The sequence below is a fragment of the Panthera leo genome, chromosome B2, assembly GCF_018350215.1.
Source record: "Panthera leo isolate Ple1 chromosome B2, P.leo_Ple1_pat1.1, whole genome shotgun sequence".
Taxonomy (NCBI): Eukaryota; Metazoa; Chordata; class Mammalia; order Carnivora; family Felidae; genus Panthera; species Panthera leo.
In genome coordinates, this window is record NC_056683.1 from 38,777,513 (window position 1) to 38,849,601 (window position 72,089).

At 48.3% G+C, this 72,089-nt stretch overlaps 1 long non-coding RNA gene across 1 annotated transcript; it reads left to right on the plus strand.

Annotated features, from left to right (window-relative positions):
• Positions 1 to 30,992: 30,992 nt before the first annotated feature.
• Positions 30,993 to 39,496, plus strand: LOC122219008. Its single transcript, XR_006202217.1, has 2 exons — positions 30,993 to 31,768; positions 39,257 to 39,496. It is a non-coding gene; the product is annotated as an uncharacterized LOC122219008 (long non-coding RNA).
• Positions 39,497 to 72,089: the final 32,593 nt, after the last annotated feature.

A 72,089-nucleotide genomic window follows, 5' to 3' on the forward strand; every position in this document is an offset into this window, starting at 1 on the left:
TCTCCTCCACCACAGTCATGTGCACATGCCTATGCACACATACGGGTTTGTACAGCATGTGTGCACACACACAAAAATGCACTTGTATGTGGCTCACACTTACATCATCATCATAAGAAGCCACTACCATATTTGAGCATCTACCACATGCCAAAAATCTTGCTATAAGTTTTGTATTAACTTCTTGTTATTCTTCCCTGTGGCCTGATGAGTCATATTGCCATCCACATTTTACAGAAGAAGGAAACAGGGAAACTTGTACAGGGACCAGAGCACTCATATGGAGATGTCTCAGAAGTCCAGGAGTGAAGGGGGGCCACCCTAAAGTGACACCAAGGTGGCCTCTATCCTCATCCTTCACCTCTACTCCCTCACAAGCCCTTCAAGGATAACTCCATCTGGGAAGTAAGAGCGCCAACAGCCAGTACCTCAAGGATGCCCTATCATCTGCCATCATCCACCTGAGTCAGTTAGACCTGGGACAGGTGCCTGAGTTGTTCTGTGCCTTTGCTTAAGTGACAGAGATTTAATACCAAATACTCAGTGTCTCTTCTATGAGAATCACAACGTATTTAGAGTAGAAATATGCCATTTAAGCCAACAAACAAAAAACAAACTGACATTTCTCAGCCTTCTTTGCAGATAGGAATGTCCAATGAACCATAAGGGAAAGTCACTGGGTGGGGCTTTTAGAAAAGCTTTTTAAAAGAGGGGTTCCCCCCTGTGGAGAAAAGGAATTCCTTATCCTCTGTGGTGGGAATGTAAACTGGCACAGTCATTATGGAAAATGGCATAGAGTTTCCTCAAAAAATTAAAAAGAAAAAAAAAAACCCAACCATGTGATCAAGCAATCCCACTTCTAGGTGTTTATCCAAAGGAAATAAAATGACCATCTCTAACAGATATCTGTAATTTCATGTTCTTTGCAGATACCTAAGTGTCTGTCAGTGGATGAATGGATTAAGAATATACATTCCATATATCCCATTTGTGTGTGTGTATGCTATTGTAGATATATATAGAATATATATGGGAAATGGAATATATATATGCACATATATATTGTATACATGCATATATACACATATGTACATATATATGTATGTGTATACACACACGACGGAATATGATTCTACCTTAGAAAAGAAGGAAATCATGATATTTACAACAACACGGATCAAATTGGAGGGCATTATGCCAAGTGAAAGAGGCCAGACAGAGAAAGACAAATACTGCATGACATCACTTATGTGTGGAATCTGAAAGAGGAAAAAGTCAAACTCACAGCAACAGAGTAGAATGGTGGCTGCCAGGGGCTAGGAGGATAGAGAAATAGGGAGAGGTTGGTAAAAGGGTATATATGAACTCTCAGTTCTAAGATAAACAAGTTCCAGGGGTCTAATGCACAGCATGGTGACTACAGTGAATAATATTGTGTTGTATACTTGAAATTTGACAAGAGAGTGGATCTTAAGCATTCTCACCCAAAAATAAAAAACACCCACCAGAACAAATAACAAGTAACTACATGAGGTGATGATTATGTTAATTAACTTGATTGTGGGAATCATTTTACTGTGTATGCATACATATCACATCATCATATTGTACACTTTAAATATTGTCAATTATACCTCAACAAAGCTGAAAAAATTAAATAAAAACATTTTAAATGGGGGACAGGTACTCTTTTGCCCTCCCCAATTCCTCCTACTTCCTGCCTTGAATTCTATGTGATGGCTGGAATTCTAGTGGCCTTCTTAGCCCATCAGATGACCTTGAGGGACAAAAAGACGAATAGAAGCTAGGACATTAATGGCACCAAAGAGCCCTCTTGACAGGCATGGGTCGCTGACCCCCACATTTTTTTCACATGACAGAAAAACAAATCCTAATTTATGTAGGCCAACATAACACAAACACAATGTGGATACACACATACAGGCATACCTCATTTTACTGCACTTTGCTTTATTGTGCTTCACAGACATTGCATTTTTTCTACAAACTGAAGGTCCATGGCAACCCTGTGTCGAGCAAGTCTGTCAGAGCCATTTCCCAACAGCATTTGCTCATTCCATGCCTCTGAGTGCCTTTTGGTGATTCCTACAAATTTTCAAATATTTTCATTATTATTGTACTTGTTAGAGTGACCTGAGACCAGTGATCTTTGGTGTTACTATTGTAATTGTTTTGGGGGAGCCACAAACTACACCCATATAAGATGGTGAACTTAATCAATAAATGTGTGTGTTCTGAGTTGTTCCACCAACCAGTGTTCTCCCGTCTCTCTCCCTCTCCTTGGGCCGCACTATTCCCTGAGACACAGCAATATTGAAATTAGGCTAATGAAAAACCTTGCAGTGGCCTCTAAGTGTTCACGTGAAAGGAAGAGTCCCACGTCTCTCGCTCTAAATCTAAAGCTAGAAATGATATGAACCCAAGACAGGCCAAAAGGTAGGCCAGTTAGCCAAGCAGTAAAGGCAAAGGGAAAGCTTTTGAAGGGAATTAAGTTCTACTCCAGTGAATACATGAATGATAAGAAAGTGAAACAGCCTTATTGCAGATATGGAGAAAGTTTGAATGGTCTGGATAGAAGATCAAACCAGCCACAACATTCCTTAAGCCAAAGCCTAATCCAGAGCAAGGCCCTAACTCTTCCATTCTGTGAAGGCTGAGAGAGGTGAGGAAGCTGCAGAAGAAAAGCCCGAAGGTAGCAGAGACTTGGTCATGGGGTTTAAGGAAAGAAGCCATCTCCATATCATAAAAGTGCAAAGGAAGCAGCAAGTGCTGGTGTAGAAACTGCAGTGAGTTATCCAGAAGACCCAGCTGAGATCACTCATGAAGGTGGCTACACTAAACAGCAGATTTTCAGTGTAGACCAAACAACATTGTATTGGAAGAGGATGCCATCTAGGACTTTCATAGCTAGAGATGGGAAGTCAGTGCCTGGCTTCAAAGCTTCCAAGGACAGACTGACTCTCTTGCTAGGGCCTAATGCAGCTGGTGATTTTAAGTTGAAGCCAGTGCTCATTTACTGTTCTGAAAATTCTAAGGCCCTTAAGAGATATGCTAAGTCTGTGCCCTGTAAACGGAACAACAGAGTTTGGATGGCAGCATATCTATTTACAACATGGTTTACTGAATATTTTAAGCCCACTGTTGAGACTTTTGCTCAGAAAAAAGATTCAAAATATTACTACTCATTGACAATGCACCTGGTCGCCCAAAAGCTCTGATGGAGATAGGCAATGGCATTAATGTTGTTTTCATGCCTGCTCACACAGCATCCATTTTGCATCCATTTCATGGATCCAGGAATCATTTCAACACTCAAAATGTATTCAAGAAATACATTTCATGAGGCTATAGCTGCCACAGATAGTGATTCTTCTGCTGGACCTGGACAAAGTAAATTAAAAACATTCTGAAAAGGACTCACCATTCTAGATGCCATCAAGAACACCTGTGGTTCATGGGAAGAGATCAAAATATCAACATTCACAGGAGTTTGGAAGAAGTGGATTACAACCCTCATGGATGACTTCAGTGGAGAAAATGAGTGTGGATGGGGTGGAAACAGCAAGAGAACTAGCATCAGAATGGAGCCTGACGATGGGACTGAGTGGCTGCAAGCTTATGATCGGACTTGAGTGGATGAAGAGGTGCTCCTTATGGATGAACAAAGAAAGTGGCTTGAGATGGAATCTATTCCTGGTGAACATGCTGCGAAAGGCTGTTGAAATGACAACAAAGGATCTAGAATATTCCATAAACGTAATTGACAAAGCAGCAACAGGGTTGAACAGGATGGACTCCAGTTTTGAGAGAAGCTCTACCGCAGGTAAAATGTTATCACACAGCAGCACGTGCCGCAGAGCAATCATTCGTGAAAGGAAGAGTGAGTCAATACAGTAAACCTCATTTTTGTCTCATTTTAAGAAACTGCTACAGCCACCCCAACCCTCAGCTGCCACTGATCAGTCAATCAGCAGCCATCAACATGGAGTCAGGACCCTCCCTCGGCCAAAAAAATTATGACTCGCTGAAAGCGCAGATGATAGCACTTTTTAGTGATAAAATATTTTTAAATTAAGTACATTTTTTACACATAATGCTATTGCACACTTAAGGGACTATAGTATAGTGTAAACATACCTTATATACACTGGGAAACCAAAAATTCATTTGACTCTTTTTATTGTATTTGCTTTAATTGTGATGGTCTGGAACCTAACCCACAATATCTCCAGGGTATGCCTGTATTAGGTTTTTGCATGAGGGGAAGCTCCAAAACACTGTTCTAGAATCTTTTAGAATCACACACGCTAAAAAAGCAATTCCAGAATCTCATTCTTAGCAGATGTCAGTCTGCGTAACAAAGCACATGGGGTATGCAATGAAATTTAATGTTCAAAATGCAGAATAAAATATTTTTATTTACATGCCTTTTACACTCCCTATGTAATAAAAGGAACGGTATTTTCCTGAATGCTTTACTTATTCATTGTGTAGCTCCCTTCCATCCCCACCGTCTACCACTTTTCCTGGTTTCGTGTGGGTCTCCACCAGCAACATTTGGGAGCAGGGGGAACACCTGGAGAGCAAGGGATGGGCAATTTACTCTTGACCAGTGTATGGAGCCATGTAGCCAGTGGCAAACCTCCTGGTCTATTCCTTATCTCCCCCTAGTTGTAAGGAATGGGAGGGGGCCTGGGTGGCTCAGTTGGTTAAGCGCTGACTTCAGCTCAGGTCATGATCTCACAGTTTGTGAGTCTGAGCCCTGCATTAGGCTCTGTGCTGACAGCTCAGAGCCTGGAGCCTGCTTCAGATTCTGTGTCTCCCTCTCTCTCTCTCTCTCTCTCTCTCTCTGTCCCTCCCCCGCTCATTCTCTCTCTCTCTCTCTCTCTCTCTCAAAAATAAAATAAACATTAAAAAAATTTAGATATGTTCACAGCGCATAAGCCATCTCTGTTTCCCCCCCTCTTTCTTATTTCTGTGACATAATAATTAATTGCTTGATATTTGCTAACAGGAAAGAAAACCAGGTCAAAAGAGGAGAGTTTCTTCTACAGACAACTCTTCTGTTTCATGGGCAAATATTGGTATTGTGTTACAGAATGAAATAATTTATCTATTTTGAATGCTCATTAACAGCTGTTAAACTTTATCATTTATTAATAGACTAATAATTCATTCGATTAAAAAGTTAAATATAGAACCACTAATGGACTAAATTTAAATAATTAAGTCTAGCATAAGTGGAGAGGGACTGCACGGGAGTCCTGCGTTCTGCAAAAGTGCTTTGCATGTGAGAAAAGAAGACTGGGTTGGGACTCCAAGGTCACACGTGACACACACATTTGCACAGACGCACAAGAATCAGGGCATTCCAGGACACAACAGGCAGAGGTGAGGCCCAGCTTGGACTCCCCCCCAGCCCCGCTCCCACCCCAACATGATTTCAGGCCCTGAGGATTAACCCTTGCATGCCCATCTACTGACAACCAGGGAAGTCCCCGGGCACAGGTGAGAGGGAAAGAAGGATGCAAACCACCTTTGCCACGGGACCACCTGCGATGCTGCTGTGTCTCCAACTTTTCCACCCCTGCACACTGACCTTAGGATTTAGCCCACAAACGTCTCAGAGCTGACGTTCCTGAACGTGACCCTTGTGTGCTAGACCTGTGGAGTCAGCCGGCGCCATGAAGAGTTTTCGAGCAACCCCAAACACTCTGTTTATGGCTCCTGATGCCGTTGCTTCTCACATGCTCACACACACACCAAAAATTACTTGGGGATGTTGTTAAAATGTAGATTCGGGTTAGCAAGACTGGGTGGGCCTGGGAGTCTACACTTCTAAAAGAGCTGTTAGGAATGGGCCAGGACCTCACTTGGAGCAGAGAGGTCCTTTCTTTTCCCTGGAAGCTCCACTTCCCAGTGACTCGTTATCCAACCCCGGGCTCTCTTACAGCTGCAGCCTTTGGGTTTGGAGCTCATCTGTCTGGTGGAGGACAGCATGAATTGGAGCACAGCAATCTCGCCGTTGGTGCTGAGTGCCCAGCCCTCTCCTGAGGCTGACAAGGGAGCAGGACTGGCCGGGTATCCCCCTGCCCAGGGGAGTGCACAGGCCCTCAGGTAAGAAGCCATGGGCAATCCTGAGGGATGCCAAGTATGGAAGACATGTGGGGCCTGGGGGCTTATTGAAGGGATAGTTATCGTGACCCAGCTGTACAATCCAGGCCTCTTCAAGGAAGAGAACCCTTCTGTGGAGACTGCAAGAGATGAGTTGGTGTTGGCCAGAAGAAGTGGAGTGGAGAGGGAAGAGAATGTTAACAGTGAGAGCAGGTGCGGAGGCCCAGGGTAGTGAGATGACCCTTTTCTCTCCTGCGATACCTGTTCCTGAAGCCATTTCTGAGAAACACCCCTACCTCCTTTGAACCCCTAGTGTTTTACTTTTTCCTTTCCTATGGCATTTGCCTTCTTCCCTTCTGATGTAATACCCAGGTGTGAACTGGTTGAATTGTCACCATGAGCCACCATTGTGGTCCTGAAGGCAGGAGCCAGCTGTCACGCAGCGGCAACTTCAGCAAATCCAGACAAGCCTCACATCACAGGGCCATAAACATCAATGAAGTTCTGGCTTCTCAGGCACCCAGCATCATGCGGCTCCCATCAGGGCTCAGGAACTAGTTACAGAATACAAAATGAGATTAAAATCCATATTCTGCAGCCAGATTGCCTGGGTTCCAACCCCTCAGTTCCCAATTGTGTGACCTCAGGCCACTTAACTTCTCTGGGGAGCCATGTGCCTGTCCGTAATACAGGGGAAATACCTAACTCCTGGGCTCATGAGCATTGAATGAAATACTATGTTAAATACCCTTACGTGTGTATCTAAGAACTGCTTAGCACAGGAGTTCAGTGGTAGCTAGTATTACTCTCTATTATTTGTCTGGTGACGGGGGGGAAATAGTCCTCATGTCCAAAACGTTCTGTGAGCTCAGCCATCTTTGACTCTGAAATCCAATCACCATTTTCACAGGAAGATAAGCCAGGACCATGCAGGAAACCTTCCATTATCCGCTTCTCCTCCCAGAAGCCAAGGCTGAGCACTGGCTTGCCTGCCTTCCGTGTGTTCAGCACAGCAGTGATGGTCCTAAATTGCCGAATGCACCCAGCATCCTTCCTTGAATCTCTCAGGCACACTAAATTGCATCCGGAAGAGTTTTTTGATGTTCTCCAGGTTTTGCAGCATCTTCCTTATTTGAAAACTCATTGTGTGATGCTTACAGGGAGTCTATTCCAAGCAGGAGTGGTGATTAGGAGTCCCACAGGGACCAGGGCCAAATCCTGGTCTCATCACCCTCCCCCCACAGTGTCACACCCACGGCAGAGGACGGCACTCTGCTCTCAGGAGTCAGCTTCAACTTGATTCCTTACATTTTCTGAGCTTCAGCTTCCTGATCTGGGAACTGGGCTGCTAATGGCATCCCCTCCAAGGGTTCTTGAGAATAAAAGGAGGTGATAAAAGGGAAGCTTGTTGTTACCCAGCCCGCTAACAGTGACGTGTGGTTCTCAGTGTACCCACGACTCCTCTTCCAGGGCTCCCTCCAGCTCAGGATAGGCTGGGCTGGGAGGAGGCAGGGTCTGCGGGAGGGAGAAAAGAGCAGTGCAGTGGGCCCTTCTCTTCCCCAGGCTGGCCTTTAGTCCTGCCCCTGTTGTCTGGAAGCATTTGCCGCAGGTATAAAAAAAGCTTAAAGAGGTAGAAGGTGCCAGTCTTATGAGGGGTTGATTGAAGATGGCAAGGGCCCCATTAAATGATCCTCCTGGGGAACAGTGTTGGGGAGACCCTCTGGAATAGGAAATCACTGCCCCTGGGTCTAGCACCTGCTAATGGGTGGGGGCAGTGGTTGTCAGGGGCTGGCAAGAACAAGATTTATTCTGGGTGAAAAACTGCATCTCTTTCCCTCCTGGTATTTCTTTTGCCTCCCTTGAAATGTAAAAAGCCAGTTTCAACAAACTCTGTGGCCTCATGAACTCAGACATCCAATTTACATATAAATGGAGACCGGGAGCTTCAGAAGGAAAAGGATGTTGGGGAAATTATCCCTTGAGGATAAGGCTTCAGGGAAAATCCAGAAGAAGAAGCATCCTAAGGGAGAAGGGCCTGAGAGAAGGAGCCTGAGGTTCGTTCTTATGTGTCTACCTGCTCAAGAGGACCCTTGCTTCCAAGAAGCTCGGTCAGGGGCCTCCTTGTGTCAGTGGTTTCCAAGACAGTTCCCCAAGCGTCTAGGTGCGAAAGAATATCCTAACAGTAAAGACGGACACAGAGACTAAGATTTGCAGGACGCAAGGTTCTGAGAGCTTTTCCATTCGCTGCCATGTTTAGTTCTCAAACAGTCTGATGGGTTAGCATTATCACCATCACCATTCTACAGATGAGAAAACTGAAGTCCAGAGAAGCTAAGCAATGTGCCAAGGTCCCCCGGCAAGGAGGTGCCAAAGGGCAGCTCTGATATGCTGCACAATGCTGCCTCCTGGGACTGATCCGTGCAGCAGGGGACCAAAGCCCTCGCCCCCTCCCCCTCTTCCCCCCCCCCCCCCGCCGGCCCTGCCCAGCACTGCCAACCTGACTACTGTTGCGCCCCTGGGTTTGCTGCCTATTTGACCAGTTTGCACAAATCCCTCTCATGAAGCTTTGGATTTACCGAATTAATAAATTAGAGAAGAGATATAGCTTTCATCTCACCAATATAGAAATTCAAACACACACACACACACAAACAAACAAACAAACTTGCAAAACCCTTACAGGGAAGAGGTGTCTATCAAGAGAGAAATGTTTTCTAATTAGGCAGGAATAAAGGGGGAGGAGAGACTGCCCCAATTTTAGCAGTTGGGTGAATCAAGAGAATCATCAATTCTTAATGGTTAGGAGGTTGGTTTGAAGGAAAACTGCGAGCAGAGGCACCTGGGTAGCTGGGCATATGGTTGTTTTTTTTTTATTTATTTAATTTTTTTCTTTTTCTTTCTTTTTTTTTTTTAAGGACATTGATAGTTTTCTTCAACATTTATGCTCTCTTTTTTTTAAAATGTTAGTCTGACTGGGACTCTTTGCATTGTGATGAAACATCTAATAGTTGCCACCTCCCACCCCACAGCACCCTCAAAGCATAAGGACATACCACAATGCTTAATACATGCTTGCTGACCGAATGGGCCATTCTGTTTGAAAATGTGTTTCTGGCTCTTGTCCAGTATCCGTCAAGGACATAAGAAACCCACAGGCCCAGAATATTTGGGCTGGAGGTGACATTAGAGACCTCTTTATCCCATTTCACAGCAGAGAGAGTACGGGAGAGGGGACGAGAAAGTGCCCAGAGCACACAGCAGGTTGGAGATGGGGATACATGGGAATGGGGTCCTCTCACTCCCAGGCCAGTAAGTCCTTAGCCCTTTGCTGATGGAGTAAAATCAGGAAGCCCATTAAAAACACATTCCATTAAGGGCGCCTGGGTGGCTCAGTTGGTTGAGCATCCGACTTCGGCTTGGGTCATGATCTCACAGTTCGTGAGTTCAAGCCCTACATTGGGCTCACCGCTGTCAGTACAGAGGCCGCTTTGGATCCTCTGCCCCCCTCTCTCTTTACTTCTCCCCAGCTCTCTCTCTCTCTCTCTCTCTCAAAAATAAATAAACACTAAAAACACACAACACACTCCGTTAACAAACCCAGGAAACCTCATCAGTTCTGGAAAGCAGAGGCCATGAGCACAGCGTTGGAGAGAGTAAGGATGCCCCACTTAGCACCATCGTAAACATCTCATTTTTAAACTAAATAATTTTACCCATGAGAGCCCTGCAAGAGTAGAACAAGCCTTGCTGAAGTCACCTTAGGGGTAGGGTAGGGTCTTGTCCATGAGAAAAAGAAAGAAGGAAACTGACATGGGCTGAGGGCCTACCCTATGTAAGCCTAGTTGATTCTATAACTTGCATCTTGATCTGTTTGTTCACATATCTTCCCAACTGTCCATCCCTTGTTCACTTTTTAATCCATCTAATTTTTTATGCACTTCAGCCCTAAACACTTCAGCATGCACATCGTATCATTGACAATCGTGTAGCCCAAATCCTTATCAAGCTGCCCAATGTGCCATCACGCCAGAAAGTTTTTGCCCCTTTGCTCTTCACAGGAAATGCAAGAGGTAGAGGTTTTTTTTGTTCTGTGTTTATAGATGAGTAAACTGAGACTCAGAAGTTGGGTGCCTTGCCCCCTATTACACAGCAAGTAAGTGGCTGAGCTGGGTTTCAAAAACAGTAACGTTATCTGATGCCCAGCGTGAGGCCCTTCCTGCTCATTCAAGGATCCTGGGGACAGGTGGAATCCAGAGCCATCCATTTGAAGGAAAATGTGAGTGTACTAGAAAGAGTGCTGGACTTGGGAGTCAAAAGACCTGGAGACTGTAGCTTTCTACAACGCAGACCTCACGCTGTCTGGTGTCAGCACATTGCTGGGTATGTCGTAGAGGCTCAATAAACACTTGTTGAATAAATAATTACTACTGTAGCTGATGAAAGACTTAGATGCAGGATATATATAAAGAATTCCTAATAAGTCAATAATTAGAAGATAAATGATCCACTTAAAAAAAAAAGCAAAGATTTTAACAGACAATTCACCAAAAGGCCTGTAAGCACATGGAACAGGTGAATAGCATCACTACCCATCTGAGAAATCCGAATTAAAGCCATAATGAACTATTATTACACACTTACCCATTAAAAAATTTTAAAGGTTACCAACGCAAAGTGCAGATAAGCATGGAGAGCAACTGGAATTCTCTTACACTGCTGGTGGGAAAGTCAAATGGTACAGCCGCTTTGGAAAAGGTCTGCAAGTTTCCTACAAAGCAAAATACACATCAACTTGCTGTCCCAACAATTCTACTCTCAGGTCTTTACCCAAGACAAGTGAAAACACGTATCTTCAAAAAGATATACAAAGATGTTCATAATAGTGTTAGTCACAATGACTCAACACTGGAAACAACCCAAATGTTCATTAACAACAGGAGGAACAACCAGCATGATCTATCATCTATCTATCTATCTATCCATCCATCTATCTAGATAGATGGATGGATAGATAGATAGATACATCTCCTGTGGATGCCATTCAACAATAAAAAGAAATTAACTCTTGATATGTACAACAACATGGGTGAATCACAAAAACAGGCTGAGTGCAAGAAGCATTGCTCAAAAAGGGGTATACACTGAATGATTCCATCTATATGTAGTTCTAGAACAGGCAAAAGTAATATATGATGCAAAATATCGGAATAGTGGTTGCCTGGGAGTTTGAGCAGAGATTAACTGAGAAGGGGAACAAAGGAACTTTCTGGCATGATGGCACGTTCTGTATCTTGATAAGAATTTCGGCTACACGATTGTCAGTGATATGATGTGCATGCTGAAGTGTTTAGGGCTGAAGTGGATAGAAAATCAGATGGATTAAAACATGAGTAAGGGATGGATAGTTGGGAAGATATGTGAACAAACAAACAAAGCAAGATGTTAGTTGTAGAATCAAGGTGGCAGGTATATGGGTGTCCATTGTGTATCTTTTCTGTACGTTTAAAATCGTTCAGGAGGTCTGGGTGGCTCAGTCGGTTGAGCATCCGACTTCGGCTCTGGTCACGATCTCACAGTTCATAGGTTCCAGCCCCGCATTGGGCTCTGTGCTGACAGCTCAGAGCCTGGAGCCTGCTTCAGATTCTGTGTCTCCCTCTCTCTCTGTCCTTCTCCCACTCACGCTCTGTCTCTCTCAAATATAAAAAATAAACATTAAAAAAATGGTTCATATTACAATTATGAAAAAAATGAGTAAGACTTGGATTCCACTCTCAGATTAAATGTGCATAGTCTCCAAGGCTGCTTGGGATCTCTCCCTGCCCACTTTGCAACCTCATTTCTCTCTACTTCATACTTTGCTTTCCACATTGTTGTCACAAGGATCTTCTTTCACTTCCTCAAACCCACCAGGTACCACCTCAGGCCACAGGGCCTTTGCATATTCTATCTTCTCTAAGAGGATCTCCTGCCTTTTCTCTCCCAGATAATGTCACAGACTTCAGCTCAAGCAACCTTCCCCTGAGTGCTTTCTCTCTCTTTTCACTAGCTTCATTGCCTTAGTTGTTGGAGAAAGACTTTTTCTGTACTAGTCCTTATGGCTCAGCTCTCAGTGCTGCTACTCTGTTCGTTCTTTGCCCCATGAGACTAACAGCTCCATGACAGCAGGGCCATGTCCATGTGGGCTCACCAAGGCACAGCCATACTCAGCACAGTGTCTGGCCAGAGCCCATGCCCATGGTGTATCTACAGAATGAATGAATTTTTCTGAGCAGCCCTGTGGCCCTGGGAAAGGCCCAGCCACCCTTGGCCCATTTCATGCCATCAAACGAGATTAGTGAGGAGCAGTCTTTCTGTTTGCACAGGACCATTTCGCATAAATATTCCTAAACCACATGTTTTTAATTCAAAATGGAAACAACTTTAATGAATCCTATAGAAAATATAATGCATATTCCTTCCACTAAGATTATTCACTTTGTTGAATAAAAGAATTTCAATGAGAAAATTGATGCTGTTTTTTAGCCAGTAAAATGTTCCTACTTGGGCATTTTGAAAAGCCACCGTGAGGATCAGAGGCAGCTTTCCAATCTTGCACCTCTTATGATTTGCAGGGCATTAGAATCACAAAGCTCATTCATAGTTATTTTCTCATCCCTTCTTCTAAGTAGGTGATGTTATTATCCCCTCTTTGTAGATGGAGAAAGTGTAGCTCAGAGAGGGAAAGGGACTTACCCAAGGTCACACAGCAAGTTGATGACAGAGTACCCTTGGGTTCATTCATTCAATGGACAGAATACTTTCTGAGCACCCACCCCCATCCTGTATGTGGTATTATGCCAGGGGCTGGGAGTGTGGTGACAATAAGATGTAACTTCCCGTCTTTCCTGGTTTGCACCCCTACCCCTCTTGGTTGTAGGATTTTCTCTCCACTTGGACAGAGCAGGGAGGGCCGATCATCTGAGGTGCCCGGACTGAGTTCCCCGAAGCAGATTCTAAGACAATGATGTCAGGACAAGTAGTTTAGTGCAGGGGTGACAACAGGAAGTACCCACAGGGAAGACAGGAAATAAGGAAGGAGAGGAAGCTAAGACAGGTGTGGGCGACTGGGGACTGATCCCCGCTCCCCTGCCCCGGGGAACTCTGGAATGCTGTGTAGGATACGCCTCAGAGTTGGTATTGATGCACGAACTGCCACTCATGATCGGTCAGGGGTTAGTCCCCAGGGTAACTGTCTGGCACCTCTGCCTTGTGGGAGGGCCCAAGTGTGCTCTGGTGGAACAAGCCCTTGGGCAGCACCCACACATGCTTGTAGGAGGGAGCCATTACTGTGTACGGAAACGATGTAGAAAGGTGTAGGCTAAGAGGTGGGGCATCTATGCCAATCAGCCAGAATCCTGGAAGGACCGGCCGCGGGCTCTGTGGCTGCCGTGAGCCATCCTGCAGCCTAGTACTCACCTCCTGCCACTGTAGTCAGGCTGCGGGCACCAGCCCTGCAGAGTGAGGGCCTCAGCCCTGCCTTCTGAAGGGACCCATCCCATTCCTAGGTGGCATCAAAGCAATTCAAAATCTCTCTGCCTCTGAGCTGCTGGCTCTGGGGGCTTTTCCCTTGATTCTTGCTATTCTGTGGGAACAGAAAGGCAGAGCTGAAATGTTTGGGGAAATAAACCTTCCTGCCATGTTTCCTTTATCTATGACAAGAACTGCAAACCATGACCCATTGTCCAGTTTCCTCTTCTTGGTTTTGGTATCACCCAAGTTTTGTTTTGTTGTTGTTTTTTTTTAACATTTATTTATTTATTTATTTATTTATTTATTTATTTTGAGAGAGAGAAAGAGTAAGGGAGGGTCAGAGAGAGAAGGAGAGAAAGAATCCCAAGCAGGCTCTGTGCTGTCAGCTCAGAGCCCTACGTGGGGCTCAGTCTCTCAAACCATGAGATCATGACTTGAGCCAAAATCAAGAGTTGGATGCTTAACCAACTGACCCACCCAGGCGCTCCTCAAGTTTTAGAGGAGCCTATAGCTGCCCAACTACAGACTGCATTTCCCAGCCTCCCTTGCAGCTACCAGTGGTCAGGTGATGAAGTTCAGGCCTTGGGATATGAGTGAAAGCATGCACCTAAGCATTGTCCAGGGTGTACCCTTTAAAAAAAAAAAAAACAGGCCCACTCTCCACTTCTTCCTAATCCTTTCCACACGCTGGCAGTTGGCCTCCCCTGGAGCATCTCTCTTGGACTCAGTGATGGAAGGACCATGTTGAGGGGGACAGACATGTACCCACAGCCTGGGACTCTGGGTGTCAGATCATCCACCAGTCTGTGGGATATTTCATAAACTCCCATCAGCCACTGTCTTGAGGCTCCATATAGCAGCATGGCCTTTGGCTAACTCAGCTATGCCTAAGGTCCTTGCCACCTCTAATGATAGCTATTTCCATGAGCAATATTCTCACATTCCAGGTCTCAGGAAAGTGACCACTTCACCCTGACTCCCTTAGGTCAGGCCTTAAACCATTGCTCCAATCCCCAAAGTGTGCGGTTGGTTCACTGTCCCCCTGCACCCCCTATCTCCCCGATGTGTGACACAGCTTTTACCAGTGAAATAGATATCTCACAGATCTTGACTCTGGATGCCTGGAAACCTGTCTTCTGGTCATTGTTTTCAGGGCTTTTTAGTGTGCAGAAACCACAGAGATGCCTGGCCCCTGTGTAGCACAGCAAAAGTAAAAAAAGCAGAGTAAGTAGGTTGGGGGCACCGCTCCTCCACAACACTCCAAAATGAGAAGGGGATACAGGAGGTTTGGAGGAAAGCTGATCATTTAAAACCGAGATCTCTTAAGAGCAGGGGTCAGGTCAATGTGATGGGTTTCAGATGGCTCTTCCCAGAAGGTCAGGGTCTCAGCCCAGGCACCTGTATACCAGGAGTTGGGGACAAGGCCACATGACCCGCAGGTGAGTTTTGTTCTAAAGCTCTGGAATAAATCAAATGAGAATTGCTGAGAAGTGTACAGGCCATGAGCTGCTTGAGAGCAGGGATTATGCCAAGGCCCCTCTCGAGCCCCCCAATATTATATAATACTGTACTCTAGTCTCCAAAGATATTTATTGAACAAATTCATAGATAAGTAAAAAACATCATTATCCAACACTGTTTTCTACCTGTTCCTATCATTTTCAGGACTCCACAGTGAAATGGAGACATGGGAAACCTGAGAGTAGAGGAGGAGCATACCAGCTTCTCCAAGGAAAGGTTAGATCATATCCTCCCCAGAACCGTGAATTCACTTTGCTTACAATCACTTATCAGAGCTTATTATAAAAACGTTTATGTATCTGCCTCCTAAATAAGATGGTGTTTTTGAGGGACAAGGACTGAGTCTTTTAAGTGAATTCCCCAGTGCTTATTGGTGCTTGCTGTGAACGTTCAACATGTGCTGGATAAATATTGTTGAATGAATGGATGAATGGATGAACAAATGAATGAGTATAGTTCCCCATTGAAAATGGAACCCTCAAACACATTTCTCTATTAGAAAGTCACTGAGATTGAACACTGTCTCCCAGATCAGAATGGAACCTTTGTTCAGACAGGAAGTCCTTTGAGAGCAGGGTTGTCTCTTCCCTCAGACTGGGACACTGTGAGGGCAAGAGCTGTCTCTCTTCCCTCAGACTGAGGATTCTTTGAGTAAAAGCCTATGTCTAGAGTTCCCTGAGGGCAGGCCTATCTAATGCCCCTCAGATTGGGCTCTCTGAAGACAAGGCTGTGTCTCCCTTTCTCAAACTGGAACTCTCTGAGAGCAGGCCTGTGTCTCCCTCTCAGACTGGGACTCCCTGAGGACAAGACTCTATTTCCCCCTCAGACTGTGGGTCCCTAAGGGCAGGTCTGTGTCTCCTCTCAGACTGGGGTCTTTAGGGACAGGACTATGTGTCCCTCCTCAGACTGGTACTCCCTGAGGGCAGGGCTGTGTCTCCCCTCAGACTGGGGCTTCCTGAGGATAGGACAGTGTCTCTCCCTCAGACTGGGACAGGGTTTTGTCTCCCCCCTCAGGCTGGTACTCCCTGAGGGCAGGGCTGTGTCTCCCCCTCAGATTGGGCTCCCTGAGGGCAGGGCTGTGTCTTCCCTCTCAGACTGGGCTCCCTAAGGGCAGGGTTGTGTCTTCCCCACAACAGACTGGACACCTACATCCGGCCACTGGCACACTGCAGGGCAGCCCATCTGAAAGGTCCTTCTTCCCCATCAGTATGCTCCTGTTGATGAGCTCTGAATGGCCCTGTCCATGTCCTGTTGATGAGCATTTTTAATGTTTCAATCTGAATGTGTTGAGGAATCATAAACACAGGGAGAGAAAAAAAAGAAAGGAAAAGGAAAACAGAGAAAGAAAGGCCAAGTTGTGGCTAAGTTCATTCCAGCAGGCGGCCCTCAGCCTGGAGGGAAAAGTCTAATGCATGCAAAAAAACCTCATGAATAATTATTTCTGAGTGGCTCAATATTTTAAATGCTGATTTTTTTTCTCCTCTTCAGAAGAATACCACAACTATTTATTGCAAAGCAGAAGCCGGATGGAAGGCAATTAAGTTTGATTTCTGGGTTGGGGGATGAGCAGAGGAAGACGGAGTGGGGGTAGAGAGCAGGGGTGGATGGTGTGGGCAGGGGTGAGCAGATGAGGCCCCCTTGGCCAGCATCTCGTGAGGGCAGAGAAGAAAGGTCACCCCTCAACAAATAGGCCTAGAATGGATTACAATATCTTCTTCCCCTGAGGAGCTTCCGGCTTGGTGTTTCTGTCCTCACCCCTGGGACATCCAGGGGCAGATAGCGGAGGTGAAGGAAAAATACAAATGTCAGCTATTTGCCCCATGGTTAATGTCAAGGCTTTGGGGAAATTAAAACTGAAAAGTAAAGGAAGTCTCTAATCCTGGGTGATTATATGACTGTCCCTCTCCCCAGAGCAGGGATAAAAGTTCCCCAGCTCTTCCTTGAGGGGGTCAGAGCTTTGACTTCTTCTCCAGTGGCTCTGAGGACTGGGGGTTCCCACACTGGCTAATTCATACAAAGATCACAGCAACCTGTCTGGCCCTTCCTCCCTGGCTTATTTTACTCTGGCTATGGTCCTGTGAGGCCGGAGGATGGATGCTATTATTCCCATTTATGTTTAAAGAAACTGAAGCTCAGAGAGGCCAGTGAATTGCCCCAAGAGGAAGCACAGCAAAAGGGACCAGGTGTTTGGACTTCCAGGCAGCCCTTGTCCCTTGTGCCATCACTGCCTTAACTGCGAGGTGCCTCCAGGGTGACAAATGGTGATGAGACACTAGGTGTATCAAATTCGAAGAGCACGCCAGGCCCATCCAGGCACGTGCAGGCACCACGTTCCCTACCCAATCCTCACCCGGTCCCTCCAGTCACCTTGGGCTGCTCCAGCCTTTGCTGCCTGCACTTCCCCCGGGGTCCTTGGTTACCTTAGTGTCACGCTTGCCCATAATGCAGGCCTGAGCACCGGTGCCTGGGGATGCACATGTGGCCTCCTCAATGGGCTCCTTGAGGCCAGATGTCATGTCTTATGCTGCTCATATATCACACACAGGACGTAGAGCAGCCCTGGGCACAGGGACGGGATGGAATGGCATCTATTTGTACATGGTCATAAAAATAATGGCTGATGGGGCGCCTGGGCGGCTCAGTCGGTTGAGCGTCGGACTTTGGCTTAGGTCATGATCTCACGTCATGGGTTTGAGCCCCGCATTGGGTTCTATGCTGACAGCTCAGAGTCTGGAGCCTGTTTCAGATTCTGTGTCTCCCTCTGTCTCTATCCCTCCCCTGCTCATGCTCTCTCTCTCTCTGTCTTTCAAAACTGAATAAACATTAAAAAAAATTTTTTTAAATAATGGCTGGCATTGTGGAATGCTTATTTTGTTCCAGGTACTGCTGCCAGTTGTTTATAGACATTAATTTATTTAATCCTCATAGCAACCCCATTCAATGGGTATCATTATCCTCCTCCTCATGTACACAAGTGGGAGCTGAGGTTTAGAGAGGTTAAGTAACTTTTCCATAGATATAGCACGGAAGTGACTGAACCAGGATTTGAACCTGGACCATTTGGCTTTACAGCCCTCATTCTTAGATCCTACATTATATTGCCTTTCAGCATGGGGTGCATGCGTGTGTGCTGATCTCTGCAAATGGTCGGTTCATCTATTCATTCATTCATTCATTCATTCAGAAATAGGCTTCTTTCATTAGTAGCTACTACACCCAGGGTGTGGTGTTGTGCTCCATGCACACCTCTAACTCTCACTGTCAATTGCAAAGTTGAGGGGTTGTTTCCCCAGGGTCACACAGCTGGTAAGTGTAGGGCTGGGATCTCAAACCAGGTCTGGTCTGGGTGGCTCCAGAGGCTGAGATGTTTTCCCCCAGTCATGCTGCATCAACCTTAAATTACTTATTCACGAAACTCAGCCCAGCTAAGAACCCAGCACAGAGGAAGTGCTGGCAGGAGGAACTAGAGGCCTCTGGTGACAATAAAGATGACTTTGGGCACACCACCACAGCCTCCATCACTCCAGACTACATGGCCATTCTAAGCTGACCCCCAGTGATGGCCATTTTCCAGCACATGTGGGAATCAGACAAGATAATATATGTGTGGCAAGGTCATGGACATACAGTGTGCTCCGATGTGCAAGAAAACCACTTTTCTTGATTTTCCATTAGCTGATTGGAGCTGTCTTCTGCTCTCCTATTTTGTGGGTAAAGGGGGAAAGGGGCAGCTAAGTGTTAGCTCAATGCAGTGATCTAGATCTGACTAAATGATTTAAACAGTCTTTAAAGGAATGATTCGATTTCTTGTGGACAGAGTGTTGATCTCTCAGTTTTCTGCCTCTCTTCCCCTCCTGCGCTCCAGGAAGGCATCTACATGGATGGGCGGTGGCTTGTATGGCACTGGGAGGGAAGGGCACCTTTGGCCTCGAGCCAGTTGTTGGGTGTTTGTGTGTTGGTGCCCATCAAGATGGGGTGGTGTGGTCTACCACACTACACCCACTACTACACTGCTGTGTATTCAGCAGAACTTCCAGTGCTGATGGGAAAGATTGATAACCTTCTGGTATGTTCTTCCTCCACTCCAACAAGGCTGAGCTGTCTTAGCACTCTATATAGAAGTGGTCCCAGGTTGCCTCTTAATGATGCTGGGAACCCTCTGAGCTCCTGCCCTGCAGCCTTCTCTGAACCTTCTGAAAAACTCCCCGACCCAACTCACATAATTTCAGGTGCTTGGAGACCCAACCTCATGCCCTCCCTCCTCTATCCATACCACACAGCTCCTGGATGACCTCAGTGCAGCCACCCTACTTTGGAACAGGAGCAGCCTGAGAGGTGACGGCCTTTTTGAGTTCTAAATGAGAAGGGAGTCAGAATCTCCTCTGCCCTTGGTGTTTCCTCCATGAATCCATCATGCCCTTCTCCTTGGGTGTTCAGCCTGGAGAAAGATCAGATGTGAGTCTTATTGCCTACCTGCCCATCTCCAGCTCCCTCTTTCCCCTAAGCCATCAGGACAGGAACAAATGGGCTCCCACTCTGTCTGAGGGACATCCGTTATGTAAAGCCCAATGAGCAAGTCCCCCAGGTCTTCTACCGTTTCTGAGGCACTTATTCTGTAGCAGTGTCTACCTCACATCTACTCTACCAAGAAGCCACTAGTATAGCCCAGGGTGCAGGTGAAAGGCTAGGCATCACAGAGAAGTTCGGGGCCCAGGGTCACAGAGATACAGTGCAAACCCCCCTCAGTCTGCCGGAACACTCTAGACCACCGAGTCTCCGTTCAAAGCAGGCCCGCCCTCTCCTTCTCTGGGATGACGAATGCATGGCTCAGCCTTGGAGGAGGAAGGCTGCGTGGGAATGCAGTTTAGTGGGGGAAATTACAGCACATTGATCTCATATTTGTAAAAGTGTATCCCCCTCACAAGTTAGGTAGGTGTGGTAAACTGTAAAGCCCTGAACAAAAGTGAGGAATGATTGTCTTTTGTGATGATGCACTTCCTGGAGGAAGTCAGGGGCGCTGGAAGGAGAGGCAGGCTGCTGGTCATGCTAAATTTTTTTTTAATGTTTATTTATTTTTGAGACAGAGAGAGACAGAGTGTGAGCAGGGGAGGGGCAGAGAGAGAGGGAGACAGAGAATCTGAATCAGGCTCCAGGCTCCTGCTGTCAGCTGTCAGCACAGAGCCCGATGCGGGGCTCAAACCCACGAACAGTGAGATCATGACCTGAGCCGAAGTTGAACGCTCAACTGACTGAGCCACCCAGGTGCCCCTGGTCACTCAAAATTTTAATAAAAATCAAATTCCCTTTGCTCCCTTGGACATCCAGTCCAGCCCCTCTGCTCACCCTAGAGCAGCTGGGGCCCTGAGTATGGACTGTATTCTGCTCTCTAGCGGATGGTTTAAGTTTGAGTCTGGTGAGAGCAGAAGAGCTCTGGGGTGAAGTGCAGAATCAGCTCCAGTCTCCTTTCTGTTCCAGACAAGAAAGGGTTTCATCATGGCCTGGGACCAGGTTCCCTCACCTTCTCCTTTTTCCTCTCCCCACCCCCAGTTTGTTGCTTCAGAGACCTAGACGTGCTGACTTTTATCTCTACCTTGAGTATTCTGAGTTCTAATTAAGTTCATTTCAGCCCTCTGATTTGAGAAGCCTTATCAGGAATACTTAACCTGTGCAAATAATATGTGGAGCCAGCCAGCACTGGTCCGGCATGCTAATTGAACTTCACACAGGAGCTCAGACAGAACTAAGCGGCCAAGTCACCTCAGAACTCTTGGGTGGGGGAGGTCAGAAAGGAAGGCACCCGTCTTAAGGACAGGAGAGGAGCTGGTCTGGGTCCTTTGGGACCCAAAGCCCTAGGTCATCTGGCAACTGCATTGCTCAGTAATTGGGGTTTAATAAGTTGGGGTGAGTCAGGAGATGGACTGAGGCTTGTTTTGGATCCCAGATATACTGCACTGCCCACAGGCCAGGCCAAGCTTCATGGGCTGTGCCTTGCAGCCCACAGACTGGCTCCTTGGGGTATGTCTGGTGGGCAATGGAGAGAGCCAGCCAAAAATGGCCAATGGACACCAACCTGCCCCTGGGGTTTGTGGCTTGTGAGGACTTGCATGGGAGGCCAGGGAAGAGGAAAGGGCACCAGCTTGGGAGGGCCAGTCCCTCCTCGGCCAGTAAATGGCTCAGGTAGGTGGCCCCCTCTGCAGCCTCAGCGTTCACCCTAGGGTTGGATGAGCTCAGGGCTTTGGCCTCATGCCACACGGAGCCTTTGGTTCCAAGGCCTGAGGACCATCAGAGGCTGAGCTAGTGGAACTCCAATCCCTCACCGCTTCAATCAAAGCAGCTGCTGTTTATGTTATCTGTGGGAATCCATGAAAGATTACATTTGTGGGAAATGAAAGAATCTGTAGCCAAAACCTGGTGCGAACCATTACCCTGGGTGATTTCTTTGCTTCTTTCCAAATCGAACAAATTTAGCTTCCAAAATCCTAACAACAGGACCCTGGTTCAGTGGTCTCTCCAATCCCAGAGCCACAGGATCCTGAATATATTATGTTTTACTTCTCAGCAATGTTTCTCTGGTGTCTGGCCAGATGCTTCTACAGAGCATCCTGCCTTACCCCAACCACACACGTTTCCCAGAGACATTGACCAAGTTGGTGCAGATGGTGGAGGGAGAGTTAGGGTATATTCCAAAGAGACTCTCCTTGGGGGTGATCACAGTCCAGGGGACCAGAGCTCACCCTGCAAGAGCCATATCCAGAACAATCTGAACCTGTGAATGATGGGCTGTGGAGTAGAGGCAAATGACTAGGAAGGGATAAGCCATGAAAGCTTCCTGGGAGGAAGGGGCAGAGAAGGACAGGTATCCACTAAATGACAGAAGAGTCCCGAGTGAGGGGGTAACATGTCTCAAGGATGCCCCACTCCAGCAGATTCTCAGATCCTGGAAATGATGAGAGTCGAGACAAGGCAGGCCTGTAACACCTGACACAGGTGGATTCTCTCCTCCTCAGGAGGGTCTGTGTCCAAACTCCTCCGAGGTTCAAAGCAGCTCTAAGAAGCTGAGTGCTGCTTCTTGTCTGTATGAACATGAAGGAGACACACATTTAAACCAGGTTCAATCTGTCAGACTAGTTCCCCTTACCTAATAAGCCCTGAGAGGCCAATAAGCCTTGAAGAAGGTATGGAGAAAGGAAGGACACGGAGACAGGGCTAGCCAGGCTGGGTGTACAGGGAAAAGGGAGGCCAGGCTCAAACAGCAAACACAGGCTGGAACTTGACCCTCGCCCCACCCACCCATTGCTCTTTCTCCACAGCCCACAGCCAAATGTAGAGGTCAAGAGAATGACTGGAGAGAACTGTGCTGAGCAGCTTCTGCTTGTCCCTCTGTATCTGCACCACTTTTTCCTCCCCCTGTCTATAATGCAGGAGGCTGCTCTATGTGGGACCCCTCAATAGGCTTCCTGCCCCCTGGCTTCCAGTTGGGTTTGGCCAATGAAGAACACCAGTAAGTGATGAAGGGGAGGGAGAAGATGAGATTGGGGGGCTTGTTCCCCAGGTCCCACAGGGAGGGTCACAGCTCCTGGCACGAGGTCCCCTCCACACAGCTTGCTCTGCCTCTGGATCCCCGTGACTGTGACTTTTTGTTGGCTCTTCAGATGAATGAGTGGGAATGGCGCCCCTGTTACCAGTCTTCGTCCTGGACACTGCATCATCCCCAGTGGCTTGTCTGCACTCAGTCCTTACCTTTAATAGACGCAGTCTGAACGTGATGTCCTTCTCCTGCTGGCACCCTGGTTGTGATGTGAGCAATCTCCACTTCAGCCTGGGGCTTCCAGGCCACAGGACAATTTACCAGTCCGCTTCCCCTCCCCTCTCCGTTTCCAAGCGCAGGCACTGCTGTCCCTCTCCTCGGCATTATTTCCAAGATCCAGACTCTGCTCTTTGAGTTCTGTACCTGGCAGATCACTTCTTTGTGAGCCTGTCCCTCTCATCACAGACACTGGCACAATTTGATCACATTAAAGAATAAACACAATGCCAGTGCTTAGCTCCTGAAAACACAGCTTTTCTCCTGAATTGCCTAGGTGCAGGCTGCGTGGAGCGGAACCAGGTTGATCGAAGAATTAAATAAGGATTAAGAAGTCGGAAGGCGCCTGCTAATCCAGCAATCAGACAAACGTGTGCAAAATCATCTTGCTTCCTTTCCTAAAATGAGTTTAAAAAAAATCAGGCAATTGGATCTTTTGTTCATTAGAAGATCAGTAAAAAGTGAAGAGTTGGGCAACCACATCTAGGCGGGGAGGGGAAGAGAATGGAGGTAGACAGCTCATGGAAAGCCACGTTAATAGGGAACCCACATGCCTCGGAGTCAGTCTCCCAGGATGACCTCTCAACCTCTAAATCTGTCTTGAATTCCTCACCCTCTCTCGCAGCCTGGATTTCAAGCTGCCACCAAAGCTGATCTCTTTGGTTGGCTTCCCCATGATTAGAAAGTCAGGGTCAAAGGTCAGTATTATATTCTCCTTCCAAACTCACTTCCCAGGAGGACTACACATAGGATACAAGAAAGTATGGGATTTGGGGTCAGCCCCAAATTCCTAGGATCGACTCTCAGCACTGCCGCTGAATGCCTGTGTGATCTCAGGCAAGCAGTCCCATCTCTCTGGAACCTCAGTTTTCTCATCTGTGAAAGGAGTCTTACACCATGGGGGCTATATAGTGAAGATAAGGAAAGTGACCCAATAAACTACCTGGCACACAGTAACTTAATTAAATGCTAGTGACTTTTGCTCCCCATCCTCCTTCAAAGATAAAAAGCCATTCTTGGGGCTAGGTTTTTCCCCATCTAGATTATTGAGATTGCTTCTACATTCAACACCTATTATCCCTTTGGTATGTGCCAGATCTGTTCTGGCATTTTCTGGCAGCAGGATCCACTGGTCTTTCACTCCTTCCTTTAGGAAGAGGCTCTTCTCAGATTCCATCCACTTCTTACAGGGCCCTTACCCCCAGGACTCCTGCCCCAGCACATCTCTAAGTCACAGCCATTGGACCCTGGTGCAGGTATGTCACCCAATCAGAGAATTTCCTCCCAATTTCCCCTTTTCTCTGAGTAGAATATGAAGATATTCCCCCAGAGCAGCTGTGAGCCATCTCCCTAGCATGGAGAGGACCTCAAGAACATGATGAGAAGAGGCAAAGAGAGTCTTGAGGGGCTTAAACCCAAAGCAGTCACTGGGGTCACCAAACCTTTCTCTTTCTGTGAGTCTCCTGATGAGTTCCAGTCAATTCTTTTGTGCCTGAGATAATCAAGGTTGTTTTCCAATGCTTCCTCTTAACTGGCCTCCTGGAATTCTCTTTTGATCTACTCCTACCCGTTCTCCATACTCTGTACAAAGTAGACTTCTAAAAGCACATCCAATCATGCGTCTTCCTTCTTAAAATGCTCCCATGGTGAGCACCTGGGTGGCTCAGTTGGTTAAGCATCCGACCTTGGCTCAGGTCATGATCTCACAGTTCGTGAGTTCAAGCCCCACGTTGGGCTCTATGCTAACAGGGCAGAGCCTGCTTAGGGTTCTCTTTCTCTGCCTCTGTCTCTCTCCCTCTCTCAAAATACATTAAAAAAAATCAAACGCTCCCATGGCTTTCTACCACTTTCAGGATAAAGACCAACATGTCTACCATGGCCTGCCAGGCCCTCCCTCACCAAGTTGTCCCCTGACTCTGTGCTCTCTCTGGGTTCCAGCTGTTTCCAGGTCTTTGTGTTCACAAGATGGAATATCTTCCCACTTGCTCTTCACTGAGAAAACTACTCAGGCTTCACATCATAGGGAGAGACTTACTTCCTTAGGGAATGCACTTCTGTCCTCTTCCCAGTTTGCTCAAGCACCTGGAGCAGATTCTCCTTACCATTTGTAATCTTGTGCTGATCTATTGTTGTTGCATTAATGCCTATCTCCTTTTCCAGACTGCAAGATTTAAGAGGGCAGAGACCACACCTGTTTCATTCACTCCACATCACCCCTGCTTGGACCAGTGCCCTGCATAATAGATGCTCATAAATGTTTGTTGAATGAATGAATGAATCAATGAATCAGTGGAGTGACCCATTCAATGAGTCCAACCTATGACCTAGTCCTGGTTACTCTTCATGTGGGAAATCTCTCTTTCTGGATGCTTTCCAGAGCCCTGAAATTACATTGGCTTCTTAATTAGTCTCTCTCTTCCTTCCTTCGACTAATCTATTAGATCACTTTTGTCTTTCTAAAACCACCTGCCCAATCACCTCCAGTGGCTCCCTGGTGCCCAGCACATACCAAAAAATCCACTCGCTGGAGTTCTCCAAATTGATCCCTGCTAGTCAGCAGCCAAGGTAACCCCCTGCCACCCTACCTCCCACTCCCCACATTTATCACATGGTTGTTCTCACTGTGTCCTCTGCCTGGAGGGCCTTCCTTCTCTCTCTTGCTGTCCATATCCCACACCTGCAAATCTCTGCACAACCGCTGCCTCTGTAGAGCTCCCATAATTAAACTGCCCCACAATAAGTCCTTCTGTCTCAGTTCTTGCAGCGATCCACTGAGTATATTTAAGCTTAGAACTGCTTTCCAGGGGTGCCTGGGTGGCTCAGTCAGTTAAGCGTCCGACTTCAGCTCAGGTCGTGATCTCTCGGTCGGTGAGTTCAAGCCCTGCGTCGGGCTCTGTGCTGACAGCTCAGAGCCTGGAGCCTGCTTCTGATTCTGTGTCTCCTTCTCTCTCTGACCCTCCCCCCATTCATGCTCTGTCTCTGTCTCAAAAATAAATAAATGTTAAAAAAAAAGAAGAACTGCTTTCCAGATATTTCATAATTGGTGTAGTTCCTTCCAGGTCACTAGCCCTTTCACATACATTATCTGATTTGATCCTAAAAACTTTGTGGGAAAGTTGGGGCAAGTATTTTAGGGAATAATTCAACCATAAGCATCAGAAACCCACTGAGTTAGCTTAAATAGAGGGGATTTATTGCAAAGACACTGGTAAAGAGTAGCGGATCCTCATTTTAGGCAGTGCAGGAGGGTCTCAAGGGGACTAGAAAGGCATCCAGAGACGTTCTTTCTCTTTCTCATGTCTTAGTCTCTCTTCTCTGTCCATCTGTTCTCCCCTCCTCTCTACAAACCAGCCTCCTTGGAAAAGGTCCCCATAAACTCGATGCCAACATACTTGGAGTTGCTATGTGCCAGTTCTAGCCCCAATTCTAACCTTATCCCCTCCAGGTCCCAACACCATCCAATTGGTCACCCTCCATATCTCAGTTCAAATTCTCAAGATGAATTCTCTGAATGGGTGTTGGCCAGCTAGTTCAGTGGCTGGTTTTGAGTCACCTGCCCAGCCCTGGTGCAAACAGCTGTAGGACAGGTCATACTGCCCACTGCCCATTCAGCAAGACCTGGAGGAGGGCAGGGCCATGGGCTGAATAAGCCAAGTACCAGCGTAATATCATGGATATGAAGGTGAGCACGGAAGTTAGGCCAGCTGTGTATAAGTCCCAGCTACGGTCATCACTGGCTCATGACCTTGCCAAGCCACTTCATCTCTGTCCAATTCCTCATCTTCCAAAAGCATCATCAGTACAGGATCATTGTGATGATTCAGTGAGAGAGCCACTGTAACACATAACCCAGGGCCTGGCACATGGTAAGTGCTCAGTAAAAACTAGCTTCTGCTACAGTAGGCATCATTATTCTTGGTGTATTGCTGAAAGTGCCCTAAGATCCTCAGTTGAATCAGAACCCTGCAGGGCTGGGCCTCAGGAATCCATGTTGTTGCTGTTGTTTTTATGACGTGTGTTTATTTTTGAGAGAGTGCAAGTGGGGGCAGGCAGAGAGAGGGGGACAGAGGATCCAAAGCAGGCTCTGCGCTGACAGCAGTAGGCCCGATGTGGTGCTTGAACTCAGGAACTGAACCGAGAGATTACGACCTGAGCTGAAGTCAGAAGCTCAACCGACTGAGCTACCCAGGCGCCCCAGGAATCCATGTTTTGAAAGAGTCACCTGCGGTGAGTGAACCTGTGTTCACCAATGGTGAGTCTAACCCAGCTCCCTCTCTTACAGATGGAAAACTGAGGCTCAGACAGGCAGAAGGGCTTTCTCAGGTCACACCACGAGCTGGTGTCTGGACCTGAGACCCGAGTCCTTGTGCACAAACTGAAGACACGGTTCCCATGGGTGGGGTCTGCACACACTCCCATCTCCAGGTCCTCGGGCAGTGCCCAGAAGGACTTGGCCCAACATGCCACCCTCAGGCAGTGCCATGCTCCAGTGCAAGGGCTCTGGGATTAGCACATCTAGGCCGGCACCCGGGTCAGCCTCTCACCAGCTTCATAACTTCCAGGGAGTTAGGTTTTGTACCTCAGCTTCCTCAATTCAAAAATAAGCTGCTAGTACTCATGTCATTGGATTGCTGTAAGGACAAAATGACTTATGGTATGTGAAGTTTTTAGAACGGTGCTTGACACAATGCTATAACCATCAGCTTTTATTATTAGCAAACATAGACCTTCTGGGTCTCTTTTTGGCCATTAGCTGGTAGGGATAGATACTAAAAAAAAAAAGAAAAAGAGAGATACACTTGGACAAGTGTTTATAAATCACAAATATATAGGGGATAGCACACGTATCTGATTAAAACCCTGAGACCCAACCTCTACGCACAAAGTTTCCAGTGGAACTGGGTGCAAATAACCACAGATACCCACACTGGTAGCTTCTCTCGACACAAAGTGAATTGGCACGGATGCATTTGAAGACACTCACTGCACACACGGACATCTGATGAGGAACTCCCTAAAGGCATCTCTGTGTCTCCCCTCAGACTGGGGCTTCCAATGGTTACAGATCATCTCTCCACATCCAACTTGGACAGGTGGGGGCCTCTAGACACCCACTACTCCTTCATTCCTGACCTTCAACATCAGGGGCAAGGCATTTACTGTCCAGTAAATTGGACTATTCCCAATTTCAAATACTCACGGCTGATGAGGTTTTTCAATGCCATTTCCTGCCACTCTAATTGCTGCATGCCATGTTTTATGTATTTTAATTAGGGCTTTAAATTTTACACCTAAATCTCAAGGCACTCTAGTAAAAGGACCCTCTTTAGAAACTGGAATAAATAAATAAAATCTTCCCAGGCAGATGACAGCCAGGAACCTTGAGATAATTCATATCAACCTGTCACTCTGCCACCACCATTCTGTCATCTGGTGCAGCCTTGAGGGCGTGTGTCTGGGGTCTCCCCAGTAACACTTTCTGCCTTATTCCTACCACCTGAGAGGCATGACTATTTCCAAAGGTGCAGTCTTGATGGTCATAACACTCCCCAAATACTTTAGTTTAAGACACATGTCCCAGGTTTGCTTCGTTCAAGTGCTATGGCAGCTGCTGTCCAGTGTTGGTCCCCAACCTGTGGTCAGTTGTAATTACCTGAATTGTTTATAAAACATACTGATGCCCAGACTCCTCCACACTGAGGTTTGGGTCCTATCGGTCTGCAGTGGGACCACAGCATTGCTAGTGATCTTGCATGACTGCAGGTGACACTATCCTGCAGCCAGAGTGGAGAATCAGCACTGTAGGGAACTCATTGTTGAGCAAAACCCATGCTGGTTTCCCTCCCATGTTGTGGGGGTGGGGGCACATTCACCGACCCCAATGAACTGCGGGCTTGGCGAGGACTGGGACCCCATCTGTCTTGTTCACTGCTGTATCTGCAGTAGGAGTGTGCTGTGTGGCATGCATGAGGTGCCCTGTAAATATTTACTGGATGAAACCTAAGCCACCCCTTCCCACAGACCCCCTGAACTCTTCACATTTCCAATGTAGGTTCTACCACTTGGCAGTTGGGGGCCTTAAGCAAGTCAAGCTATCTTTCTAAACTTCAATTTCTATATCTTTAAAATGGGGATAATGTCAGTAATCTACCCACACAGAGAATTCACTTTTCCCCATGCTTGGCACCCAAGTGGCCAGCAAGCCTCAGTGATCAGCACTGTGACATATTCACCTGTTGCAGGTGAGTTCCTCGGCTTCTCTGTCCTGCTGGCGGGCTCTCTGGACTGAAGTCACACCCAAAGAGGAAACATGTGGTGTTCAAGCAGGACCAAGGGCCTGCGCTGAGAGCCTAGGAACGCGATTTGGGTTTCTCCTTCCTCTGACCCACTCTGTGACCTTGAGCTCGTCTCCTGAACTCTCCAAGCCTCTGAACTCCACCAGCTGCCCTCCCTCCACTACCCCACCACCCCCCTCCCCCAGGCATTCCGTGGCTCTTCAGGTTAGGAGATCACTCTGCTGAATGTGGCAGCTGCCTTTGAGACTTCCATGCAGTGTCTAAGCAGCCGCAGCCAGCCCTGAATGCTCCTTGGATGAAAGTGAGGCACACACACGCAGCTGTGGAGAAAAAAGTCCCTTGATTCAACAGCCCCTGGAGAATTCCTTTTCTAACAGACACAGAAGCTCTGTCCCCCAGACAGCCTACAGCGCCAGGCAGACTCGTCGGCTCTCTCTCTGTTCCATCACTTCTGAGACAGAGAAACAAGGCATGGAGGCCATGTATGCTCAATCAAGGCATGATAGAACAGCCCTCTCTGAAGGGGTGCCCCATCTGGATGGGAAAATGTGTATCAGTTGGAGCCTCCTCCCTTAGGTCCTAGGAACCGGCTGGATTGTCTTCCGTCCTTACAGAAGAAATGGGAATTCGTAGGATGAGCTCATGGTGGAGAGGGGTGAGGGGGAGTCTGGAGGTGGGGGAAACAAGGAAGCAAGCTCTCAGGCTTTTTAATAACCTACCTCAAAGCAGGAAGCTGTCCTGCCCACCCAAGCCTTATGCATCTTCCTACTTAGAACTCCCAAGCATCACACGCTGTCTGCTATGCAGAATTACACACTCCTTTATATGACTTGGGGCTGTTTATTTACAGCCCTGGGGTTGTGTCTTTCTTAAAGAGGAGATAATACAGCAGGCAGCACAAAAGCACAGAATCTGAACAGGGACCAAAGCCCAGTTTTGCTCATTTCTAGCTGCGCAACCCTGGACAATTTACGTTTTCCTTTTTGAGCCTCAATTTCCTCATCTGTAAAGTGGGGACAAAAATACCCAACCCCATAAGATTCCACACAAGATGAAATTGAAGACACTATAATGTGCCCACTACAGTGCCTTGTCCATAGGACATACTCAGCAAGTGGTAATAATAATAATAATAATAATAATAAATAATAAGTCCCAATTATGGTCCAGCACCTTGAGGGTAGGGGCATGTCTTGTGGCTCTGTAAATCCCCTCCACACCTAGCTGAGGGTCAAAGAAGACTGGAGGGTTTTCAGAGCTGTGGTGGAGGCGCCTGACTCACTGGCTGGCAGGAGGCCCTTACATGCCACACATCTATTTACAACTGCCCGTGCAGATTTCTGCTCCCAAATGCCGTAATTAATACTAATGCTTTACCTCTTCCGCCCAGTCCCCAGGCCCCGCTTAGGCAGGGAGGGCGCCTCCCGGCCTCTTGCCAAGGAGGCCGCGGGAGAGAGGCCAAGGCCGAGGGGCGGCGGGCGGGGGCACCAGCCGCTGGCGCGCAGGGCTGCGGGGGTGAGTGCCGTTACCTTGGCAAAAAGGGGCATAATTAATCCGCCGCGCTCTCCTTTCATTAAGCCTTCACGTCTATACCTGAATTAACTTTTCACATCCAGTTAAGGCGCGTGGGAGGCTCTGGCCGCCGCAGGCGTGACAGGCGCGTGCTGTGACTGTTCGTGGAAGTGGGGCTGAGAGGACCTGCCACCCAGAAGCTGGAGGCGCCCTAAGCTTGGGGTGGATGTGGGGGAGGGTAGAGTTTCCAAGCTCCGCCCCGCCCTCCTTCACTCAGGCAAGAGAGGGGCGTTAGAAAGGACAAGGGGGAGCTGCCTTCCAGCCCTGGGATCGCTGGGCCACAGGGCAGGCTTCTCCTGCTGAAACAGAAGGCCTCTGGTTTGTTCGGCAGGGATGGGGGCGGGGCTGCACCTGTTCAGGCCAGGCAGCGATGTATGCTCGGTGTGTTAAGTGTCTTCCTCCAGCTGCTTTAGGACCCAGCACAAGAGCGGAAACACACACAGGGGAGAGTGCCTGTGCACAGGCAGATATCGGTGCAAGCGTCCCTGGGTGGTGGCTTTCTCTAAAGGGGACCCACCTAGCTTTAGTTCTGTGGACCCAGAGCTCATTAAACTGCCAGCCTTTTCTTGGCATCATTTGGGAGTAACAGTGGACTTCCGGTGCTCGTCCAGGAACGGGAACCGGAACTGGGAACAGGACCATGTCAGGGCATCTTTTTGCAGGTGTCCTGCTTATCTCTTGAGAAGCCTTCCTGTGCCTCATCTGAGTGAAAGGTTTTCTGGGAACTACTTAGCCCCTCATTTATGACAGAAGAGGGCCACTTATCCTCACAACACCTCCAAGGTGTTCCTTCCTCCTCCTCTTCACCTGCCTCCTCCACCTTGTTCAAGACATTCAGGTCAGCTCAAGAAGCAGCTGTGCACGCCCCCAGCCTTGTGCAGGATACTTTAAGGTGTTTGGTTGACAGAGAGAAGGGAGGATGCCCACCAAGGTACCTGCAATGTCTCGAATTATTTGCTTCATGATCTTTGTTCTCTAGTGGCTTAAAATCTAATGGGAGAGCCAAGACAGGCAACAAAGACGTGGCTAGCACGTGGGGGATGAGGGAGGCTCAGAAATGGAGAGTGAGTCAATGCCGGAAAGAGAGTTTGGGCCTCCAGTCACACCCTTCCGAGGAGGGAAACTATTGTGGGCTGGCTCTGAGTCACCAGAGATTTCTCAGGGGAGGTAGGATTTGAATTAAGCCTCCGAGCCAGGCTGTGAGCTAAGTGCCTGACGCCCATTATCTCATTTAATCCTTACAAAACCTCCATGATCTGGGTGTTATAATTATCACTCCCATCTTATAGATGAGGAAACAAGCTGGGGGGTGGGGGTTCAGGGAACTGCCAAGGTCACAAAGCTGGTAAGAAGATTTTAAGCTGGGCCTCCATGACTTTTAAGCCCTTCCTCTGAATCTTAATGCTTTATGGCTTCCTCTAACCTTGAAAACATGTAAAATTTCCAGTGAGGAGACCCAAGGCAAGAGCATGGCCACAGAGGCAGAGTGCTAAGAAGATGGGAGAGTGTCAGGGGGGTCAAACTCTGGACAGAGTGAATTCCCAGGCCAGGGGAAAGAACTAGCAGGTACATGCTAATATCCCCAGCTCTAAGAGCTGTTCATTGGAGGAAAGAGGATTTGGGGTTATTTAATTTCCTGGCTGAGAAATCCAAACCGCTTTTGAGTGAGAGCAGGGGGCAGAGGGGTCTTCTTGTCAATCCTGTCCCCAACAACTTCAGGGTATTGGGGCTTTTAGACACTCTGCAACCCAGCTCATCCAATACCTTCAATCCAGATCAATAAACATTTATGTGCCAGACACTAAGTGCTGGAAATGATTAAGGGACAATTCTTGCCACCAGGAAAATTATAGTCTAACAGGGGTGATGGACACAAAGAGAAAATTCACTATAAATGAGAAATGTGAAGATTGAATGTGTGGTCCCCTCACCTGGGACATCAGCCCAGGTGGAAAGGACACAGGAGCTGAACCTTGAAGGCAGAGCAGGTGATAGGGGAAGAAAAGGAGTTAACCCACGCACCCTGGGTTAGAGGAAAACACCTAAGCAAGGTCATGGAGGTGTGGAAGCATGGTTTGTGTTTGAACTTGTAAGCTGACCAGTTGATGAGAGCATGAGCTTGGAGACAGGTAGTGACATGAGACAAGGCTTCAGAGGTTGGCAGGAGTGAGGGCTCAAAAGGCTTTGCAGGTCTGGCTAAGGAACATGGACTCAATCCTTCAGAGGCCTGAAGGGCTTTCAGCAGAATCTAATATAGTCACGTCACATTCTAGAATCCTAACTCTGGCTATGAAGAGGGAAGTAGCTTTCCCTAGGATAGACTGGATCCTAGGAGGCTGTGAAGGAGAACTGTTACATTTCACCCAAGATATGATGAGGTCCCCGATCAAGGTGCTAACAGTAGAACTGGAGAAGGGACAACCGGGTCAAGGAACACTTAAGAAAAGAACAAGACGGGAAGTCCCTGGGAGGAAGAAGGAAGAGCCTGACGGTCTCCAGACTGCATCTTGTGGGACTGAATAGGTATCTCTCATGAAAATTTGGGACACCAAGAGAAGCAGACTGGGGAGAGGGGATGATAAATCAGTTTGGGTTTTGTTGAATTGATGATACTCAAGTGACATCCAGGTGCTCCCAATAGGTACCTGGACTTAAGTCAGGAAATAGGCTGGAGACATAGAATGGGAAGGTATCGGCAAAGAACTGGGGTTAAAACTAAGAAGGTAGATGAGCTCAAATGTAGAGATCATGTCAAGAGAAAGGAGAGGATCCATAACAGAACCCTGGGAAATAGCCATGCTCAGGAGCATACAGAAGAAGAGACATCCCCAAAAGAGACTAAGCAGACACACCCAGAGTTGGAAGCCAAAGGAACAGGGGGTATCAAGGAAGAAGGAACCCCCATGTTAAATGCAGCCAAGAGGTTGAGGAAGATCGTGACTGAGAAGCATCCACCATCCTTGGCAAAATGGAGGTCACTCTGGCTGTCTTATCAGGGTCCTAGCAGAATAGAAAGAACACTCTTGGGTTGGGAAGTTTCAGATTTTAACAAAGGGTCTTGGTAACAGTGGGGCCTGGTCCAGGGAAAGCCTCAGGAGAGTGCATTGGCTGATGGGGAGGATAGCAGGGAAGAGTTTGAGCAGTCAGCCCCCTGGGCCAAAGGACCAAGAAGAGGGAGGAGTTCACAAACCTGGAGGCAGGGAGCTTTGTCTGACAGGCTCATGAAGTTGGTGAAGGGACACAGCCAGCCAAGAGAGACCCCAAAGGTAGGAAGTTGGCAAGATAAATTCCCCAACCTCACTCCCCCTCCTCCTTCCAGCTTCCAGCCAAGGCTCTGTATTGACCACACTCAACTGGAAGCCAGAAGACAGGTGAAGCAACAGGTAGATAGATGCAGGTCCTCCAGCGCTTCAGCCTGTGGGGGCAGACAGAAAGGTGGAGGAGGGTGGACAGACATGGAGGGACAAAGAGAAGCTGCCCAGAATGGTGGTCTTCCCAGAGCACTGGTGGAGCAATGGAAGACCTGGAGACCCAAGGGCAGTGGGTAAGCATGAGCACATGCTTATCATGCCTGCCAGCACTCCCAAACACCCTTCTTATGCATGGTAAATTCCCCACCCTGTGAGCCTCTCTTCCTGGAGAAAGATGCCCTTCTCCCAGCGGCCCTTGCAGCTGCAGCCCAGCCACGTGACCTGGGCTCCACCAATCAGCCAAGCCAATGGGATGCTAGGTGCGGAAGACCACAAGGTGAGGAAACAGGCACCACTGTGTAGAATCTGGTTTCTGGAGTGGTAGGGAGGTGTGCACTCTGGGGTCAGCCGTTCCGGACTGTTTTGGCATCCAGAGCCAATGATCAGTGGGGCCAGCCACAGTTCAGGTCCCCGCAGCCAAGGTCAATGGAGCTGCCAGTGTAGACCAGTGTTGGGCTGTGGGCCCTGCTCCTCACGCTCACACTCCGTGTCTTCTCTGGCCTTCCTGGAGTTTCTGTGGAAGATCCCTGGGATCCCTTCATCTGTTTCTCTTCTGTTTAAACTGGCCAGAGTAGGTTCTGCTACTTGTCACCAGGACACTGACTGAGGGGGAGTGAATCGGCTGTGCGGACAGAGACATAGGAAGGCGGACTAAGCTTTCAGGAGAAAGAGGAAAGAAAGAGTGTTGGGTTCGAAGGGTACTGATAGGAAAAGAACACTGGCGGGCTCATGAGCTGAGGGAGAGAGCACCGAGAATTGAGAGGTGAAGGAGAGTAGTAATTTCCCCATCTCAGAGCTAAGGAAAAGGGTTCGGGGAGGTAAAAAATCTTCCCAAGGCCGCGCTGACAGTGAGCAGGGGTGCAGGAACTCCAGCCCGGGCCGGCTGGCTTCAAAACCTCCGGCCACAAGCATCACTGCAGCAGCCACACCAGGCAGGCCCGTCGAGGGTAGTTTTCATCGGAAATTTTTGAAGTCATACCTGGAGCCCAGTTTGAAAGGACAGAATGGCCCCTAAGGAAGTTGAAGAATGAGCTGGCCGGCTAGTCAGAGTGAAAAAGAGACCCAAGTTCTTGTCAAGTGAGTCAAGCTGCCTTAAGACATGAGGACTGGGGCGCCTGGGTGGCTCAGCCTGTTAAGCATCAACTTCAGCTTAGGTTATGGTCTCAGGGTTCGCATGTTCGAGCTCTGTAGGGCTCTCTGCTGTCAGCTCAGAGTTGGCTTCAGATCCTCTGTCTCCCTCTCTCTCTTTCTCTCTCTCTGCCCCTCCCCCACTCTCTTTCTGTCTCTCTCAAAAGTAAACATTAAAAAATGTATTTTTTAAAAAAAGATATGAGGCCCAATGGCCTATGGTGCTTAGCCTCTCCCCCCAATCCTGGAGGAAAATTGCTGTTCCCCACATAGCTGACTGGGCTGTATGAAGTGCCACCCCAAGTGAAATCCAGCAGAGGGAAGGAGAAAGGAAAGGGGCTACAGAGCACAGTCCACCAATCCCTTGGGAAGTGGGCTTCCAGAACACTGTGGAAACTCCTGAGAGTGGCTGGTCTGCTTCATTGTGGCTGGACCTTATTTACACGGCATGTCCGCGTGTTCAAGGGGAGGAAATGTAGGAAGGTTTTGATAAACGAATATATGGGAAGATTCTGGATTTTCCCAGAAAGCATCTCCAGACCCAACAGAGTTTGTATAGTGTATGCACTCCCGTTGTATTTGAGCCCCTTCTGCATAAAGAGCTTGTTGCTACGTGTGCAGTGTTGACTCTCCCCGGAGGTTTGGACCTCTGCACAGGGCCTGCCTGTGTGTACGTGCAGAGCTGACCCACATGTTAAGTTTTTGTCTCATGAGGGTGGAGTCCTTTTGCCACCGGCCTCAGAAAGACCAGTCCTACAAAGAAAGTCTGTCGCTATATCCCAATTAAGAGGATAATTTCTCAGGTGCTTTTTCAATTGGCCATATCGACAAAGTCTTGATATTTGGTTATTTTAGTGACACATAAAGCTTTTTCCTTGGTTAACACATTTGAGTTTAATTTCAGTAATATTTCCATTAACAACCTGTAATTAAAGCATCTAATAAAGATCAGTAATTCACTTAGCTGGATTTGCATTTAAAAAAAACAGAAAGGATAAAAAAATGCATTTGTGGAACTCAAATTTCATTCTTCTGTTAAATGAACATTATGGTTTTTCTGGGTATCTTAATTGAACCTCATTTTTTAACAGGAATATTAAACAAATTAAATTAAGCAAGTAATTTCCCTTTTAAGGATAAAAAAAAGTCTTCAAGTGGAAAAGCTCCCTCTAAAACACCCATTATTGGGATGGGGTGGGGCCACAATGTGGGCAAATGTGCTGGTTCTGCTTCAGCAGCAGTGAGCTGACAAGCTGCCATCCTGAGCAGGACCCCGCACCCACCCCCCCACCCCAAGAGCTCAGCCCTGAAGGACACTCAGTCCTGAGGACCTGCTTGGCTGGGATCCCATAGGCTCTGGCCCAGGCTGCTGAGACTCAAAGCAGGAACCAGAGAGGTGGAAGGAGCTGGGATCAGATAAGTCACTAGAGTCAAGGGGAAGCTGCCCAGGTAAAGGGCTGGAATCAGCTCGAATAAGGCAAGGTGCACAAGGCAAGCTTAGGGGTGAAAAGCCTCATGAACTGGGCTGTTTACACCCACTCATTTAATTATCCTACCATCAGTCAGCTCGTGGGATGGAGTGGGAATTACTTGCTTTAACTTAACAGATGCAGAAGCCACAGCCCTGGGAAGTCACCACGTGAAACCATATCTGCCGGGCTCCAAGATGGGAGTGTTAGTCTGGGTCGTCCCAGAAGTGGACTCCGACTTAGGACAAGGTGTGCAAGAGGTCGATCAGGGGCAGTGTCTTTGAGGGAAAGCATACGGGGAATCTGGGGGAGGCCAGGAGGGCTGCCCGCCCAGGGGGGTGCAGGCCTGACCCTGGCAGGAAGCACAGAAGCAAGGAAGGAAGGTCATGTGAGAGCGTCTTGGGCTATAGTCCTGTCCAGAGAAGGCTCAGCCAGGTCAGCGGAGTCCTCAAGTCAAAGTGACCCATCACAGGGTTTCCACATGTCCAGAGAGGACCAGTCTTAGCAGCTCTGCCACACTCGGACACGGCTGGGAGTACAATGACGTCAGTCAGAGGTCTGGAAGGTGCCTTGTCACAACTGCTCCATCTGTGCACTTCTCCGTGGGTTCAGATGGATTTGATACCAGGGACTGGCAAGGACACGGCAGATTAGGGACATCAATTCCAGAATCAAGGGATTTTCAGGCAGTGTTTGGGACTTAGGACAGTGTTTGCCCCAAGAGGCAAATACCTTTGGGGTGAATGGAGTGGAAAGAAGTAGGACCCAGCCAGGCTGGGGAGGAGGCAGGGCATGGTGGACAGGGTTGTTGGGGGCTGGGATACCCAGTCACTGGTGTGGAGGGCAGGCTTTCCTGAAAATCAGCGGGGATGCTCCACAGGGTTACCTAACACCAGAGATCCAGGCTTTCGAACTGGCCCACCCAGAGGTCATAGGGATGAGGACCCCCAAGCCACACCCGTAATGCATTAGGTCCACAGGCTGGTGGGAAGCATCAAGTCAACAAGGGGAGGCCCACAGCAGCCACCACTGCACACATCCCATGCCTGTGGGGAGCCTTGTCTCCCTATTCCACTCTCTTTGGTTTGCAAAGCCTTAGGGGGAGGGCAGGGCCAGGGGGCATAGTATGATAAAAGAAGGGGATCTTTAGTGGGGAAGGCACTGTCTCCGCCTTAGGGGAACTTCCAATCTTAGAGAGAAAACATAGTTTACTCAAAGAGTCCCTGGTCTGTTGGAAAAATACAGCCCTTTGTTTATTCATTCCATAAACATTAATTGAGCACCTACTTCACACTTGATATACACCAATGACAAAACAAACACAATCCTTGCTTTCTAGATGACCTTCTATTAGGGAGATAGATAATAATTAATATAAATGTGTTTCTGGTGTGTAATAAACTGAAAGGTTCTATGAGGCCAGAGAAAAGTAGAGCAACGTAAGGGAGGTTGGGGGGCAGTGGGGGAGGGTGTGTTGAGTTTAAATAAGGTGGCAGGCCAGCCTCTCTGAGTATAGGACAGGCGGAAACAAGCCATGTGAAAGTCTGGGTGAAGAGCTTTCCAGCAGGGGGAATAGCCTGTGTAAAGCCTTGGAAGAGGTGAGGTGAGCTTGATTTGATGTGTTCGAACAGCACGAAGGTCACCGTCGCTGGTGCAGGGAGGGAGGGGACAAGCCCTGGGAGAAGCTGGGCAGGAACATGCTGGGGATCCAAACACACAGAGCCCTGTAGGCCACTGGGAGGACCTTCAGCGTTCACACGGATGGAAATGGGAAGCAACGGAATGGTGTTGAGCAGAAAAGAGACTGAACTTTTAACTGGATCATTCTTGCCATTGTGTGGAACATGGGCAGTGAGGTAGGTGCAGCAGGGAGGGAGAGCCCAAGAGAAGGCTCCTAGAGTGAAGCAGACAAGGGATGAAGGTGGCTCTGAGCACAGTGATGGCATGGGGGCTGGTGAGAAGGGACCCACTGAATGTTGTTCAAAGGATTTGCCCACAGATTGGATGTGGCCTCTAAGAAGGAGGTGGCACAAACCTAGGTGAATGCCTAACTCAGCCCTGTGCCTCTGAGGTCCTCCATGCACACACACACACACACACACACACACACACACACACATGCAACAATGGAGGCAGGGACATTTTGACCCTGCGCCTGCCTCCACCCAAGCCCCCAACCCAGGGAAGGCATCCTGGCAAGATTCCACCCAGAGCCCCAGAGCCACTGATACCTCACTAGGTCAACACTGCCGTCGCATGAACAGCCCCGGGAAAGCACAGTAACTCAATTCAACTGTGCAGCTCCATAATCTCATGTCAACCTCACAGCTGATGATTACTGTTTTATCACAGGCTCGTAAAGTCCCCACACTGCTATGAATCATGGACACTCTGCCAGCGAATGCAGGGAAACCTGGCCAACTCCAGAAGATGCTGGCTTGACAAGCAGCTGCTGTGGTTCATCTGAGGTCACTTTTCACTATTGCAAGGGTCTCCCACCTGCTCGTTCTGGAAATCAGGGAACAAGTCACTTGCTGGGGGTGGAGCCTCTAGCTCCCCTCTGCTGGAGAAATAATAAATGCCTGGAGCTCTCTTGTGTAACATACTGAACGGGCTGGCAGCATGGTACAGAGGGAGATACCTGGGGTTTTGAGTCCAAGGATATTTAACTCTGCATTTGCTATTTGCTAATTGTGTGACCTTGGGCAACTCATTTAAGCCATCCTAACCTCAAAATTCTCATCTGTAAAATGGGTGTTGTGGAGCTTCAGTGAGAGATGTTGTAACATACTTGAAAACAGCAAATCACTAGACACATTTAAATTGTAATTGCTATTACATCAGGACCCAGAAACCAAACCCCAGTCAGGCAGACACCTAGAACCAGGGAGGAAGCTGCATCCAAGGGTCAGAGGGTCACAAAAGATCAGCAGAAGGACAGAGAAGCCAGACTTGAGGTTGAGCAGTGAGATGAAACCAGACCTGAGGTCAAGCCGTGGGGTAAAGCCAGGACAGAACATGTAGCAACACAAACAACTAGAAATGGAAAGAAACTTAAGCTCTTCTTGCCTTGTAGTATTTTTTATTTTTAATGTCTATTTATTTATTTTGAGAGAGAGAGAGAGTGTGTGCGAGCAGGGGAGAGGCAGAGATAGAGGGGGAGAGAGAATCCCAGGCAGGCACTGTCCTGTTAGTGCAGAGCCCAGTGCAGGGCTTGATCTCATGAACTGCAAGATCATGACCGAGCCAAAATCGAGAGTTGGAATCTTAACTGACTGAGCCACCCAGGTGCCCCTAGCCTTGTAGTTTTTAAAATTCTATTTAGCAGGTGAACCTTTTCCAGATGAAATATATATTGGTCAGGGTTCTCCCAAAAAAAGAACCAGTAAGGTGAATGAATGGATGAACCAATGAATGAATGAATGAATGATGAATGAATGAATGAATGAATACAGAGAGAGGGATATTTAAGAAATTGGCTCATGTGGTCATGGAGGCTGACAAGCCCAAAATCTGCAGGGTAGGCCGTCAGGCTGAAGACCCAGGGATAAGCTGCTGCTGAAGTTCAAGTCTAAGGGTTGTGTGCAGCTGAATTCCTTCTTGCTGGGGGAGGTCAGTCTTTGTTCTATTAAGGCCTTCAACTGATTGGATGTGGCCCACCCATGTTATATAGTGCAATCTGTTTTATTGAAAGTCCACCAATTTCAAACTTAATCTTATCAATCTTATATATCTTGTATGATATATATACCCTCGAAGAAACATCCAAAATAACATTTGGCTACCATGGCCCAGCCAAGTTGACACACAAAATTAACCAGGACCTTATGCAGATCTCTAGTACTTAAAATAGATACAAGAACACCTGCCATACTGGAAGAGGGAGAGAAGGGACCATATCCATAAAGCCCCTTATCTTCCACAGAGGCTCCAAGGAACCAAGTTTGAAAAACCACTGGTTTAGTTTCCATTGAGGGTGACCTTTATCCAAGAGGCAAGGCAACCATATGCTGGACACCCAGCTGGCTGATGCTGCTTTCACAACGTCCTAGCTCCTGCTGGACCGCAAACTACTCGCATGTAGGGCCCACTTGCCTCTGCTTGCCCAGCCCACAGCAATGGGAAAACACATAGGAGGGAGACACTCTGTATATATGCTGAATGAATGAGTGAGTGAATGAATGAATGAATTAACTCCAGGGCACCGACCATTCAAACCCTGGCAATCCAAACTGAGAAAAAGGTGCAACCCAAGAGAGCAGAGTCTGCAGCAGCACCAGAACTAGTGCCTCATGTCCGCCCCACAGCAAGCAGGGCCCACGACTGCATTCGAGGGGAGACGGCAGGGCTGAGATGCTGCCTTTTGCCGCACCTGACTGCCAATGCCAACCACACCCCTCCTTGGCTTTAGAAGGCGCTCTACGACTGTTCCCACAGCAAACTCGCTGTGGGCTGGTGGTAAAATGAGTCTGCATTCTGGGAACATGTTCAGAGGGATGAGAAGAGGCAAATCGCCCAGAGAGGCTGCTGCAGAAGGAGAAAAAAGGGATGTTGCCCCAGGATGCCAGCGTATAGCAAATGGAAGAAGCAGTAATAAAATATCTGTTCAGTAAATAACCAAACTCAGACTGTGCAGAACTGGTCAGTCTTCCAGGGATGCCCTCTGCCGTGGGCTGCTCTGAGGGTCCTGGGACACAGGTGAGAAGTGTCACATGGGAGAGGAGGCTGTTTGTATACAGAGTGAGGCCTGGGAGCCTCCCCCCGGGTGGGGCCAGGCCCCCTTATACCTGGTGATTAATCAGGATCGGAGGTTGGCATCTGCCCTGTCTCTGTCTCAGGAGCCTCCAGAGGCTGAGAAATTTCCTGCCAGCTGCCAACACAGCTGTTCCTGGGCCCCAGGGTGCCGCAGGTAAAGGGAGAAGGGGGACCACCCAGGCAAAGAAGAACATTGAGCGAAGGAAAAAATAATGACAAAGGAATATTTTGGCAACTCTCTTCTCCCCCCAGCCTGATCTTAAAAGACTTCCTTTTTAGGAGACTTGAGATCAGTGAGGGAGGAAAGAAAGGCACATCCAACAGGGCTGCGGTTCAGTTTCTGAGCACTAAGAACAAACCTGCCCCCCACCTACCTCTGGAACATCGGCGCTCAACCCTGACTGCCCATTGGAATCACATGGGAGCTTTAAAGAATACTCATGCCTGTGATCCAGCCTAGGAAGAAGCTTATTTAATTGGTTTGTGAGGGGAGTCTGAGCAGTAGCATTTTTTAAAAGTTACCCAAGAGAGGGGCGCCTGGGTGGCTCAGTCGGTTGAGCGTCTGACTTCAGCTCAGGTCATGGTCTCACAATTCATGAGTTTGAGCCCTGCATCCAGCTCTGTGCTGACAGCTCAGAGCCTGGAGCCTGCAGCCTGCTTCTGATTCTGTGTTTCCCTCTCTCTGCCCCTCCCCTGCTCATTCTCTCTCTCTCTCTCTCTCTTTCTTGGAAATAAATAAAAACATTTAAATAATTTTTTTTAACTTAAAAAAAAATGAAGTTACCCAAGCGAGTCTAATATGCAACCAGGATTGAGAAATTCTTCTGTCTTAGACCCTTAGATCCTCTGCCCCCACTCCAAAAACCCACCCCTCCATAACCTCTCCCTATCCTGCAGATGCACCGAGACACATGGTTGGCTGTGCCCCCACCAACCAGGCCTTCTCACGATTTGCTTCTTCGGTGGTCCCAGGCTTCCCAGACTCTGGCCACAAGCCATCTCTTCTCTGAAGCCTTCCCTGATTTCTGCCCTCCAAGCTGGCCTGTGTGCCTTCGCCCCCTCACCCCGATGCTCACTGAGCTGCTGCCTCTGTGAGGGTGTCCTCAGCATGGTACTTCTGCTTATCCACTCTGACTCCCAGCAAGACAACAAGCTTCTTGAGGACACGGATGATTCATGAATTTAAAAAATACTAATATATACTAACATATGTACATATTTTAATGTGACTTCATATTAATGTGTGTGCATACATTAATATAGTCTAGGAGCACCTGGGTGGCACAGTCGATTACGTGTCTGACTTTGGCTCAGGTCACAATCTTTGGGATTGGGGGTTCGAGCCCCGCGTCAGGCTCTGTGCTGACAGCTCAGAGCCTGGAGCCTGCTTTAGATTCTCTTGTCTCCCTCTCTCTCTGCCCCTCCCACACTCATGCTCTCTTTCTCTCCGTCAAAAATAAATAAACATTAAAAATAATGAAAGAGCTGCCTGAGTGGCTCAGTCAGTTGAGTGTCTGACTTCAGCTCAGGTCATGATCAAGCGGTTTGTGAGTTCGAGTCCCACGTCGGGCTCTGTGCTGACAGCTCAGAGCCTGGAGTCTGCTTCGGATTCTGTGTCTCCCTCTCTCTGCCCCTCCCCCACTGGCGCTCTGTCTCTCTCAAAGAATAAACATTAAAAATTTTTTTAATAATAGACTTTAATGTAGTCTATATATTTATTTACTACTTGATTTAGCATCTCCCTTGTGCTGAATGCTCTGAGCACTGGGGATGGATGGCAAATAAGACTACCAAGGCTTCCTTTTAGATTCCCAGTTAGGGGTGTGGCAGAGACCGTGATGCAGGTGCCCTCGGGGAGACTTCCTGTCCCAGCCGCCAGTGCAGTTACCTCAGGCAGAAGTGAGGTCAGCTATTTCCACTTCTGGGCCTGGCCTTTTACATGAGTCACACAATCCTGCAGTCCCTTCTCCGTCAGCCCAGTGATGTTTGGGGGTCCCCTCTGACAGCCACAACATAGAGGAGGGCTGCCCGACTCTCTATGGCCTTAAAGGGAAAGAGAAACAAACCTTTTGTGCTTATACTACAGAGATTTGTGAATCAACATGTGACAGCAACTGAGTCTAGTTTATCCTGACTAATGGAGGATACTTTTGGCCACAAGTTACAGTGCATGACTAAGAGCAGGGTAAGAATAGCAGCTATGTCTTTCATAATCAAGCCTGCAGAGGTAGATGGTTTCTGGGGTGGAGCTCACCCACGTTAAGAAGGACCCAGGCCCTTCCATCCATCGGTTCTGCCATCTTCAGTGTGTCAACCACATCTCCACTCATGCTCGCAAGATGGTTTCCAGGTATCAGCATCACATCCTCATGTCACATGAGTGTCAAAAACAGTAACGAAGTGGGGAGGCAAAAGCGCCCTCTCATCATCTTTCCCTTTTCAGGAAAGAGCAAAGATTTTCCCAAAAGCCCCTGCAGACTGTTCCTTATATTTCACTGGCCAGACTTGGGTCACCGGGCCAACTGTGGCCACAGGAAGGGCTGGCAGGAAAGAATGGAGCACTTCTCTGTTTTCTCCTGGGGGAGTGGGCTGTGCCAGCTGGGAAGGGCTGGGAGTCTCTGCCTCCCCACTGAGCCTGAGGAGACAGGAACTGTTCGAAGTAGCCAAGCCAAAGGTGGAAGGGTTTGCCTGCTTAACATTAACGATGGCGCTTCCTGCGCGAGAACCTAATTACTAATTGTAATTTATACCTGAGTTTGTGATTTGGGGAGAGCACCAGGGGACTCATTGCCGCCTCTGAGAGGCAAGATACAAAGGCAGGATCATTTGTTTTATTTCTTCTTTCAAAAGATTCTTATGAGGCATGTCTTTTATGGCTGCATACTCATTATATTTCAAATGCATTCAAGTATCCTTGATGTATTGCTAAGAGTCTGGATGATTTTTTTTTTCCTCCAAAGCACTTGTGAGAAAAATACTTATAGGTGAAATTGGGCAAGCCTAGGGCATAGTGGGCTTTGCTCTCTTACAGGAAGACTTGTTGTGGGGGACACTGCTCAGAGATGGGGATTCCCTTGGCTGTGTTCGCACTGGATACATAGGCAGACCAGGCCAACAGCAAGGCCTAGTGATATGGTCACTTGGATGTTGTGATTTGGGGAACCCCAGAGCCATGTTGCACCCTGGAAAACCTGTTCCCCACCCTCAGATCCCTCAGACTCCCACATGGAGGCACCCCTTAGGTCAAAGCACTGCTCTTCCAAGTTTCTCCCAACATTGATGTAATGGACGATGAAATCCTGTGGGTTCCCTGGGGCTGCTGGGAGGGTAGCTAGGATGGACCTCCAGCTGAATGGTAAAGAACTGACATCGTTCCCTACTAGATGGTAAATGGGTGCTGTCCTGAGCCTCTGAGTGCCTCCCCGCCCCAGCCCCTCCCTTAGGGCTCCAGTCCTCTCCATGGTCCAGCAACTAAAGGGTTAACCCCAATGTTGCTGGGGTCCTTCAAGAACCCCTCCAGTTTTGATTAGTTTCTGCTCCTACTGGTTGTTAAAGTTTGGCTGTCACTTCCAACTGTAGCCCAAAATGGCCCATCTGAAGTCTCCTGTCTTAGCTGAAGAATGATAGCAAGTGCTATTACCCCTATCTGTTTCCTTATGAAAGTGAAGTTTTGAAATACTATCCGTCAAATAAACACGTTGCTTCAAGAAGAAGAACCTTGATCAACCTGTGGCTTTGGCCCTTCCAGCCCATTGCTGGCTAAGCCCCAGGAAGCCAGGGCACCCAACTTGAGAATCAAGGATCTAAAGTGCTGTCGTCAGAACATCACTGCCCAGTTGCACATATGGCACCTAGAAGGTAAAACCCATCCCTTCAGACTCCAGTCTGTACCGAAACTGTTTTTGGCAAAACTCAGCCCCTACTCCCTGCCAGCTGTTCCCACTGCTCCACCTAATGGGGTCATTTTCTGCTCCTCCAATCTGCTCATGCCTCTCTATCTCCAGGCCTTTGCTCATGCTGCTTCTGCCAGTAGGACTGCTCTTTTCTTCAGCTCAGTCTTCAAAGTCAAGCTCACAGCTACATCATTCACCTCCAGAGCAAACCCCCAGGCTGTAATCTCTTCCTCTTTATTATTATTATTATTATTATTATTATTATTATTATTATTATTTTACCTATCCTGTGGCTCACATCCCTTTCCATCCAGCATTAGACTTATTTACATTTCTCTTTTGAACTTGGCTATGAGCTCCTTGAAGGAGGGACCCTATAGCGTTGATCTTTTTACTCCTCACAGTATTTAGCACTTTATTAGACAAGGAACAAGCAAACAGAAAATGTTTGTTTAATAACTAAAGTACAACACTCGCCTGGTACATTTTGACATGGGTTAATTACATTTTCATGTCATAAGACAGGATGGATAGCGCACGGGACAGACCATTTTTGATGAATGGATAGGAAAAGCTTTAGATGAAAGGGGGCCCCTAAACCACAGTGAGGCAGCATGAGGCTAAGGACATGAGGGGGACCTTACCCATGTCATAGGTTTGAAGAAACAGTACCGCGTGAAGCACGGCTCTAGAGCCACAATGCCTGGTGTCAAAACCTGGCTCTGCTACAGTATGACCTTGAGAAGGTTCTTAACTCTCTGTGGTTCAGTTTTCTCATCTGTAAAATGGGAATAATAGTAGTGCTTACCTCACCGATTTGTCTGAGGGGACTAATGAAGTAAGACATGCAAAGCATCGGAGTGGGGGCTCGTGGTCACTTAGTGTATGCTAGCTATTATGTGCCCTGAGGTCTGTCCAAATCCTAGCACAGCATAGACCAGCTGGGTCTCCCACAGTTTCATCCTTTTTCCCTTCATGATATGTATCAGTCACCCAGTCCCATTTCCTTCCACCTCCAGAGCAGTGTATTTCAATGGTAGGATATTTTTAACATTCTCAGGTTAAGCATGCTGGACTTATAGCTTCCAGAGGCCAAATGTATCTGCTGACTGTGTAGGATATTTTTGAGGTTAACAAAAAGTAGGCACAGAAAAGAGAAAGTTGAATCTATGACCCAACGCCTACCTCTTCCCAAATTGCTTTTCCCTGCCAGAAAATAGTCTCTTCACTTTTGTTATGGTATCCAACATTTTTGACAATCAGAAATTACTTCAATTTAGCAAACTTTTTATGAAAAAGAAAGAAAGAGGAAGGAAGGAAGGAAGGAAGGAACAAAGGGAGGGAGGGTGGGAGGGAGAAAGAGAAAGAAAGAGGGAGGGAGGCAGGAAGGAAAAGAGAGAGAGAGAGAGAGTTCTAGCAAAAAAGCCAGAAGTCATTCACAGTTCAGTATGAATTTGTTAAACCAGATTGTCTTTATGGCACGCATCTGAGGCCAGTCTACTGGGAAAACAGAGCTGTGGGTGAGCTGGGTTTTAAAATAGGAAAAGACAATATCAGAGCTATTCAGAAACGACTGGCGGGGAGGCAGGGAATATCCAGAGTTGAGTGGTGGGGGGTGGGAATGGGTGAGGGGTGGCCCCAGCATCCACAAAGCAATTATCAAGAAACTGAGTCCAAGAGATAGTTAAGGGCAGGGGAACAAAAGACAAAGAAGAAGAAACTCTGCATAAATATTTTACATCTTAAAATTTAGCCTAGTGGTTGCCTGGGATTATGAATGTAAAGCAGATGTTACAGCCTGAAGCAATCCCGTATTTCTAGCTGCATAGGGTTGGTGATGCTGTTCCATGTTCAGGATACGATAGCTGGAGGGATCAAAGAGCCACAGCAGCTGGCTCTCGAGTGTCCGCCACCCCCACCCGCCGCCACTACTCCTGCCCTGTAATGAAGGGAACAGTGTTCTCTTTGTGGTCCTCAGAGCCGACTTAGCACCTAAGCCTGGTAAGCAGTCACCTCACTCTCCATTATCTCCCCGTTGCCTCTCTCCCTGATCCCCGTGAAAATGGACAATTCCAAATCCTTCTGCACCTTGTCTGTGGAGAAAACATTTTTTCCCCACCAGTCTCCATGACACAAAGGCAGTCCCTGGAATAAACTAGCCATCCGCCACGCCCAACTTTAGCCGCCCCCATCCCCCACTTAATTTTTTTTTTTTTTTTTTTTTTTTTTGTAAAGCAGCTTAATGTGTTTGGACAGATGACAACTCATTAGTGAATGAGAAAGCTGGAAGGGCCTTAAAAGAACGTCTCATCCAACCAGTTCGTTTCACAGATAATGAAGCTAGGACTCAGAGCAGGGGGACGGCTTCCCCACAGCCACACAGTGGGCTTGGTGTGGAGCCACACCTGGCCCCCAGAACTGCTGACTCCATGCACCTCCCCCCCACCTCTTCAATCACTGAGGCCTTATGGTAGGGTGTGAGCACTGTCCACGGCTGGGTTGCAGTGTCTAGCTGTGATTTGTGATTTGCAAGGATCCTGGAGGCTCCTGTGTCCCCAGCTGCCACTGCCTGGGTGCAAGACTCTGCCAGGAAACCCTTTGATGGCCCATCTCCGTAAGCATCAGAAGATGTTTTCTTTGGGCAACAGGTAACAGAATCCTTCACGTCAACTGGCTCTAACCAGGAAGATTAATGATCTCATGCCACAGAATGCCCCAGAGCAGAGGGTCTTCCCCGGGTTGATTGATTTCCTGGTTTGATACAGGTTCTCTGTGTCTTTCCAATTCACCATCACCAGAGTGTGGGTTTAGCTTCCTTCCTGGTTGTAAGATGACCCCCACAGCTCAAGACATGATAACACATTATGGAAGATAGGCCATTTCCTGTTGGGTGTCTTTGCTCCTTAGTGAAGAACCTTCTCCCAAAGTCCCCCAGCAGGATTCTCTTCTCTCATTGGTTAGGATTAGGTTATAAGCCCCTTTCTGAATGGGCAAGGGCAATAGGATTACCATAATTGCTTTAAACTAATTGAGGTTTACCCTAGAATCTTGTGGGGAGGAGGAGACAGTCAAACAAACTCAAGGTTCTTGGCACAAACAGGAAGTGAATGGCAGTGGGCAGACAACAAACGGTATCCACCATGTTTTATCGTTACCATCAGAGGAGTGTAGTGTTCAGAGCATGGAACTGGAATGGTTGAGTTCAAATCCCCACTCTCCTGCTTACTAGTTGTGTGACCTCAGGCAAGTTAGTTGGCCTCTCTGAGCCTCAAATTCCTTGGGGAAATATAATAAAATCTACCATTCTAAAGACTACTAAGTTACTATCTGTAAAATTGGCAAATGTATATAATAGGTATCAGACTGGCCACAGCAAATGTTATGTAGCATAGGTTTTAGTTTCTTCCCAACCTTCTCCTCACCTTACACATGCACGCGCGCGCGCGCGCACACACACACACACACACACACGTGTACAACCTATATCCCTACCATCACTGCCGTGGGAATCTCATCATCATTCCAGAACTGAGCTGCATTTTTCAAACCTTAGGACTTCACATATGCCAGTCCTTCCACTTATGAAGATAAACTCCCCACCATCTTTCCTGTTGACGTTTAAGAGCCAGCTCAACACTACGTCCTCCATAAACTTTCCCTGATCCCTCCTGGTTGGCATTAATCTCTTTCCCACCCAACCTCAGACTCCCCAAATCTTCAGTGTTTCCACTGAGACTTCTCTGCATCCCGCCTTGCTCTGTGGTCCCCAGCAGGTGACCCGGTGTCCCCCACTAGACTGGGAGACCTTGTACGGCAGGAACCTACTCTTGACCTAGTCTTGGCTTCTCCTTAAGAAAAAGCGGAGTGCCCTGCGTAGAACATACTCTCAATAAATGCTTATGGAATCACCTGGAACTGAATAGAACTACCCTCAAGGAGTGTTCAGTCTAGGTGAGGAACAGGATAGACACTAATGAAGACACTGACCATGGAAGCATTGGAACATCAGTGCTTCACAGACCTGATGTGCCAACCACACCAAGCTTCATGCCATTCCCTCAACATGTAATGGTTCCTTATGCCCCTCCCCTTTGCACATGCTCTTCCTGCTGCCTGGAAGTCCTCTCCTCACCCCTAGAATCCTTTTGCACCTGAGGAAGCCCTGTTCGCCCTTCAAATCTCTAGCATCGCCTCTCCTATCAAGTCCCTCCTGGTGACACTGCCACCCACTCTGACACTTTGCTAGGATGGCCCTTAGCACATGCATTACACGACCCTCCCTCCCCAGCCTGCATGTTCCTCAAGCTCTGGGACTGTGTCTTCCCACCGCACCTACCGGATCCCTGTGCAGAGCTTGGCGAGCAGAAACTGTGGTTTATATACACAATGGAATACTACATGGCAATGAGAAAGAATGAAATATGGCCTTTTGTAGCAACGTGGATGGAACTGGGAGTGTTATGCTAAGTGAAGTAAGTCATACAGAGAAAGACAGATACCATATGTTTTCACTCTTATGTGGATCCTGAGAAACTTAACAGAAGACCATGGGGGAGCGGAAGGAAAAAAAAGTTAGAGAGGGAGGGAGGCAAACCATAAAAGACTCTTAAAAACTGAGAACAATCTGAGGGTTGATGGGGGGTGGGAGGTAGGGGACGGTGGGTGATGGGTATTGAGGAGGGTACCTGTTGGGATGAGCACTGGGTGTTGTATGGAAACCAGTTTGACAATAAATTTCATATTAAAAAAAGAAAGAAAGAAAATGCTGGTGCGCGTTTGCCGGGTGAGTCCTACAGGGGGATTTATGTTAGCTCTCTTTGTCCCTGTTCTCAGAACAGCACCTCTGGGGCTTGTAACAACTTACCAACAGGCTGGGGCCCATCAGGGGCAGCCAGTCTGGGAAGCCGAGAGTGGGAGCCACGCAGGCTGAAGACGCCACGCATCCTGGCCGAGGAGATAAATGTGTAATTAGCGTAATCCCTGAGAGGAGTGCGACAACACCTGCCCAGTGCCTGCCTCCAGGGAGGGAGCCTGCAGTGAGGAGAGGCACAGAGGAGCAAGGATTACACACTCCTCCATGTCAAGTGGTCAGCCTGGGATGCCAGGAAGGAATCATTCTTTTTTTTTTTTAAATTTTTAATGTTTATTTTTATTTTGAGAGAGAGAGCAAGTGGAGTATATTGAGGTATTGGGGAGTATTATAGTGTGCCCATGCACGTGTGTGTACGGTATGTGGGGATATTAGGAGTGTTCATGTGTGTGTGTGTGTGTGTGTGTGTGTGTGTGTGTGGTATGTGGGATGTTGGGGCATGTTGTAGCATGTGTGTGCATGTGTGTACGGTGTGCAGTGTGCAGCGGCCTCTGCCCTGAAGAAGACAGGCTTCTGATTCTCCCTTGACACGGGCTGAACAGTCTTGCTGTCCGGATTCCCTAGCTAGAGATGACTTACCCAAAATTCCCTGAGACAGCCATGTAGATTGGAGCCAAAAAGCATTTCTAGGATGGGCGTTCCAGACCCTCTATACTCAAAATCTTGCCCTAGGATGGAAGCCTGGACGTTCCTTGGGGGTTTGTGAAAAATGCAGTCTCAGACCCCATCCCATGGTAATTGAGCCAGAGTCTCCATTTGAACAAGACCCCAGGTGATTCATGCGCACAGTGTGGGAAGGACTGGATAGGATAAGGGGAAGACAGAACAGCGACAAGAGGAATGTCGACCCAACCTGGGGACAATGCCCATTGGCTGAGTGGGTGAGATAATAGGTTGGGGGACCATGAGGAGCACAGGAAGGTTGTAGGGTACATCCTGCAGTAAACAAGGGGCCCTTGGCAGGGGACTTAGAGGAGCCCAGAGCTAATTGTCCTAGGTACCCATCTAGCCAACGTCTCCATTTCATTTGTGTTGAGCCCCAGCAGATTGTGGGTGTGTTGTCCCCCAAACTGGGACACCAGCTGACATTGTCTGCCTTTGGTGTCAGGGTAGTACCTGCCTCATAGGGTGAGTTACGAAGTGTTACTTCCTCTTTCTCTTCTTCTTTGATTTTATTTTTTTGGAAGAGTTTGAGAAGGATTGGTGTTAATTCTTCTTTAAATGTTTGTAGAATTCACCAGTGAAGTATCTAGTCCTGGACTTTTCTTTATTGGAAGTTTTGTTGGTATTTTTTTAAATTACTGATTCAATCTCTTTGCTCGTTATAGGTCCGCTCAGATTTTCTATTTCTTCTTTTTTTTAAGTTTATTTATATTGAGGAAGAGAGAGCACACAAGCAGGGGAGGGGCAGAGAGGGAGAGAGAGAGAATTCCAGGCAGGCTCTGCTTGGAGCTCAGAGCCCGATGAGAAGCTCGAACTCATGAACCCTGAAATCAAGACTTGAGCTGAAACCAGGAGTCAGATGCTTAACTGCCTGAGCCACCCAGGCACCCCAAGGTTTTCTATTTCCTCTTGAGTCAGTTTTGGTAACATATGTGTTTCTAGAATTTTATCTGATGTAAGCATTATGATCTGGAAACCAACTTCCACCTTCCCTCAGCAGGTGGTACTAGGCAGGATTCCTGCTGCCAGGTGGGTCTGTTCTCAAGTGTCCACCTTGTCTAGCCCTGTCCTCAGCCCTGTCCCTTGCCTCTTCAGTTGGCCCAAACACAGTGGAGATGCCTTGCCAACTGCCCAGCTCCAGCCACAGGGGTTGTCTGCTTAGATCCTCACCTCTGTTACCTGATGATGGGCTAAAGCCACCTCAGGAAGTGGAAACCTTAGCAAAGTCAGCTGACATCCTTCAGCTCCTGTTCTACACACTGGCACCTAAATCCTGCCCCTGGATATAGACACTTATTCTACAAGTGAGCAAATAAGTACCTTCTTAGGCATTCCAAAACTGAGGATACTGGTGACCTGAGCTGTCTTAGTAAGAAGCTTTTCTGGTTGAGAGTAAAAGAAACCCACTGTATTAGTCAGAGAAGTGTGCTAGGGAGACAAATGAGCCCTGATGTCTCAGTGGCTTAACACAAAAAGTTTGATTTCTCATTCACACAAAGCCCTCTGAGGTCCAGCAGCTCTCTGACCATGATCAGGATTGGGCAGTCCCCTCCTCAACGCAGCCATCCCAACATTGTTCACTTACAGCTGCAGGATCGGGGAGAGGGTGAGTGGAGCTCACACATTCAACGTTAACTGCCTGGGACTAGAAATGACACATCCCATCTGCTCACCTCCTTGCTGGCAAGGATCCAGTCACATGGGGCTGCTCTGATAACAAAGGAGGCTGAGAAGTGTCGTCTCCCTGGAAGTTGAATTTCCAGGCCAGTCTAAACAAAAGGGGACTGAGAGGTTATGGGGTGGTCTGTGGGACTCAGGGCAAGAAACCCAGCCAGGCTCCTCCCAGAGCTGGGGCCATCAGGATTCAAGGAAACTACACTGTCCCTGTCTGGGGCCACACGTCCCTGTTTTTATTGAGGGTGACTGACTCATCCTGGTTTGCTGTAAACTTTCTGCTATTAGCAATGACAGTCCTATGACATGGGCACCCCCTCAGTCTCAGGAAAACCACGTGAATTGGTCACCGTGTCATTACTTGTCTTCACGTGTTACCTTCAGTTTTTAGTTTTTCTTTCCTGATTTACTTCCTTCTTCTCTAGGCAGGTGGCATAAAGTTACTGCCCCTGCCTGCACTCCAGATCCTCCCAGCTTTAGTATCCCCAACGACTAATGCATATCTTCAATTCTGCTTCCAGACTTTCAGGAGGGAGAACCTGATTGCTCTATTTTGGTCTGTCACCTACTCCATTTGGATAGAATGGCTACCTGAACCCATCCCTTTAAGTGAGTGGACAAGGCAAAAAAAGGGAGGTGAGATCCAGCAGATACCCCAGTGGTACTATTGCATGGCTCATCAGGAACTTTCCACTGTAACCACATAAAAGACAAAAATAGAAGGGGACTACAATTATCCTGCCAAAGGACAGTCCACCTGGGATTACAGCTCTCCCCAGGCCCTTGCTGGAATCCCAGTGCACAAGGAACCCATTCACACATAAGCTAAGGTGGTAGGCAGAAATCCAAGATGGCCTCCAAGACTCCCACCTCCCTGCTCTGCACCCCTGAATAATCCCCTCCCCTTGAGTGTGGGTGGGACATGGGAATATGATGAGATACTCACTCCTGTGCTTACTGTTACTTTATATAAGACTGTGATAGCAGACTGGGGAGAGGCCCTCCTGCTGGCTCTCAAGAAGAAAGCTACCATGTTGTGAGAGACCCACACAGCTAGGACCCGAGGACAGCCTCTAGGAGCTGAGAACAATCCTGATCCAACAGCCAGCAAGAAAACAGACACATCAGTCATAAGACCACAAGCAACCAGCCCCAGCTTCAGATAGGATTGCAGCCCTCACCACACCTTGCTTTCAGCCTGGTGAGACCCAAAATGGAGAACCCAGCTATGGCACCATACCTGGGCTTCTTACCTGTAGAAACTGTGAGATAATAAATTCATGGTGTTTTGAATTACTAAATTTGTGGTAATTTGTTCTGCAGCAATAGAAAGCTGATACATCTAACTTAGGAAAAAACCATAGGGCATTAGGCATACCCAGGGGAGTAGATTTCAGACATTCAATCTCACACCAAGAGTTTACATGAACAAAACATTAAATCCCTCCCCATTTGACTGCTTTTCTCCAGAGGTCAGCTTTCCTGCGCCACCCACATTCCCTACCACCCAATCCTCACAGGTTGTGGCTGGGGCAAGGAGAACTGTCCCCCAGTGGGGACACTGAGGGGGAAGTGGGCAGCCATCCAGGTCTAAGAATGAGAAGAGCGTAATGCTGGTTTTTACTTTAAATATTTGGATTCATGTAAAGGATTAATAACAGCCAGTTGGCAAAGGGAGCAGAAAGCCAGCACTCCCATACATCGTTAATATGAGTATAAATTGGATGAGCTTTTCAGAGTACAATTTGGCAAGATCTATTAAATTGCAAAATGCACATATCCTTTAATCCAGAAACTCCTCCTTAAACAGTTCGCCCTCCAGAAATTTTAGCACAGGGCCCAATTACGTGTGTACAAGGATGTTCATTGCAGCATTGTTTGCCATAGAAAAAAATTGGCAATAACCTACATACCTATCAATAAGCAATTGGTTAAATAAATTGTACATTCATCCTGGAATACTATTCAGCCATTAAATAAATTGTGGAACATTCACACTGGAATACTACTCAGCCGATGAAAAAATGAGGTTCATTTATATGTGGTGACATTTCCATGTCGTATCTGTGATATACTGTTAAGGAGAAAAAGCAAGTTGCAGAACACTATATATAGTATATCATTTTTGTTAAAAGTAATTACATATTTATATGTTAAAATATGCATGAAAAAAATGAAAAAATATAAACCAAATTTTTGGGAACAGTTATTTCTTGAATTATGGGGAACTTTCTGTTTTTATGTACACTTCTGGATTATGTGATATGATGTGGAACTTTCTATATTATACATTTCTGTATTAGAAAAATTTACTATGTGCATTTGTTAATTTTGTAATAAAACAAAGCGATAAATATGTTTTTGAAAATTGGATTAAATATCCCTAGGTCCTTTTTCTACCATCTGAAAACTGACACAATCCCTCCAGGCTATAGGCTTATGGTGGAAACAAGGATGCTCATAGGCCTGGAGAACTGTTGGCAGGTACCCCGAGGTCTTCCATAAGGGCTAATGTGCAGCAAAGAATTAACTTTGTCCAAGGAAAGTTCTGGCCTTTGCTCTCTGCCACCAGGCCCTTGGAATGTCATCATGTCTCTGATCAGTGAATTTGTTTGCTGAGGGCTTTGGCCCCTGGACAGTCTAACAGTGTGAGATTTAAATGGGGGCTCTGGGCTATGTGGTCTCAGTTATACCTCCAGAGGGCTGGAAATAAGGTGAGCTTCGCAGGCAGCATAGCTGCCTTCCCAGTAAAAACTCTGGACCCCAAGGCTCAAAGGCGCCTCCCTGGTTAGCAATACTCCAAATGTACTGTCACATGCCAATGGCAGAAAAGTGACGCTGTCTACAAGCTCCCAGGGAGAAGACAGTGGGAGCTTTCCTGAGCTCTTGACCTCTGTCCCTTGGCTGGTTTAAATCTATATCCTTTCCTTTAACAAATCATAAGTATAACAGCTGAGAGTAAGTTCTCTGTGTGCTCCAAGTAAATCATCAAAAAAGAGAGTGGTTGGGGCGCCTGGGTGGCTCAGTCGGTTGAGCAGCCGACTTCGGCTCAGGTCATGATCTTGCACTCCATGAGTTCGAACCCCATGTCGGGCTCTGTGCTGACAGCTCAGAGCCTGGAGCCTGTTTCAGATTCTGTGTCTCCCTCTCTCTCTGACCCTCCCCCGTTCATGCTCTGTCTCTCTCTGTCTCAAAAATAAATAAACGTTAAAAAAAAAAAAAAAGAAAGAGAGTGGTTTTGGGATCCGCCCCCCCCCCCCAACTTGAAGTTGATGTCAGATGAGGTGGTTTTGTGTGTGGTCTGTTCCCTTTGCCTTCACAGTAAACTCTCTGCAGCTGGTTAGGAAGGGCCAGGCTGGCAGGACACCCATCTGAGATGCACAGAAAAGGTAATTGTTTGGGGTCTCAGGCTGTTGCTGCTAATAATATTTCAAGCCAGAACACTGGGCAGCCATGTGTCAAGAGCTCTGGATTCTAGGGCCAGCTTTGTTACTTCCAACCTATAAGCAGGAAATAGAAATTGCCTACAGATTCTCCTGGCTCTGGCCCAGGTGCACAGGCCTACTCAAGCTCAGGGCCACTCGAGGCTCCCTCCCCACACATTCAAGGGTATAGACATCCTACGAAAGTGAGCCCAGATCTACCCTACCAGCTGCGTGGAGAATCTTCCCAGGTTCTGTCTCCCCTGTGCCTTCTGAACTTCTGCATTGGTTCCCTTACTTCAAACCTAGTTTTTCCCCTTGAGTTCATCTCCATTTAAATTTGCCCCTCTGCCCAGGCCACCTTTCTTGGTTCTTGCACTCATTTCCACTCCAGGACTCTCCCTTTCCTAACATCATTGTCAGAATTCTGTATGTAAGGCCAGGACTGAGGTGAAACAAGTCAGGTGCCTAGGGGACAAGATTGAAGGAGGCGTCACGGTCAGGGCTGCTCCTGCACTTGCGTGGCCCTGAGAGTGAACACTTCCCTCTACTTTGTGCCTTAGTGTCTCACTTACATGTCCTCCTCCCAGCCCTGAACCCCAACTAGAGTCTGTCTCCTCCCCACTTCTTTGCCTTTCCCTTGACCCAGAGAGGCTTTCAGCCATGATCACATCTGGCCTTTTTAAAGGCCACTCACATCAGTGGCCTCCCAGCTTTCTTCCAAAACAAAGTTTTTTCCAGCCTTCAGGGCTTCAAACATGTCATTTTTTTCTGCCTGGAATATCACCCCTGCAGGGAAATCCTTTCTAATTCCCTAGAGGAAGTCAGATGCCCACTTACATACACTCACACAACATTGCACCCATCATTTGTAGCACATATCATGTTTGCAATTAATTATTTGTGCAATGATTTGGTTAAAGGCCACCAGCCTATATGCTATATGAAGTTACATGTAACAGTCAGAGTCCTGCAGGAAATGGATAGTGTCTGCCAGCCTGGTAATTGATTTTGAAAGTTTGGGATAGCAAGAGCATAAAGCCCTTACTTCTCCCAGGCCTGAAGGGGCAAAAGAAGACAGTGGTGACTAGCATCTGAGAGAGCTGTGGTTATACTTAGGGGAAATAAGAGCTGGTCTTGGGCAGAGGAATGCAAACCTTGCCAACCAACAGTCCAGCAGGGAGAGAGCTGGGGATCTCTTACCTCTGGTCTCCTGTCTCCCATTGGCCAAGCCCAACCAGAAGGAGGAGGACAGGTAGCCCAGGCAATATGATCGGTGCAGGTTAGCCTGTAGTAGGAGACCTGGAGAGGTAAATTCAGATGTCCAGTGCAGCAGCACGTCTACTTTGCTCACCTGAGTCTACCTTGCTTACCCCTGAGTCTCTAATGGATAGCTCAGCTACTATCACCCAGTAGGTACTTAAGGTGTATTGGTGTTGAAAGAAGGAATGAGACAGGAAGGAAGCCACTCCTCTCTTACCCATGTCCCAGGGATATTATAAGACCAAACAAGACCAGATGCATGAAAGTATTCTATGGACCATGAAGTAGAAAATAAATAGGAAAAATGATCATTCTTATTCTGATTCTTCTTCCTACTGGGAGATCAGTCTCTGAAAGAGAATCACATCTTCTAGAAGGATTTTGGCTGCACTTACTTTCTTGGCTGGGCAGAGCACCAGCCCCCAGGGACTTTGTTGGTCTGAGCACTTGACCCAAAGACACCCTTGGGGCATGAACTCATCCTCTACCTAGAGGTAGTTCTTGGTAAGAGCACATCTATCTCTTCCATGAGGGCACTTTATGTTTTCCTGACTAAGTTAAAAATAAAATAATGACATTTTACTGGTAGCAAAATGCTCCCTATCATTCCTGGGGGATGGAAGGTTTATTGCAACTTTATTAAAATATATTAGATAAATTGAAGAGTGGTGCTCTCCAGCCAGCTAATGGAGCCACCGCCTCCCGGTGGATGTTTTGGTATTGTATTAAGAAAGTTGTCACAAGTAATTTGGATCGGAGCATGTAGTTATAGACTGCCAAATGTTGATTAATTAAGCCGATGTTTGGATTAGTTCTGCCTGATAGTTTCATTAGGGAAAATGGCTGAAAATGTGGAATAAAGTAACAAGGGGGAAGAGAAGGCCTCATCCTGTGAGACCTAAGACAGAGAAACCCACCTGTATTCATTGGTATGTGCATTTGTGCGTGTCTTTTCAAGTATCCCAGCAAAGGACAGGTCATGACCATAAGAATAACAAGGAGTTAATAGGAATTCTACTCCAGGTATCAGCTCCTTTCCTGGTTCCACCTTTGGCCTTGACCTCCCTGGGCAACTACTTTCGTAGGTCAAATTTCTAAACGTTCATTGAGACTTTAGCCATTGAGCCAGAGATCCACCAGCCACCTGGGCTGACCATCCATGGGCCCTGAGGGATTGCCAGGCAAAATCTGACTTGGAAGGTGCACATTCACCCAGAATCTGTTGGAAATTCTGGGTAAAAGGGAAGAGTCTCAGAGAGGCAGGAAGATACTTTCCCCAACCTCAAAGGAGCCAACACTGATGAAAATGTGAGTCAATGTCAAGAGTCATGTGGTTTTAGGAAATTGTTTTTAGGCTAAGACCTTCCATGCCCTTCCCCCTAACTTGTCTCCTCTGTAAGAGGAGCAAGCAAACACCATCTAGTTCTTTTCTCCATATTGTTTTACTTCCATTTCTTACAAGCCTAATAGAGCTGCTTAACGTGCCTGGAAGCAAGTAGGTGTGTCCTTTGGGGGCTATCTACAGTTGAGTGGGGCTGGATAGAAAGAAGCTTCTTTCCCTTGCCTGGAGGGCGAGACTTGGTTACTTAAGCAGAGAGACTCAGTTCAACTTGGTTAGCTGGTGAGCATACTATAAACCAATACCTGGAAGCACCTGCAATACAAAAGGGAAACGAGAGTTTCTTACAACTTTACTAAGTGCCCTCAGAACCCTCAGAGAAAGAGCAGATTTGGTGTAATGCATGTCTGCTTACGGAAGGTATGTGTCTGTGTGGGCATGGCTTTCCTGGTCACACAGATAAGACTTTGGAGTCAGACAGATGTGGGTTTGAGTTCTGGTTCCCTTGCTCCTCAATGTGACTGTTCTGGGTTGAGTTCCCCCAGAAGTAGAACCTGATTCAAGGACCTGAGGATTATATGGAGGTGATCCCAGGAGAATGCAGAGTAGATCAGGAATGGAGGAAGCCAGCACAAGGCTGGCTTATACTGAGAGCAGGTTATACTGGGGATACTGGGGCTTACCAGTAACTCTGCAGGCTGTCTCAGGGCTGTCCTCCAGAGAGGTGAGAAAGCTGGGACATTTACCCACCAATCCGCATCCTTTATTGGCTGAGAGCTCCTCCCAGGGGCATTACCTGCACCCTGGTCATGCAGGCTTTCTTATAAGCTTGCATAGAAAGCCATCATTGTGTAAGGGAAAGGCACGATACACCTTTGCATAAATTGAAAATCCTGAGATCTCTGCATAAATTAAAGAAAGCACATAAATGATCATGCATATTCTGATTGGAATGTCTGAAGCTTTAAAGCAGAGGGTGTCCTTATGAGGGAACAGGCTTCAGGATCTGGCTTCCAAAACCCATAGCCTTGAGAAGACAACCTAAAGCCTGGGAAACTTTGGGCTTCCTCAAAGCCCCAGCCTCCAGCAAAGAGTATGAATTTATTGAGGGAATTTCACTTCACCAGGGCTAACATGCAAAGTGCGTGCCCATGTAAGCACAGGAGCTTTGAGTGGTGAAACAGTAAGGCAGATTTGGAATGGAGTCTACCAGATAACCCAGTAGCTGTGTGGCCTCAGGAGTGCTGCTTAACCTCTCTGGGCCTTGGTGTCCTCATTCTAGTCCCACAGTAATCCACACAGACTTCTCAGCGGTAAGGCAAGGACTGATTTAGGCAAGTTATTTAAAGTTATTTAAGTATATGTACAGACACAGGGCCTGGAGAACTGAAGAATGCCTGTTTTCCTTCCCCGGTCCTCAGACCCACCCCTTCAGGACCCAGAGAACCACCAGCCCCTTGGCCAACCTTCCTCCTTCATGTTGACTTGTGAACCCCTCAAGAGCAGGGGAATTCCAGCCCTGGCCTGGCCCAAGAGCCATTTCCATTACCCAGAGCTGGCCTGTCCTTTGTCCCTGTGATGCTAAGATGTGGCCCTAGGGTAAGCAAGAGCCAGTCAAACGTGGTGAGCAGGGGCAGCAGGTGTATTGTGAAGTCCCACACATTGGGGCTGGGTTTCATTGTCTCATTCTGCTATCCTGGCCCCATCCTGCTGGGATTTATGCATCACGCTTCCCAAGGCAATTGATGTGGGCTCTGCTGCATCTGTGATTCTTCCGCAGGAAACTATAGCTCAATCAAGGAGGAAAACTCCTAAAAGGAATGGTCTCCTTCTGTCCTCTCTCTTACACATACGCACGCGCACACACATGCATGCGCGCGCGCGCACGCGCGCACACACACACACACACACACACACACACACATCACTCCCAGGGAGAAGTGGAGAGAGAGGCATCAGCAGACTGAATAGACAGAGAGAACAAATGGAGATGAAAGGAATCGGAGCCAAGAGGCACACAGGCTCTCTGCAGCGCGGGGGCAGAACAGGACAGGCAGACAGGCAGGCCCCTGTGGAGGTGCGCCACCATCCCCAGAAAGGGGGGGTGTGGGGGGCAGCCAAAGGGGGGTGGGGGTGATAGAGGCAGCCCTGAGGGGACTCAGGCCACAATTTTAACATCCTAGTGATAGCAATGAGGGCATGCCCCTGAACGTGAATGGTTTGAGGCACAGGAACAGAGCACAGGCACCAGGACAGGAAGCAGATGGCCTAGGAGCAATGCAGGGGGCTGTTGAGGGACTTTATTGTCCCCACAGAGCCAGGGCCTGCTTCTCCGGAGGCACTCAATCAGTACTTGCTGAAGGACCCCTGAGTGCTGCCACGGGGCCCCTTCCCAAGGGGCTGGGCCACAGGTGGGCCAGTGAATGCAGACTCAGCCCTCCTCCCCACTTCTCACTTTACTGCCATCCTTGCAAAACCAATCGATAATGACAAAGGGCAAGTGGCTAGCCTGGAGCCCTGGGGCTCAGATCCATGCTTCTCTCCTGGGGGAGCTACTGTGTTCCTTTTTCCCAGAGTTAAAATTAGTTGTGTTCAGATCTGCACTTCGCTGCTAGACTGAAGGCACCCTGAGGGCATGCCCCATCTATTATTTATCTTTGTTTCACCCATAGTGCCCAGCACAGGACCAGCTGCTCAATAAATGTTTGTTAAATAAATGAGCTGCATGATGGTATCCATCATGTGTCCCAGTGCACCGAAATGCAGGGTCTCCACACACTCCAGCAGCACACTGTGCTTTTTTCCTCCTCACTCCTTCCCTCCCTTCCTTCCTTCCTTGTTTCCTTCCTCCCTCCCTTCCTTCCTCCCTCCTTCCTTCCATCCATCCTTCCTTCCTCTCTTTCTTCCTTCCCTCTCTCCCTCCCTTCCTCCCTTTTCCTTCCTTCCTTCCTTCCTTCCTTCCTTCCTTCCTTCCTTCCTTCTTTCTTTCCTTCCCCTTTTCACCAGGATCAAACCTCTGGAACCATGCTGGATGATGCCTATAGGGCTGAAAGACATCTATGCCCTTGGTTCCTTTGACATTCTGTGTCCAGTTCTGGACTTCACACCTCTGGAAGACTGGGAAGAACATGGATGAGTTCACTGGATGGGTGGGTGGGGTTCACATCCACTAATATGTAGAAGATGAGTTCTGGGTAGTGATCTTCAAGCTCCTTGGGGATCCGGAGGGAAAAGTTACTGACCAGCTGATTTCAATTATCCCTAAAAAAGAAACATTGAACTGAGGGAGGGAGGAAGGGAGAGAGGAGGGAAGGAAGGCCAGAAGGAGAGAAGGAAGAAAAAGAAGGGAAGAAGGAAGGAAAGAAGACAGGGAGGGAAGAAGGAGGGAGGGAGGAAAGAAGGGAGTGCAGGGAGGAAAAATCATTGAGGTGGGCCCAATATGATCACAGAGCTTCTTAAAAGAGGGAGGTGGGGGTGGGGAGTGGTGCCTGCGTGGCTCAGTTGGTTAAACTTCTGACTCTTAATTACTGCTCTGGTCATGATCTCACAGTTCCTGAGTTTGAGCCCCACATCTGACAGTGTGGAGCTTGCTTGGAATTCTCTCTCCCCTCCCCCTCTCTCTACCCCTCCCCCCACCCTCTCTCTCTCTCTCTCTCTCTCTCTCTCTCTCTCAATTAAAAAAGAAAGAGAGGGATGAGGGAGGGTCAAGTCTGAGAAGGAGATGTGAAGTCAGAAGCAGAGGTGGGGTGATATGAAGAAGGCGCAGGAGCCAAGGCTTCCCCTAGAAGTTCAAACGACAAGGAAGTGCATTCTCCCCAGAGCTTCCAAGAGGAACCCAGCCCTGCTGGTATCTCGGTTGCAGACTTCTCCAGAACTGTGGATGACGAGAAACTTGTGTCATTTTCAGTCACCAGGTTTGTGATAATCTGTTCCAGCACCAGCAGGAAATAAATACAGTGCACATTATTTGGTTTCCTCCCTTCGTAGTGTGGCTACTAGACTGTAGGAAGCAGGTCTCACTGTTGTCAGACCTATCACAGTATTATTGAAGCCCCAGTTTCTTTATCAATAAATGGGGACTAGTGATACCTAACACACAAGTTATGAACAGTAATTAGTAATGTGAAGAGTCCCCAAAATGTATGTTATTATCATTCATTTTCCTTTTCATTTCAGGAGGTGCCTATGTGATCAGATGTGTCTCCGAGTGAATCTTTGCTTTTTGCAATCACTTGATGGTGGGCCTGACTCAGCACAAGTATAAAAATACACTTCTTCTCCAAGTTGGCTTATGGGGACACTGGACCTACATTTGACAACCCGGAGCCCAACTAATTCGTTTATAAAGCAAGGGGATGGGTCTGAATGGCTCCTGAGGGCTCCATCATCCATTTGTTCATCTGTCCATGTATTTAACACTTACTGAGAGCTCACTAAGCTTTGAGGCTGCAGAATGAACACTGAATAGCTCTCACCTTGAAGGAGCTTACTGTCCAGTTGGGGGGATGTAGGCAAAAGTGTCTACAGTGCCTTGGAGTTTGTGATGTGACAGAGCACACTGGATTCAGGATGTACCTGAGCAGTGAATATTCCACAAGAGAATAAAAACATAAAAATGTCTGGACCTCACTTTGTGTGTCCCCTTGCACCCTAAGGGGCTGAACAATTCTTCACGTTCTACAGACCTCTAGGGAAAAGGACCCATGGTGGCTCCATGAATGACTTTCTAAGGGTGGACCCCTGGGACGTTCCTTGGGGCTGACCAACATCTCTTGACATGGAAACCCTTTTACTGGGCCAATTATATTCAGAAGCCAACCTCCCCCTATTTTCTTGGATGGGGGAAGATTAGAAAGTCTATGAGGGAAGGGGTAGTGGGCAGTTCCAGAAAGAGGAATGATGTGGGTTTGCAGCAATAAAGGGCATCAGGAGCTTCGCTGCTAGGACACCTCTGAGTGTATCTGACCGAGGTGTCATGGTCAGAGCAGCTCTTTGGATTGCCTCCCAGAAAAGACCTTCCTTTGAAATTTGAACAGTGGCCTCTGTTCCCACACCTTCTGGCACTGGGCTCTGGAGTCCACAGAGAGCACAGTGAGGGCTGCCTGGGCAAGGTGTCCAGGCAGGACCCAGCTGTCTCCCTCTCCAGCTGAGGGGGACAATTCCCCCAGGGCCTACAGGCTTCCCTAATCATCTTTCAGGGACAATCCCAGCCAGGAGAGGGCAGGCCCATTGCAGAGGCAAGTACTGCTACTTAACAGGATGGTGAGGCACCCAACTCCCATTTCACATGGAGGAAGGATGGCACCACAAGGTCAACCAATTCTCCTGAGGAAGGGCACAAGAGACCGGAGCTCTTGGTCAGCCAGAGGATTAAACCATTCAGCAAACCTGTTATGCTCCTCTGTGTGCCAGGCACTGGGCTGCATGGATTAGCAAGGCATGATGCCTACCATCGGTACACTAGCTGGTAAAAAGAATCATATACTGATCTAAGAGCCCCGCCAACCAGCCAGGGTATAAAAACAAGGAACGGGGCACCTGGGCGGCTCAGTTGGTTAAGATTCTGACTCTGGCTGAGGTCATGATCCCACGGTCTGTGGGTTCGAGCCCCCTGTCGGGCTGTGTGCTGTCAGTTCAGAGCCTGGAACCTGCTTCAGATTCTGTGTCTCCCTCTCTCTCTCTGCCCCTCCCCCACTCATGCTCTGTCTCTCTCTGACTCAAAAAATGAATAAATGTTTAAAAAATTAAAAAAAAAAACAACAAAGAAGATATGATCCCTGACTTTGAGAGCTTATAACCTAGATCATTCATTCAAAAACTGTTATTTGGGTACCTACTATGCGAGGTGCTGGGTTAGGTCCTGGGAATTACAGCTGAGTTAGACCAAGTCACTACCTTCGAGGGACTCACCTTCTCCTATGCAGCTTGAATAGCCCTTGCTGGGTTCTGAGGTGGGACTTTGGTATCCTGGAACCCTAGAGGTCATCTGGTCTACTCTTCCATTCATTGTGGGGCTGGAGGTGGCCATGGGCATCTTCTGGCCAATGAGGTAAAATTGGAAGCTGGAGGGTACCTCCCTGGGAAAGCTTGTGTGAAAGGCTTGGGCCCAGCAGGCATGCCCCTGTCTGGCTTTAGGCCCTCTTTCTGCTTAGTATGCAGATGTGACATCTGGATACACAGCAGCTATATTGTAACCATGAGGATGAAGGCCTCATGCTATGGAGGGAGAATAGACAGACAGAGGGGCCTGGGTCCCTGATGGCAACACTGAGACACCGCACAAACCCCAGATGGCCTTTCTAATGAGTTATCTATGGCTGCATAATAAAGTACCCCAACTTTACATTTTTTAATGTCTATTTATTTTTGAGAGAGAGACAGACAGACAGAGCATGAGTGGGGGAGGGACAGAGACAGAGGGAGACACAGAATCCAAAGCAGGCTCCAGGCTCTGAGCTGTCAGCACAGAGCCCGACGTGGGGCTCGAACCCACGGACCGTGAGATCATGACCTGAGCCAAAGTTGGATGCTCAACCCACTGAGCCACCCAGGTGCCCCAGCACCCCCAGCTTTACAAAAACAAACACTCATGGTTTCTGTGGTTTATAAATCAGAGCACAGTTTATCTGGGTGCTTTGGGTCAGGGTCTCTCACGAGGCTGTAGTCAATCTGTCAGGGCTGCAGCCACCTTAAGGCTCCGCCAAGCTGAAGAAGCAGCTTCCCAACTCACTCGTGTGGGGTCTTTCTGGAAACCTGTTCCTCATGATGTGGGCCTCTCTCAGGCTGCCTGGGTGTCCTCACAGCTGGTGGCAGCTGGTGATTTGAAGGTGGGCCGGAGAGCACCCAGGAAGGAAGTCACAGCCCTTTCCTAGCTTAACCCCAGAATGACGTCGTGGCGTGAATCAGGAGTGGGGTCACCGGAAGCTGAGAGGTTTCCAGTCCCAGAGTACAAATAACCGGCCCCCTTACTCCTGTATGTCACTATTAGTTGGGTTTTCTGTATTTACAGTTAAACCTTCCACCTGAGGCAGCAAGCACAGCAGATGGGGAGGTGCTGTCCACCTTGAGCCCCAGGACACGCCAGCAGAGACTTTAGGGGCGGTGGGGGGGAGGAGGGGAGGAGCAGGTTGCATGCGCTGGGGTGGCCCAGGGGCCTGATGTGTCACTGCGTGGCCCCCGTGCAGGCTGTGGAGGAGACGATCTGTGGTTCTCTTGAGGCCCCCTGAGTGCAGAAATGTTTAAAGGCCTTAAATAAATTCCCATCTAATTTCAACTCGCTCCCGTCTCCAGCTTCAGCCCTCAGCCAGAGCATGAAATGAGAAGGCGGGCTTTCTCCTGCAGCCACATCTTCCCCATGGGCCCCGGGGGACCCGCTCCATGCCCTAGTTGGTCTTTTCTATATCAAGTTATCCGGGGCTGCAGCCTATCTCCCTGCCTCTCGCCCCACTGCTGGCCTCCTTACGAGGGGGAGGGGGGGTCTCAGCTCTCTGTCCCAGCCTCCTCCTCCATCCACAAGTGTTGAAGAAGAGTGAGGCAGTTTTCAAAACTGTACCCTGTTTCCTAAGGCAGATGACCTCCCAGAAGTAGACTAAGGCTGGCTTTTCATCCTTCCTGGGCTCAGCTCTTGTCTGACTCATGCAGACGCCTCTCCACCACTCCTCTCCAGCCAGGCCTTTAGCTCTGTCTATCCCCTAAGGGAATGGCCCTTCCCCTGGGCTCTCCCCCACTGCAAACCACAGACTAGTCCCCATACGCACCAGCCTCGGGGTGTTCCGGGGTTTCCTCACACTCCATGTGTGCCAGCTCCTGGGCCTTGGCACTTAGTGTCCCCTCTACCTGCCAGGCTCCCTCCCAAATCTCAGGGCCTCCTTGCCTCACTTCACGCAAATTCCCACTCACTTATCACCTCCTCAGACGGGCCTTCCCTGGCCATCACGGACACTCGCCATCTCCTCCAGCTGCCTTATCTCTAATTTCACTTCTAACATCTTGACATAATTCAGCTTTCATTGAACACATACCACATATAACACATAGTATGTGTAATGTGTTTATTGTTGTCTGTCTACCTTACCAAAATATAATCCCCTAGGGCATGAACGCGTCCACTCCCTCAGCACCCAGAGCACTGACAGGTGCATGAGTAAATGAAAGTGTGGACAGATGTGTGAGTGAGCCCAGGGAGACTGAGCCACGTGACAGGGAAAGCTGTTTAGGGACCATCTAGCTTAGAGCTGGTTCTCTGAGCCAGACAGGTTCTTGGAGATCAGCATAGTATAGCGTAAGTAAAGCCAGAATGCAGAATCCAGATGGCCTGGCTGCCAGTCCCCACTCTGCCACCTACTGGCTCTGTGTCCATGGGCAAGTCACTGAACCTCTCTGTGCCTCAGTTTCCTCATCTGCACCATGGGGAGGAGAGCACTCCTCATGTAGGTGGTGGTGAGATGAAATGAGGAATATTTGTAAAGTGCTTACAACAGTGCCCGGCATGTGGTAAGGACTCTAAAAGTGTTCAATACATACCATAGCCCTGTCTAAAAGAGGCAGGTGAGACCCAGGGGCAAGTGAGTTGCTCCAAGGTGGGGGTCACAGCATGGCTCGGTGCTGTAGCAGACTTTAAGGTTTTCGGTGTCAGGGGCAGCGGGAAGGTGGATGCTGGTGATGGGTGAAAATGTTGGCTGAGGGCCACAGTGCCCACCCAGGAGAAACAGTGCAGAAGCTTGTCTTGGGCTCCCCATCCCCACCAGCCTCCACCACCTCGAGGCTACATCCCCTCATCCATGATGCCATCAGAACAAATGTCCCCACCCCTGGGGCCACACTCCTTGCTTCATGCTTCTGCCACCTGCCCCCCCCGCCCCACGCTTCACTCTCCACGTTTCCCACTCTCTGCAAGAAGACAAGCTGTTTGTCTAGCAAAGGAAACCCCCGGGCGTGTCTGTGGCACTAAGGCAATGTATTTGCATTTTCGGAGGCAATGAAGGCTCTGACTGATGGTTTAACAATGTCGTCAATGAATGTGCTGCTACATGTGGGCTTGTACTCTAGGCACGGGGTGCAATGGAGCCACAGATGTTCAGGAGCCCCCGGTGGAGGTGGCAGGGAACAGCAGCACTCCATGCACTTGGCATCAAACCAGGCAGAAGGTTCCTACCCTCCGGGTGAGACACAGAGGTGGCAACATGCGGAGCAAGATTGATGTGTACAGAGTCCAGGGCTTTATGAGGCAGGGAAAGGAGGCTTGTGAAGCTTTGGATCCCTGAAAGACAGACTCCTGGGGACCTGGGGTTGAGTGGCGAGGGTGGAGGGCGGGGAGGGGCGTCTGGATGGGTCGCAGGTCGATGACCAGGCTTGGGAATGAGAAGCGGGGCTCTGACAGCAGGCTGTCCAGGCAGAACACATCTGCTCAAGAGATCAATATGTAATTCAAACCAGTGTCCCTTCCTTCCTGCCTCCCTCCCACTTCCCTTTGGAGAATTTGAAGAGGGGGAGAAGCAAAAAATCTTCAATGTGAAGGATAGAAAGGTCAGGATTGTGCTGTTTCTCTGAAGATGTTCCTGGAGAAGAAAGACAAGAGCAAGGGGGTGTGGAGGCAGCAGAGTCCAGAGAGGCGAGCCCAGGGCCTGGGGAAGAGGGAGAGGAACACACTCCCTGACCCTTGGTGCCCTGTGCAGAGACAGGTCAGGGACAGAAACCATTGTCATAAGTGTTAGGAACCCACAGGGGTGTTTTACAGGGTCAATTATTGATGGGCTTGCAGGGCATTTATAAAGAAGTACAGCTGTGGACGAAGACAAGCTAAACCCACATTTATCTAAGGGTGAAAGTAGAGGAATAAAAACCTGGAACTGGTTGAATTCTTTGCAAAGGCAGCAGGAAGCTTGCTGGAAAGGCAAGAGAGCCAGGAGGACTAGAAGAATCTAGGAAGCACCTACATTCCTGTGTGGGACATCCTCCACTCTGGCTACAAGTGCAAAAGGAAATCAGACATGGGTCCCTGGCCTTGGAGAGACTTCACACTAGTGGGACACCACTAGACCCTACAATGGGTCCTTTTAATCCCACCAAGAGGGTGGATCCAGAGACAAAAGACCGAAACATGAACAGCTAACTTGAGGGAGTCAGGGGAGTTTCAAATGGAAAGTGACCACTGACCTCAGTCCTCAAGGATGGATGGATTGGAGTGAAAATGGTTTACTTGGGAAGTGGTCCCCAAAATGAGTAGGGAATGGGGAAGTGAGACAGGGAAGGGAAGGCAGTCAATAAAACGTGTGTTCTCAAAAAGCGTAGGAGAATCATACTCAGTCCTGTGGAAGAACACTGGCCCCAGAATTACCCCCCAAAGGGCAGATATTGGGGCTACTCATTAATCAACTCCTATCAATCACCAAAGAGAGCAATTCCTTCCCCATCGTGGCAATGCAGACACCAACAGTGACAGAGGAGATTAAGCGACAGCCCTGAGGCACAGAGGCACAAGTGTCACAGTGCTTTGTACTGTGTGCACAGAAAGGCTAGGATTGGAGGCAGGCGGGCAGACACCAGCAGCCTCTGCTACCGAATCCAGCAGAGCAAGGAAGGGTGGGTGTTGAGGACAAAGGGACCAGCAGGTACAAAAAAAAGGGGAGATCTGACAGGGGACAGGGACAGAAAACCAGGAGAGAGAACATCCTGGAAAAGGACCCAGAGGGAGATGTCACCTAAATTAGAAGAGATGATGGCAGAGACCCAGATTTATGGGAAATCCCCAAGTCTGATTTATTTCCTGATCTGTTCAAATCTGGGTTCTGTAGTCAAGTTGTAGACCAATAGAATCATAAACTATTAGGGCTTGAAGGTCCCTAAGAAATGCAGAAACCAAGACCCAGAGAAGGAAATGATTTGTCCAAAGCCACATAGATGGTTCATGGACAGGCCATTAGAACCCAGGATTCTAACTCATTAGGATATGAGTGGCCTGAGCTGAAACCATGCAGAGAAGCCTGTATCAGGATTTAACCTTCCTATAGATGGTATACTTTCTGCAGGTGACCCCCGCACCCAAAGTGGGTTGGCATTCTCAATGTCTGTGAAGCTTCTGTGGCTATAGAAGGAAAAGACTAGCCTGGGTCCCTGACCATCAGAGAAAGTGGGAGCTTCCCGCAGTGGTTCCTAGGGTTCCTCACAGGGGGTGAGATCTTTCTTAACAGGTATTAGACATTTGTGCCTGGCTTGGGGACACAACTGTAGCTCCTAGAGCAGAAGCACAAAGTAGGGCTAAATAAGGCACTTACAGAGATTAAACATCCCGCAAAGCCCCTCAGTTCCCAAGGCTTCCTGAGACATACAGGGACAGGGACAGGGGTGCAGGGGTGGGGTGGGCAGGAAGAAAAGCCTGTGTCTGGCTGTAAGCACAGCTCTGGCTGAAGCCACCTGAAGTGGCTGACACATACAGGTCACCCGTCATGCCATGCTGACCCTGGAAGGGGACAGTTGTGTCCTGAATGCTGGTGGATGTTCGGGACAGCCGTCTTGTGCAATTCTGACTTCCCAAGGTGACCATAAGAGAACATTCGTTCATTCACTAAACAAAACTTCAGTGAGTGCCTTCTCGGTGCTGGGGATACAGTGACGAGCAAAACAGACGCAAAGCCTGCCCTGTGGAGTTTATAAACAGCTAAGGTATCTGTTGGTGTTGAGGTCTGTTAACATAAACATGGCAGGGGGGGAGAGGGCTATGTTATCTAGGATAGTCAGGACAATGGGATGAAGGTGATATGTGACCAGAGATCTGAAGGCAGGGAGGGGTAGACAAGCCCTCTGGGTATCCAGAGTCAACCAGAGGGAAGGGAAGACATGTACCTGGTGTTAAAGAAATAGCAGGGAGGAGCCAGCATGGCTGGAGCCAGGGACAGAGAGGCGTGATGGACTGGTCAACAGTCCCGGGGGCGTCCCTACTCCAAGACCTTCCAGAGGGTCTCACTTTCAGAAAGAGTAAGGCACAGAGGGTGGATAACTCTAGCATCCGCTGCCAGTGCCCCCTCAGCCGGGACAGGACACACAGGTCACAGTGAGGGGAAGAGAGCACATTGTCGACTGAAACACCCTCCCAGTGTGGGCCTTCCTGCCAAGCTGTGGCCCCTTCTCTGCTTGCAGAGTGGGAGGAGACAAATGTTTAGAAATGAAATTAGCTCCCACAGCTTCTCAAGTCCTCAAGTGCACGTGGGGAGTGAAGAAAACGAAAATGGAATCACTGAAAATTCAGAATCAAACAGGTGATTGCAGGAAGGGAAGGGGGGGGCAGCGACCTACCTCAGTTTGTTTCCTTCCAGTCTTTTCTCAGGCGCGCTAAATAAGCTTGAGATCAGATGGCTCATGCAAACTGGGTGATTTGAAGAGTAAGGCCCTGTTTAAAAAGGTGCAGGCAGGGCTTAAGGACAGAACCCAGGCAAGGCAACCGACCCCCTGGGCTGGCCACAGCAGGCGCTGCTTATACCCCCAGACAGGAAGGAGGGGGCTGGGCAGGGGCAGCTACCAGAACCTGGAAAGAAAAGGTCTGTTGGGGGGCCACCCTGGGAGAGCATGAGCCCATGTCATTGTCCCACTGCTCTCCTATCCCTTACTGGGGCTTCCCGTTGGCTGGATCCCCCAGAAACCAGAGGCAGGGAGCTGGGTGATCCCATCCAGACAGGGCAGCCCCCTGGGCTGGTAGAGAAGGGTGCAGTGTGGGTCTGAAGCGGTAAAGGGAAGGGGTCTGCACACAGATTATAGAGCTTTTATAGAGGAACATTGTAAATGCTGTTTCATGGCCTGGTTTCCTTTGTGAATAAACACCAGACCGGATGAAAAGGGAGCTTCTAACTCTAAGGAGGGCTCCCCATTAGCCAGCCCACCCTGTCTCACAAGGGAGGCTCTTTCAGGGAGCTGTTGTGGCTCATTACGCTAACAACCTTCTTACTTTTCCAGAATCCCCAGCCCTTTCCTTCTCCTGCCTCCTAATGAGTAAATAGATGGTCCCTGCAGATGATGCAGAGATGGGCAGACATAGAGCTGGGCTGCCAGTGGTGTCCTTCTTGGGGACCAAGGGGGGATTGCAGCCCAGTGGTCCTCAGACCCTGGGTGCATGCAATCACTGGGGATCCTGTCCAGCTGAAGAATCTGGTTCTGCAGCTCTGGGAGGGGCTGAGACCCTGCATTTCTAACAAGTTTCTAGATGGTGCTGATGCAGTGGCTTCTGACTGCACCTTGAATGGCAAGGTTCTCGAGAGGCTTTGACACCAGTGTGCTTAGACCCCAGGACAGGAGAGGCTGGAGTCATCACCGGCAA